Below are 53,168 nucleotides of genomic sequence, written 5' to 3'. Positions count from 1 at the left end.
CTGGTGCCGATGGAAAACCAGAACTTAACACTGTGTTTTAGCTTGAACACAAAGATGCAAAATCCCTGACACACCCTGATAGAGATGATATACGAGATTTTCTCTGGAAAAAAGAAAAACAGGAGGGAAAATAACTTCTTTTGCAATTAACACTATACAATGGCTCAATAGATAATGTACAGAAGTGACTGTACATGTACTTTAATAACTCAAATATATGGATTTAATGTTAAGTTACTCTTTAAAGTTTCTGGTGCTCATGTTCCCTTAAAGGTGTTTTAGAGTGGTGATCACAAAATGAGAAATTTTCATTGTATCGTGTCTTCTATGGCCTAACACAGGGTTATAAAAGCTTTTTTGATACTGTTGAATTTAGTTATGCAGATGTTTGAGACATGGCATGCAGTTCAAATCTGTTTGAAATGCAGCTAATAGTGGAATGATCTTGCCTTAGAGTTGATATTGTTGATATTGATTCCCTGGGAAAAAAAATCACTTATGGGAGCAACAGACGGTGCTTTCACATGTGTGTACTATGCATGATTTTGTAAAATAAATGTACGAATAAGACCTTAACCAGGGTATGAGCTGCGTGGATGTAAACACACAGTTTATTGGCCTCTCAAGGATTCCAGTTATCTTTGGTGAGCCAGTTTATCTTAGCGTGTGGCCCTTACTTCACCTGATCAAGTGTCACAAGAACATCAGTCTGAAATTCATTGCTTGTTCAACAATGGTCAGCAGGATGCAAAACAAATTGAAAACAAAAACCACCAATAAATTAGCCATAAAAATCACAAGGAGGAAAAGAAAAACAGATGCAGTGCTCATCATTCGGTACGCTATTATTTGTCATAAAGAGATTGTTTTCATTTTCCAAAAAAAAAAAAGAAAAGAAAAATCATTACCAGGACAAAAAAAACTAGATTGGCTAAAGAGTGAGAGCAAGTGTTGACATTCAGAAGTACGCAAGTCTAATCTGACATTCCTACATTGTTCTGTCATTAAGTCTAAACATTCATAACACAACATTTCATTTGCTTTTTAAAGTAAAGCTAACTAAGAATAAATTAACAGGCCTGGCATAAGCACTGCATCTTTGATGCAACTAACATTCTTAAATACTCATAAATATTCATCAAAAAACAATTACATCTAATTAAATAACATTAAATTATTATTAAGTACAAAACTAGTGTGTTCTAAAACACCTCATAAATAAATACATCATCGAACAGAAAGAAAAGGGAACATACAATGTAAACTTTGGCAAAGCTAATCATCAAGGGAAAGGGTTCAGAGGGAGATTTGGCAACAAAATTTGTTCGCTTAAATTAATTCACAATTAAAAAGAAAACATAAATTACATTAAATAAAAAAAATCACATATTGCAAAAACCTAGGAAGGAACGTAGTGGTAGTATTAGTTGACACATAAGTATTGGCAAATAATTTTTAAGTACTTAAAAACAAACAAGCGATGAAAACCTCTTTGGGACGGTTTTTGGTTTCAGATCCCCCCTCCCCCTCCTTTTTTTTTTTTGGTTTGGCAGGTTTAGCCTGTGTTACATCCAGACAGAACTGCAAGTGGGAATGGAAAATGGCCACCACCCCCTGAGCCAGAAGCCACGCCCCTCCATTGGGCGTGGTCAGCAGGATAGGAGCGTCAAGTGGGTGGAGGATTTCTTTGGACTAGAAGCTTTACATACAGAAAGAGAGAGAAAACTAAGGATAAAGCTATTTGACCGATATTTTAGCAGTTTCTCTCAGCGGATGTTGACGTAGTGTTTTTTTGGTTTTGTTTCATTATTGTCGTTGTATATATGGAGCAGCAGCATAGTCCCTCCCCCCTAAAGAACAAACTAACATGGGTTTGTTAGCTATGGACAGTTACCGTGTCCACACATCAGTCTCTCAGCGAGGCTCTTCCTCCAACATGGCGTATGTGTCAAACTTTTCCACCCAAACCAGCAGTGCTTTTTCTTGTTAGCCAAAACTCAGCTGAGCAGACTTTCGTTCCCTGGATTTTCCCCATTCATTTTTTTTTTTTTTGATTTGGTAACACACCTCTTCTGTGGGTTGTTTCCCTGTTTTCAAATTCAAATGATTAAAGGAGCATAAGGTTTTGCCACTGCTACATAGCTAACATTAGCATTAACAGCCATTATCTTACAAGGCTTGCCAAGAGCTTCAGCCATCGTTGTGTTGGATGTAAACAGCTGTTAATGCTAACGTTAGCTATGTAACTGTAACTAGCTCCTTTAAGTTCCGTATCTCAAACAAGAAAAGTGAGAAAGCCTGTCTTCTATTCAATATTCCTGTAAAATTCTCAGAATGGGCAAATTTTAGTTTGTTTCTTTTTTTCAGTTACATGAAATACTTAATGTCACAACAGGTCAACAATCCAAAGCCTGAGTCTTTCTAGTTCAGCTGGTTTCTTATAAGTTTGGGCTGAAAAGTAGAGATTCAGATGCTGTGAGTGACTTCATGTAGAAGAAATTCATCGACCTAGATCACAGATCTGGAGCCGTTCTAGACTATTAAATGAGTATGGATAAAAGAAAAGGTATCAGTGTGCTACTGTTTGTACAGCAGAAAATCTTTGGTATGTACTGTACGTTTCACAAAGCATTACATTGTCACTCTCTCCGCAGTAGGAAGCTCGCTGGACAACAGCAAGCGTAACCTGAAAAGGTGGCCGGTTTGAAATCTCCAGACTGGGTGGAAGTTACAAATGAAAGATGGAAGCGTTTGAGTAACAGTCAGCAACTGGTTTATGGTTTTTACTCCATGCTGACGCACCGAGCTGCTTTCAGCTCAAATCTGTGAAAACATACTCATATGGTCGAATGTGAAGCTGTGGAAAATAAATAAATAAATGAACCGGCCCTGTGCTGTTGTCTGGCAGCTTTTGTTACTACTGCTGGAGATTGTTGGAGGTAGACTTTGTCCTGTGGATCAGGGAATGACTTTTGGTGGAAAGAGCAAAAAATATTTTCCTCTTTTTGAGCAAGTTGGTGAAAATGTGTGTTCATGGTCACGTCTGTGGGTGTGAAGGATACACTGTGATGGCTGCATGTGACGCCATGCTGGAGGAACATCCCATCAAAATATCAGATGTTTTAGCCTTGAAAGGTAGCGTACTGTACAGGGGAGTTAAGCTAGATACTCATTAGCAAGTTAAATACTAGCTATTGTTAAAAGAAACTGTCACTGTTTTAACTAAGGTAAAAGGATGAAAGAAATGCTGCTTGATTAGCCTGCATGCTAACATAGAAAGTGTAGAACTGATGCGGTGGAATAATATTCAGTGGAAAATATTCAAAACCCAGCATGGATGCACATCATGCTGCGGGTGTGCGTACATGTGGTTTGCTAGAGTTAAGATGTTTCTTGTCGGGGGGAGGAGGACTGCTACTGGAGTTAACGGTGAATCTTTGGTTTGTTAGCTGATGAGGTTTCTGTTGTTCTCTTAACCATTTTTTTACTTTGAAAAACTGCATAGGCACACGTTAAAGACACTCTTCAACCGTGAGAGACACATTAATGTTCTGCCTTTTTGGGGGGTCGGAGGGAAGAAATGGTCGACGACGTCCTCCATTCGTTCCTTCCCTCCTTCCCGTGTGGTTTTACCCTTTTCAGTCCCCAACTTGCTTCCCCTTAAAGATGGCCTGACTCAATATCAGGCAGAACAAAGCTACTCCTCCGCTCTCAAGATGTCATCCTTCCTTCTATCCTCCTTCCTTCTCCTCTTCGTCGTCACCCTCCGTCCTCGACATCGTCGCCACCACTCTTTTTTTTTTTTTTTTTTTTTTTTTTTTTTTTCTACATTTTTTGGTAATAATTCTCTTCCATCTTCAGTTAGTTTTTCCGTTTGTTGGAACAGTTAGGTGCAGAAAAAGGTTTTCTTTGGTTTCGATTTGTCAATAAATAGAAAAAGTCTCAAGTGTCCATTTTTTTATTTTAAATCGTTCTTGAAGCCTTTGGCTTGTCTCTAACCAGGCCAGGACTCAGCCTGGGGTTTCTAAGGAGCAGGGGCTGCTGACTGACGCCTTTCCTTTGGTTTTGTTTCTTTTTTTTGGTTTGATAGCTTGAGTGAGGGATGATTGATGAGGTGATTGCGTATGGTAAAGGCTGTAAAAACGGAGCAGGAGGTGGTGCGTTTGAGGTTTTTAGGGTTCATTAGTATTTACATCATGTTGAAAGGCTGTACAGTGTGACGTATCAAACTAAAATCAATGGTGGGATTTGATTGTGAGGGATGCTGGGTAAAAAATGTATCTGGACAGAAAGGCAGTCAGAGAGCTGTTCTCTGTGTCTCAGTCCACTCGTCTGTCTGCTGCCCATCCTCTTTACCAAGCATCCAACTCTCGCACGCTGCAAACAAATTCCATCTTAAAGGTTCAACCTCTTTGTTCTAAAAAAAAAAACAAAAAAAAACCCCAAAAAACTCTCACCTAATAGTGGTGAATTTGTTTTGGATTACAGCTGATCTCTCCACAGACCTAATCAGAATGATTTGTTTGCAGCGTGAAGACCTGTCCTCTTGTTTTCCAGCCCACTGACCCTTTGGAAGAGACGGACCTGCCAGGCATCGTCTTTAGATTGTCCTCTTTAACTATTACAAAGGCCCTGATCCGCCTGGACAGTCCGTCCTCCGCAGGTTCAGCCCGGTCACTGGTTCTGCTGTTGTGTCTGTCCGCTGATGCAGTGGGAGTTTTTGTGATTTGTGTTTTGTGATGTACGTGATGGCAGCTGGAGGCCTCCAAAGAGCATCTTAGCTGTACAGCTGGATTTACACCAAAAGGTTCAATCTGAGCAGGTTGTAACTAAGAACCTCTTCAGCAGCGATGAGCCCACACCGTCCAAACTCTGGACTTGACCATATGTTTTGGTTAACGAAGGCGCAATTAGTGGAGTTTCTTCATTTTACCGATTTTTTTTAAATGCCTTGTTAGGGATTACTTATCCTCTTTATACATGTGTATTGTGGTGTATTGTTGTATAGTTATGTGTCCATACTAATATGATTTTTACACCCATCTAAACAGGGAGAAGTCACAGATAAAGTCTTTTGTTTTTGAGTAAATCCAGGCTACATTTGATGCTTTAGTCTTAAATTGTTCAAAATGTCATCAAACAGCACCAGTTTTTATAGCATCTCTGTTCTAATTGAGAACAAAGATTGTGCTAATGCTAAAATGCTAGGTGGAAAGCTGCTGCCCCGATGGATGAGTTACCATGGTAAGACAAATGATGGGTGGGTGAAGCCAGGGTAAACTGGAGCTTAGCTTTGGTTTAGCTGACAATGTTTCGGTCAGGAAGGGAATCCTGGAAAACGTTTGGGAAATGACTCTTTAAAGTTGTGTGTGTATGTGTGTGTATTTCTGTAAAGCAAGTGTATTTGCTCATCAGTAACAGTGTGTCTGTGTGTGTGTGTGTGTGTACGTGTGTGTTTGTACATTCGTACGTTACAGTGTGTAATGACAGATGCCGAATGGATTTCAGCCACTGTTTAGAAAAAATGGCATCCTGAGTTTTCTAAGATGTGAAGACCACTCGGCAGAGAGTCCCAGTTCTATTGCAAAGAAAATGTGCTTCAAGATTGTGCTCACATACGTTTTATATATTCATATATAATACACTAACACTTCACTGAATGTTGAGTATGCTGAGTAAGCTTGTAATTCTACATGTCGGCTCAAATTATGAGGAAAGTTGCATGTGCCTTGGTGAATGTTTGTGTATGAGAGTGTGTGTGTATGTGTGTGTAGGTGTGTTTGTTTGTGCTTGCATATCTTGCCATTTCCTAACTTTACAAATCCTCACTGCCCCCTTTAAAGAGTCATATCGTTACACGCTGCTTTTTCTTTGGTAAAATTGAAGAGTTTTGTCCATAAAGTGACAGAAATCTCATTGTTTTGTAAAAGAAAGTCGATGAAGTCAACACTTAAGTAACAATAATCATCCATCTACCGCCTTGATCATATATATCTCAGAGATCAATTTCAGGTACATATTTCGTTTTTTTTTTTAAAATTGATAAAGAACATTTTTAGAAGACAACTCTTCAATTCTGTCAAGTTTCAGGGGAAAACAAGACTGTTTGTAAACCTGACGGTTAAAGATGGAGACTGCAGAGCCAGATTAACACAGTCGTTGTTGGACTGTTTTTGACTGTTTTTCATCACTCAGTCATGAATTAGCAGATATTAGCAAAACGGTCAAAGCTACACAGAAGGTCCAGTCTTTCCTGGATAGCACACTGTGCTAAACTCCTTCCAAGCCAGTGAGCGGACATTGTATTAGGTGTATTTCGTCAAACTATGAGTTCTACGGACAGGAATGAACTTTGAAACATGGTCTAGTTTCTCTTAATCAAAACCTCTTATCTCTGGTTCGGCCTCGGCTGAACATACTGACCAAAAATGTACAAATTCAGCTATGACAGCTTTCTAAATTTGGCTGTGCAATCTCCACAACCCGACATCTGGATGAGAACTCTGCCCCCGAACTGATGTGTCATTGCCCTGTTTTGGACATTTGAGGGTCAAAGTACGACAAAGTTTTTTTTTTTTTTTTTATCTTATCCCAGAGCTTCTCACACATTCTGCAGTCATAAAGCTTTCATTGGTTTCTTGTTTGGTTGGTTCCTAGCTTATATTGCATAATAGAAAACATACATCGTCTTCTAGTCTTTGGTATTTGGGCTAGTGTGTCAGCTTATTGTCCTACAAGAGACATCAACAGTGAAAGTCTATGATTCAAAAGCTTCTTTTTCCCCCCCTGGTGAGGTTTGTGTGTGTTTGAAAGTTGAGTTTACCCTTCGGCTTCTTTATGGATTTAGGATGGATTTGTAAAAGGCGGTTTGGCTACAAACAAGACGTCGCAGTGAGCAGCCCCTCTCTGTTTGTCACCCTCAACTAAAGCAAAACAGACAAACAAACAAAAAAATGTAAAAAGTTTGGTTTTCCTCCTCGCTTTCGACCGGACGAAACCTCAACCCGCGCCCCTCACCCCACACCCACCCCAACCCCATCACCACCCATTCCCGCCTCCACCCCTCTCCCCCATCCCCCTCCCCCGCATCTCCGTTGCTCCCACCCCAATCGAAACCCCTCCCTATCGCTTCCCTCCCTTCCACGCCATCTACTATCACGCTTTGGTACAAGTGCTGGACGCCGAGGATTGGGCGCCCGGGCTGGCTCCGTCGTCTGTCCATTTGTCCAGGCTCCGGCGTCGGGCGTTCATGAAGAAGTTGCTGACGGTGGTGAGTTCTAGGCCCAGCTGCTGCGAGATGGTGAGCTGCATCTCTTTGGACGGCCGCTTGTTCTCCTTGAAGATGGCCAGCAGGGTGCGCCGCTGCAGGTCGGTGAAGACCAGCCGCGACTTCTTTGGTGTGTTGTTGCGGTCCTTCGCCGTGTCCTGCTCCTTCCGTTTGCACGCTGTGTGAGGAGGGAGGGGGAGGGGGGGTGTCGGGGGAGGGAAATTAGAGGGTGATGGGAGGAAGAGAGAAAATAAAAGTGTGAGTGTTGTTTGTATTTTTTTTAAACAGATTAACACAGTCGTTGTTGGACTGTTTTTGACTGTTTTTCATCACTCAGTCATGAATTAGCAGATATTAGCAAAACGGTCAAAGCTACACAGAAGGTCCAGTCTTTCCTGGTTAGCAGTGCTAACCAGGAAAGACAGTGCTAACTTAGCACACTGTGCTAAACTCCTTCCAAGACAGTGAGCGGACATTGTATTAGGTGTATTTAGGTGTATTTCGTCAAACTATGAGTTCTAAGGACAGGAGTGAACTTTGAAACATGGTCTAGTTTCAGCAGTGAAAGTTGAAACTAGACCATGCTAAATACGGGAAGAGAATTTAGCAGCGTCTCCGATATGAAACACACACAGAAGGTCGTGTCAGAAGCTCATATTGTTGTGTACATCTGATGTTCGTTTACCTGCTGTCTGTCTGTCCGTCTGTCTGCTTCCACTGTGTCATTACTCAACAAATACAACCAACACTGTTCAGGCATTTCACTCACTAGAACACGAGCTACAACATCTCTGCAGCTCTGAAGGCTTAAAATGATCAGTTCCTTCATTGTCCATCGATCACTAACCAATAACCAATAACACCTGCTTCTAATCACAGAAAATCCCTTTGAGTGTAATAACACCTCTGTGTCTCTCTGTTTGTCTCGACACAATATATGATGCCGCTTGTTGTTTGTCTGTCTCTCAACTGAAAAATGCTTCACAAGGCAGCAGCCTCCATGTGATGCTCCACCTGTGTTTGAGGTGAGGCGCTTATCTTGGCATGCAGTCGCTTTGTCGGTGACTTTAGTTCCATTTCTTATATTGTACCCTGCCTAACAGTACGGCGGCCCTGAGAGCTCATCGCACTGCAGCTTGAGAAGACACGCGCAAACAGACAGAACACAAACGACTTCAGAAAACATCTTCATCAGTTTGAAACACATGAGCTGCAAATACTCACAACACAACGCAAGTGTTTCCAGGGGACTCTGAAACGCTTTTATGCTCAAAAGTCACAGTTGTGTATTGAACAACAAGTCACAGCCAGATTCATCACTTTTTATTAAAGTCATTTTTTGCCCTAATTCTGATAGTGACAGTGAGAGAAAGAGAGATAGAGAGAGAGAGAGAGAGGATATGCAGGAAAGGACCACAGGTTGGACTGGAACCCGGGCCGCTGTGGTTAGGACTACGCCTTCACACCAATTAGCACAGGGGAGAGCCAGGTGTTTCCCATCATGCCCTCAGGTCTCACAGTCAGTGAGGAGCCTACCTGCTTACGTTAACATGACGACAGAGCAAGTCAGGACGGGAATCTAACATTGTGGCCATGCAAAGTTACATTTCAATTAATTTAATCAAATTATCTCATTCTTCCAACTGGACTATCATAAATACTGGTGCTGTTCTGTTTTTATGGTGTTTATTATAGTGTAGTTGGAGAAAGATGTAAAAATATAAGATTTATGATAAAGTGCCTGTAATTAAATGGTCAAAAAAAATACAGACTGAGCCTTTAAAATGTTCATTCAACGTAGATGTAGAAGAATTCATCTCTTTTATTTATCTAACCTGTGATGCGTGCAGTCTAAAGTGTTATTTATGCTCTCATGGATGTTTTTATGGCCAAATAGAACAACAACAATAACAATAACACCCTCTCTAATGTGTCTGCTGCTTCTATCTCAGTCTGTCAGTGAGGAGGAGGAGGAGGCCTGGGTGCGTTTGATTTGATTACCTCTCTGAATTAAGTATGCACGAGTCGGAGCCTGATCAATATAAATCAGGTTAAGGACTCAATTCAGTAACAAAACTATTATGTAAGGGGAAACTATCCTCGCTGTAAACACACACACACACACACACACACACACACACACACACACACACAAACAGCCACATCCCTCTCCTCTTGTCTCCTCTCAGCCTCTTATCACAGCGTTTAGCAACCTGACAACAGAATGAAAGATTACAGCTGTTTGTCTCACTGCTGCTCCCTGGCGCTGTCTCATCAGAGATGGTCGTGAAGCTTTAAAAACATGCATGGTAAAAACACATATGCTGTTCACACTGAGTGAAACATTCGGACCACGTTTTATGGCTTCACCATTTCACCAAATAGGAATATTCTACATCTTATGCTAATATTTCCCCCAAATTCAGCCTGACGTATTTGTTATGTTTGGAAAATGTTACTTACTGTTGAACCACATAAGAATTCATTCTCTCCTCTGTTTCTCTGTTCTCTTTGTAAATGAGTGAAATGTTGTGAATATTAATCCTCCACATGCTCACCAGTCAAGCTGTTGTGCTTGTCATGCAATTTGTCACTGACAGGTGGCACTATTGATCTCTGAATATCACTATGTTAAGTGAATGTGTAGTGTGTGTGTGTGTGTGTGTGTGTGTGAGAGAGAGAGAGAGAGAGAGAGAGCTATGCTTTGAATCATTTGGACCACCAGAGAACTGAGAGAGACAATAGCATCAGAATCAGCTTCTTCTTTTAAATCACATTAAAACGCACTTTATTTACTGTAGCTGCATGTGGCACTGTTTATTTTTAACCTTGTTTCAGTCAATTGTACTATATCTGTACTTTATTATTTTACTATTTTATCTTTGTTCCCCAATTTTATTTTATAGCACTGGATTATTATAATTGCTATTGACAGATTTGAAAAAAGTATTATTCATAGTATTGTATCAAAGGGACATAAACATGAGTCAGAGGTTTGTTTTTGTTTGTTCTAAGTCTAAACTAGAGTCAAATCCTGGACTTTGGATCCGACTATTTACTGGATGATCTTTGTGATAAGATCTCTGACTGTCAGCTCACAGACTGATGGGTTGACTATTAATTATACTGTTGTTAACAGCTTTTCTAGTTAAGTCACATCAACCTCCTTTTCCTCTCTGAAACCCAAAATATCTCCTCAATACATTCAACCTTTATTTATACCAGGAAGGACATGAAAGCAACAAAGTGAAACAAAGAAAAAGTAGCCAACACCACTTCTATTGTCATGACTACATTTACTACCACTGCTACTGAACCTACTGAACCTGCTGTTTCCCTACAAGTATGAAGAATTTTTCAAATTTGATAAAATATCACCTTATAGCTGACATATGTGGAAACGTTTCTTGATATAGGAACACATATGTCATATATTACATTTCTGTATGGGTGGTATCATTTTCAGTACTGCAGACACCAGGATTAACACCTGTGTAGGGAGGAGTCTGAATGTCATTTTATTTGGAAATCCTCAAATTATTGTTCCTAATTTGTAATAATAATTTGTAATATAGCAACAATCCCTGTGATTAAGTAATGTCATTTAGATACAGGTGTCTGTTACATAAATGTTCCATTATGACTTTATTCGAACATGACTGCTGCCCGTTATAAGAATAAAATATAAATATCTAACAGTGAACGGACATATGTGTGTAAAGCATTCTGACAGATATTCATATGTTCAGATTTAAATACAGGGAGGCAGTGCTTGTCTGAATACTGTGGTTCTATAAGGCTTTTTTCTTTTTCCTGCATCACAACAGGGCATGAGAAGAATGTCCTCAACAAGCAAAACCGTTTCAAACAAATGTCTAAAATACATCATCAAATAAATAATAAACCAATGAAATACTACTTACAATACTGTAAATAGATGAGTACAAATGTACCCCCCCCCCACCCCCTCGGTTTCTGCTTACTGTAGCTTAATGAAAAGCAGCGCAGCAGCACTTCACACCAGACAAGTTTTTTTTTCTTAGGAAAAAAAAGTGCAGACACATCTACGTGTAAAAAGGAAGCAATCAAAATCGCCCACACACAAACGCACAGAGTCTGCCGTCAATGGAGAGAGAGCAACGCTTGAGTGATTCAATCAGGCTTTTTTTCCTCTGGTCGAGGTGACAGTGAGGATCAAATACGCAATTATATTATTCAAAAGGGGTTTACCGGTTTGAGGAGGAGTGAGAGTAAGAGGAGGGGGGAGGGGTGGGCATTCTTTAAAGGTAAGGGTTGAATCAATAGGATCAATAAGGCAGGGTTCCTCTGTCTTTCATCAGCTCTCTCTGGTAGACTTCAGTGTGTTGCTAAATGCGTCTCTAACTGCTAAAGAGCTCAGCAGAAAAAACGGAGAATCACTCGCCAACTACACTTTCCACTTCTCCTCCCCGTGTCTCATAGCAGTCATCGTAAAAACCAACAATCACAGTCATCAACATTACTACTGTAATCAGCAGGCATCCTTACATCATATTTAGATCTGAATAACCACTGCTGAATCCTTATAAAAGCATCTTCAGCACAATGTTGTCCATGACTGTACTCGTCTCATTATCATCACATATTAATATCTTAATTAGGGCTCGGTGTTGAACCACAGTATTTCTTTGGTACAGACCAAATGTGTCACGGACTATTAAAAGACCTAGTATCATATCTCATCATATTAGTAATGTTTTTTATTTATTCTCTTATCAGATTGTTCCTGATTTAAAGGATATTTTTCACAGTTTTAAGAAATATTAGTTTTGGTATTTAATGTTTTAGATTTGGTTTCTTTAATTAAATGAAAATCATGGTTTTGCAGGAAGAAAACATATTTCTCAAAGTAAGGCATCCTTTTGGGATCAGTATCGAATCTCAGGTATTGTGTCAGTATCGGTGTAAAATTTCAAACAGTACCCAGTCCTAGTCTTTAATCAACGAGAAAACCATCACAATCATCAATATCCTGATCATTTCATTACACAGTTATCTTGTTCAGCCTCCTGTATAACACCATCTTTAACATCTCAAATATCAACATCCAAAACTCACATTGTACTCACTTTGTACCAAAGACAACGGAAACTCACATCAGACAAAAATCTGAGAGTCATGATTCAGTCAAACCTGAACACACAGACATGAAAACACCACTGTAAATAAACCTCCATAAATCAGACTAAAAACCAGAGAAAGAAGAAGCTCACTGTCTGCATGGCAACATGTTTCCAAACAAACTTGACAGTAACTCATTTTATTGACAACTGACAAATAATGATTTGGTGTTGAAAAGGTTTGGGTTTGTAATGTCTATTTGATCCATGGTTTATATTCTCTGAACCTTTGGGTGAGCCACTCTAAAACACGGGGTGAGCTCCTGGTATCTGCTCAGAAGAACTGGGTGTATGAATACACTATTTTTTGTAAAGAAATACTAACACAATACCCCTCATGAAACCTGAAATTACATTTATATTTCTGTATGGAGTGGACATACAGTATGAGATACACTGTGTTAGTGAATTTTAGAGGTGTTGGTAGGTGTACTTAACACACAACATCACTATTGATTGCTATGAATATTCTCATCATTCTTCTTCACAATCAGCAACATTCTCATCACAATCATCATTGTCATCACAATTATCATTCTTATCGCCATCATCGTCATCACAATCATCATCATTCTCATCAAAATCATCATTCTCATCACCATCATCATTCTCATCACAATCATCATCATTCTCATCACAATCATCATTCTCATCACAATCATCATCATTCTCATCACAATCATCATCATTCTCATCACAATCATCATTCTCATCACAATCATCATCATTCTCATCACAATCATCATCATTCTCATCACAATCGTCATCACAATTTTCCTCACTTTCATCACCATCATCATTCTAATCACACTCATCCCCATCAGAAGAATCCTTATCATGAAAAAGCTTCATCACAATCTCCACCACAAACAGAACCAGTCTCAACATAGCAGAGTCATCAACAACAACATTATCCTTCACAATCAATCATGTGACAATCATTCTCAGTACATCGCAGTGATTTCATCATTTTGATCATCACTATCAGTGTCACCACTGTGACTACGTCCATTGCCATCATGATCATCCTGATTATCATCATGACAATCATGCAGTGTTATCATTCTCCTCACCATTACATCACTGCCATTCTCATCAACATTATAATCATTCTCATCATCATCATCATCATCATAGTTGTCCATTGCTTCTGTCTTTGGTCTTTCAGTAAGCTTTTCACCCAGTTCTAATGTGCTGCATGTTGCAGCTAGGCTGAAAACTGAAAAATTTCAAGAGCCTGAGCTGCCTCTTCTCAATCTGTTCAATGTCCTGATGATGATGATGATAAAGATGATGATGATCCAAAAGATGAAGTATCTCCTTATTTGTGAAACCTAAAGAAGAACTTCTCAGGATGCTCCGTGAAACTGTGACACGAATGAATGTGGCATTAGGTCATTCATAAAACTGATACCAGGATTATACCAATTATGAGGTCAGACATGTTGAATATTTCATATTCCATTATGTCTTTTGTTTTTCGGTCTAAAGGGGTCATAGTATATTAGCAAGCTACCATTAGCTTCCTTAGTTGCTTCAGTAACAGTAACTCCAGGCAAAGAGTATGTGTAAATACTTAGTAACAATTCATTTCTATGTAGAGCAAGAAAGAACTTGTGTGGTCCAAATTGTTTCAATTTTGTAATGCATAAATATCCACTTACACACTCACATTACAACCAGACAACACCATTGAGGATGGCAGCCCTGGAAGCAGGTCAGTTACAGAAATTAACCACATCTATTGTTTTTTATTTTATTTTTATTATACAGAAGAGGTGCATTTCAAAAACACAATAAGCTGTTCACAACCATTGCTGGCCAAGAGGTCAAGTCTTCCAATATGGCTCCTGAGAGGCATTATTCCACCTTAAAGCTTGTCCTCTATTCACTTGAATGGAGTCTTGTTGAGTCAAGTGCTGAGTCTCAAGAGCTGGTAACACTCACTGCAAACACATCAATGTATTATACAGAGGTTTTAAGAGTCAAGGGCTGCTGAACGTCAATAGAAACATCAAGGTAATGTTTTATTGAAGCAGCCATTTGAAGTGAATACAGAGAAATAGAGAAAGCAAACAGAGAGGTTAGGGAGTAAAAGAGGGGGATCTGAGGGGGAGAAGTGGAGAAAGATGGAGGAAGAAAACAAGACCATCCCTCCCACAACGTCACATTTTCAAATTTACTTCAGTTAAAGTTGCTAACATCTGTGTATAACTAAACATCTGTGTATTGAATTCAAGCACCAACCTAAAAGGCTGAAAAATGAAGCCAACACTAGAGAACCAAAAACTGCAGTTCCTTTAATGACTACTAGAGTCTGGCTCCAACAGTGAGTCAATCCCCATAGACTCCGATATTAAAATGTCAAACTTTACAGCAGAAATAAACATGTTTACAGCCTGGTACAAAAAGCAGTTCTTGTCTCTCAAGCTAATTTCCTCCTTCATGACAGCTGTTTATATGACTCACCTGTTTACATTTTATTAAGCCTTAAAGTTATGCTAATAGAGGGCGTGGCCTCTTTAAGTGACAGATGGGTGAACGCATGTTTGCTACAAACTGGTATGCAGCGAAGTCTCGGCTCCACACATGCCCCACCTCTTTTCCCATTTTCGGATTAGCTTGGATTTAGGGGCGGAGTCAGGCACAGGCGACGGTGGAGCAGCTCACTCTGAGCTTCAAAGCTGCTCTTCAGACACCTGTGGGTGAAGGCTACGTCCATCTTTATTTACAGTCTATAACTGAAATGCAGCCTGTGTTGCAGAGATATCTACTGAAGTTAGCGTGCCTGCCCGTCACGTCTCGAAATACCACTTTGTATCTCAAGAGGCGACAGTGAGTCACTGTAGCATCCAATCTGCCCTCAGTTCGAAGGATGGAGAAATAAGCTTCCCAGAGGGCAAGAAACCATGTTCAACTAATTAATGACTAATTGTTTCAGCACTTGTAATAAATACTTAAGGAACCAAAAAAAATAATTAAAAAATCCAAAATAATTGCTTGATAGTTAATAGTGGTCTTGGGAAACCACTCCTTAAATAAACTAAATTTAACATGTGGTGTTCCTCAGGCCTAATTCCAAAATAATTTAATTAATCTTTGTTTATTTCATGAACTATATAAAGAAATAGAGTTTGAGTGAAAGTTTAAAGACAGGAAATGAGTGAGCCAGCGAGCTTCGGTGTCATTTTACAGACAGAGAGGGAGAGAGAGGAGAAAGAGGAGCTCAGCAGTCATTACAGACTGTTTTCATCCTCACCACAAAGATACATCACGGCCCGGCATCTTGTCCATGACTCCTCAGTCTCCACATTGCCATGCATGTGTCCTGTCGCTGACAGACACTTATTCCAACAATGCAATATGGAACAGAAATTCAGCAGCTACTCACAAGATAGTGACAAAACTGTATTAAGTGACTATTTAGAAAATGACAGTTCACAATTCTATCAAATCTATTATACATATGTATAGATATGTATATACAGTTATGCGTATGTGTGTATATATGATGAGCACAACAACCGATTACTAAAAGTAAGAAACACCAAATGAAGCAAGACAGACAGAGAGCCCTGACATCACGTCGTGTTTAGTCGCTGTTCCACCAGCTTCTGTTAGCATTCAAAACTTAACTACAGGTCCCATTAACTTTTTCCACTGTGTGTATTTACATAATTTTAACAGTTTCTTCCTTATCCATGAGATCAAATCATATCCACTCTTGTCTAATGTGATCTTCTTTAGCTGTAATTTCCTGGTCTGCTGCTGCAAACCTACAATGGTGTTCATCTGGGAAATGTTCTTTGGAGGCAGCTTAAAGCAGAATTATCAAATAAACAGCATTACCATGCCTGTCTAGATGATTGGAGTGAACCACAACACAAGTAAGGTACTGCAGCAGGGATTTTGAATCATTTCTGTAGTTATAAATGTTAGTGTGATTTGAAACTAGGTTCTCACTTTTGGGACAGAACCTGGAAGTTCTGGTTTCACTTCAGCTCTCAATGGACAAGCTACTCACAAAAAAGTGACAGAATTGTGTTAGAGAGTTCAGAAAATAAAAGGTACTGTGTCGGCCTGAACAGGTTTCCTGTTTAGGGTGCGCACACAGCCGGGGCGTTTAATGACGAAGTGTATGAAATTCCCAAACAGTCCTCCAACCACACAGGTTGTTTTTTTTTTACCCTCTGATACGACCCATAGGAGTGTCTCCTGAAATAGGTCCCCTACAGCAGTATGCAAACCGGACCTCGGTTGTCATAGTTACAATAATAAACACACAGACTGTACCAATGGCGGCCAACCTACCTTCACCACCACGATTACTATAATTACGGTCACGGCTTGGTTAGGTTTAGGAAAAGTTCATGATTTGGGTTAGAATAAGTACTTCCTCAACGTTTGACGATCTTCGCTGTCATGGTTACAATAATAAAAAGGTAGTTAACTTTGTTGAATGCTCATGGATAATAGAAACAACATGATCAGCTAGTTTCTCATGGGAATGGAACACCGCTCACCTGTGTCTTCCTCCTGACGTGGACTTTGTCTCATTTCATACTACGTCTCCGCACTTTTCCCTTTGCTCCTGTCATAATAACTACGGCCACTAGATGTCGCCTAGCAACACAACGTAACTATAGGTCATGGACTTGTTTTTTACAGGAGGAGAGTTTTGAAATTCCTGCTACATGCCAGGCACTGTATGTGAAGTGTATACGTTAGTGCACACCTCACATTGGATGACTGCAGTGTAAAGACAAAACTTTATTCATACAGGAAACTGTCCATACTGGATTTAACTATCATTGTTTAACACACGGGATCATGAAGAGAGACTGTGCAAACTTGTTTGTGATTTTTATTCTTTGAAAAATCATAAGAAAAATGCCGCAAAGCCATCAGACTGCACCGAGTCCCACACTGAAACTGAAAACACACAAAACACACTAATGATCAAAGCATTGGTCATACCACATGTAAAACCTTTTCGATACTACTTAAACAGACATAAACACAGTGAAGAGTGTGGGTTGTTTCTCCTTCACACCACCCTGTTCCGTGGCTCTAGACTCTCACAGCTAATCCTGCCCTCAGAGCTAACAGGGAGGTTTCCTTCTTGGGAAATTGACCATTTTCCTCTTTCACCATGATTTTCCCCCTCTGTCTGTGTCTTTGATGGGCAGACACAGACAGATGAACACAGACAGCAGTGAAGAGGGAGACTGAGATGAAGAGGTAGAGAAGGAGAGGTAAAGATGGAGCGCACAGAGAGAAATTAAAAAAGAGAGAGAGAGAGAGAGAGAGAGGGAGAGAGAGAGAGAGAGAGCAGAAGGTTTGGGGATCAATACAGCTGAATATAAAGTCATATATGTCTGTCAGGGCTCCACACTCAGACAGACGGGCTTCATTCTGTAAGAAAAAAGGATTTATAGCACAAAGGCCTGCCATCATCTGGAGAGCTCTCTCTCGTCTGTCTCTCTCTGCCTCAGACACTCTGTGCATCGTTTTATTTTACTGTTCTCTCTTTTTCATCATTACTCCCTCAATCACCTTCTTTCCCTCTCTTTCCTTTGTCCCTCACCTCTGTAATTTTTCTTCTCTATTATCTCCTCTGCCATTTCTTCTTCTCTTTTATTTCTTATCCATCACCCATATTTCATCTCTTCATTTTCTCTCTTTTGTCTCCATTATCTCTTTAACTCCCTCCTCCATTGTCTTTCCTCTCCTCTCTCTTTCCTCTCACTCTATTGCTTTTCTTCCTTCCTGTCTCCTTCCCTCTGCCTCTCCTTCATCTTCCAGCCCCTCCTACCTTTCTGTCTCTCTCCTCCCTCCCTCTTTTCTCCGTGGCTCTCCTTTTCCTTCTCTCTGTTTCTTTTTTTATTACACCATTACCACTTAAGCCTTGGTATCCATTACACAGAGGGCATATAAGTGCAGGGTAAGTAGTAAAGTCACCCTTCGACATACACTTCACTGCTGGTGTGTGGCGCCACATTCGGTTGCTTCGACACTCCGTCATGAGCCGGCAGGGCTGAGCGATGTTTGGATGAAATCCTTCATCAGATATGACATCTGTTAATGCCTGCCACTTCACTCCGGTGTCACAGGTGACTTCTCCCCCAAATAATCACAAATGTTAACCGTCATTTAATACACTGTGTCAGGTTCTGAACCTCTCAGTACAGTACTTAGAAGTGCTGGCGATTCATTTCAGTCACATGATCTTCCTTTAAAGCATGATCAGTTAGAGGATCTCTCCAGAAATGTATATTTCCAATAAGTGAAAGGCTACTGTCGTTATTGTTTTAGTGTATTTTATTCTCATTGATCAATCTATCTTGATCTATCTCCTGTTGATCTATCTTATTGATACACTCAAGATACCAATAGTTCATATTACATACTTTAAATGACTTATGAAAGCTGCAAAACTGATGTTTTCATTCAGTATAGATTGTAATTTCTGTAAGTAGATTTGATAATATACTGTAATGTCTCACTTGTTTTTTGTATGCTTATATATATATATATCTTCTCTTCCTTGTACATACATATGTATATATACAAATATATATATATACATACATATGTGGAATGTTACATGGCAGAGGATACAAAAATCACTGTCAGTGATTGAAAGACGCTTCCACAAAACATTAATTTTGTGGGAGTCTATTTAAGATCCTGGAACTGTTTAAAATACCTCTGACGAAGGTCGCGAGAGACCGAAATGTTTGGATGATCAATAAACTGTGATGCTGAGCAAGAGCAGTGTGCGGGTTATTCTTCTTCGTGAGACTGAAGTGATGCTTTCCAACGCAGCTGCACCTGAGACATTTGGATGTGCGATAACCTTCATCAAGAAAAGTGTATTTTATGCTCAAATAGCACGAGGATGGTGATTGGAAGTGATTCACTATCAGACAACAATCCCTTGAAAATGAATGAATCCTTAATTTCCACCAGATTCAAACACCTACAAAGGTGTAATTTAATTAATTTAAACCAGTAAAACAAACTGACTTAACACTTAACATATAATTAATCAATTAGAAAAGCTCTTACTTAACAATTAAGTAGACTTTGAATTCTTGGGGTACTTTACTTTGGGGTAAATTACTGAAGGGTTAGGGTTAGTCCTCCGTTTACCAACTTTATGAAACCACTTCTTTAAAAACAAAGGTAAATATATCCCATAAGTTCGTTATAATCCATCGTTTGATTACCATATAATCAACCATATAATACTGGGTGAGTTTATCAGTCAAAGCAACCACCTTCACCAAATAAGACCAGATGAGCAAAGTACCTCCAACCAAGTGAATACCACAGCAAATATTTAGTGCAAATTGAAAAATTAAGATTGAGGGCGTTTCTCCACACGTACAGTACATATAGCTACGCACACACACACACACACACACACACACACACCCACACACACAGTCAAATCAAGACATTTAAAGCTATTCAGTCAAGCAACAAAGTAATGCAACCGACCACAGAGCACATTCGATCCAGAGACTCAACAGCTGCCATTATACTGAAGGTCCACTGAGCACAAGTCTCTACACCTTCTACCTGTGTCCCTGTGTTTTGTCTCTGTAAAATGAGCTTTTCTAAAGGTCTGGTTGACAGGAAATCACAGAGTCTGCAGCCTTGACGAGATGCTGAAGCTTAGCATGGCAGGCTGGCAAACATGCATCATATCTCAGCACTTAAACTCACACACAGAGATGTATATAGAGACACACAGCATTGTAGCACTTAGCAATCAGCACTCCACTATGAGCTTATGAGTGTGTGTGTGTGTGCGTGTGTGGGTGTGTGTGTGTGTGTGTGTGTGTGTGGTTGTGCTTAATGCACCAAGATACTTTCCTTCTTCCGTTTTGACGAGATAACCGGAAATGGAACAACAGACTAAAGACACACTGTTTGTCTCTATTTCCCCCTCACTCACTCACACACACACACACACACACACGCAGTAGTAAGTGAGTGAATCTGTTAGAATATTTCTCCATTAAAATTACAGCGTTAGAGCGTATGTTTATTACATGTAGTAAGGCAGCACAAATGTTCACCTTTCTATTGATTATTTTTTGTTTTTCCAATTAGCCTCTGAAATGTTTTGAACAGTGACAGATTCTCTGTCATCTCCATCAGAGCTCAGGTCGTGGGACCGACTGTTCAAAATCACAAAGAAATGAAACATAGATAAGCAGGAAATCTGCATCTGAGAAGCTTTAACTTACAAATGTTGGATATGTTTGGTCACATGAGCAACGTGCCTCTATGAATAGCAAAGTCAGTCTGTTGGTTTGTTCATACCAACAAACAATTGTTGCAATCGCAACAACAATTTAATGGATAGCCATGAAATTTTATTCCTCCTGATCCCCTGAGATTTCCTCTTGAGCCTCGACAGCTGTCAGATTGGTTTGCCATAACATGTGGTACCTTTCATTCGTGTCCCCCTGAGGACAAATTTTAATTTTAACCTTTAACTAAAATTAATGACAAGCCCATCTGACTCAGCTTTAGTTCATGTTTAGTGCTGATTAGCGAATGTTAGCATGCTAACACGCTAAACTAAGATGGTGAACATGCTTTTCATTATACCTCCTTAACGTCAGCATGTTAGCATTGTAACTGTGTGTATTCAAGACAGTAAGCTCAAAGCACCTCTGTACAGCCTCACAGAGCTGCTAGCAAAGCTGTAGACGAGTTACCTGCTGAGTGACTTGAATAATTAATAATAATTAATTATTATCACAACATTTAACCTTTCATTGATTGGTTAGTCAATTAATCAGTTAACTCTCTCTGCATTATCAACGGGATAGTTTGGGTTTTTTGACGTGGGCTTGTGTGAGGTAGTCACATATAGTCGGTACATTACCTGCAGTAGGTTCTGTTCAGCGCGCTCTCAGTTAGGAAAGCCGACCGGCAGCACCCTGCAGAGTGGCAGAGCGATGTGTTGCTGTGCACGGGGCCAAGAGAAAAAAACATGTTTTAGACACTTTTAAAAACACCCACCGAAAACAATCAATTATCCGTTTCCAATCGTGTAGAATATCTGTGCTTTTGTAGGCCCAAATATTTTTGCCCTACATTTATCAACCGCTTAACTACTGTATTCCTACGCACAGGCACACTGTGTTATGCCGCTTTCTGATTCACTCAGCTGACCTGCAGCTGCGGCGTAATACAGTGTGCTTGTGCGTAGGAATACGGTAGTTAAGCGGATGAAAAATGTAGTGCCAAATGAAAGTGCTGTTTTCACGGGAAGATAAACCGCTGAAAATAATTTACATGAAGTTTACATTTAAACGGATATTGTATTGTTTCGGTGGGTGTTGTTTTTCTGGTGGCACCGTGCACAGCAGCACGTCGCTCTGCCATTCTGCCGGTGCTCCCGGTCGGATCTCCAAACTGGAAGTGCGCTGATTAGAATCTACTGCAGGTAATGTACCGACTATTCATGAGTACCTCACACAACCTCACGTCAAATAACCCGAACTATCCCTTTAAGATATGAATATAATGAGTGCACAGTGGGAAAAAAACTGACTCTACCTTAAAGTTGCCAAACTTCCTGCACAATTTTTCATTTGCTTTAGATGTACACCTTCAGAGATTAAGCTGGCGATACTCTAAAGACATGTTCCTCCATTACCATGAACACACTCATTATGGTTAATTATTTAGTCAATGTCACATACACCGTCCTGCTGCTGTGAAAACTCATTAGAGGACCAAATGTGTATTAATCCGCCACTGAAAATAGTTCCCAACAAATGCACTGTTTCCACCTGTTTGAATACTGTTTGTTAATAACTACAGTGCCCAGCTGTTTTGGGAAATGACTGAGCTTTTTTTTTTTTATGAATGAAATAATATGTTTGTGGGGCAAAGATTTACATCTTCGGTACCAACCTGTGGGCCTGAGGCTGAGTACCATTACATCATAAGCATCATTTCAGGCTTTATTTTGGTCTGTTTACGATCTGATTCAGTTGTTCTAACATTTAAAGTGAATTATTCCGTCCACATTCAACCTTAGTGTTTATGTAAAGGCTACATCACATATACAGACAGAATGGATAATTCTGTCTGTAGTGAGGAACAAAGAGGGACTGAGAGAGAGTATGCAGAATGTGTGTCACTGAATTGGTGTGTGTGTGTGTGTGTGTGTGTGTGTGTGCAGATAGATGGTTTTATCAGTGTATAATCTGTATGTCCACAAGGTCTGTGATGACATCACCGGACAAAGGTCTCTCTGCCCGCTGACACACACACACACACACACAGACACACACACACACACACACACACACACACACACACACACAAACACACGCACACACACACACAGACACACACACACACACACACACACACACACACAAACACACACACACACACACACACACACACACACACACACACAGACACACACTGTAATGTATCTCTACTTGTTTACCAGGAGAAAGCAGCTGACCAATCACAGCCTCTGGTGGCTCAGTGATGTCATTGAGCTGATGAAGAAATGGCCTCAGAGGAGTTTGATGTCATCCACCTCTCTCTCTGTCTCTCTCTCTCTCTCTTTTCCATTTAGTCTCATCTAGCTCTGCTGAGTTTTCATCTGCTACTTTGCAGTTTGGAAGGTTGCTAAACAAATAGAAATTTATATTAAAATAAAAAACAACAACAAAAACAACAACAACAACAACAACAGTTGATAGTAAAATGAAAGCGAGGTGGGAGTTACAAATCCAGGTTTCAGTTATCATGTTCCTGCTTCTATTTGTCTTGATGCCATGCATTTATTGGACTGAAGTAAACTACTGTTGACCTCTCTGAACTGTCCCATATATTATTCTTTCTCTTGAATTTATATATGTTGAATTAATGTATGAACTGGCTTGGGAGAACACCTTAACCAAGTCCTCAGCGCTGCGGTGCCTGACCTTTTTTCGCTTGTGACCTCTAAAATTCCATTTAGTGCAGACGTGACTTGTGAGCAGTTCAACCAAGAGCAGGGGTGCAAACTCATCCAGGATGGAAAAGGTGACAAAGATGCAAATCTCAACTTTTGGAACCATCAGGGGCTAACATTAACGTTAAGTTGAAGCTCAACTTAGCTAAACACTAGCTAAACGTTAGACTCAGTGGAAATAACAATAGCATTTAAAGTTAGAATATGTATCTTATTTAAAAGATCTAAAAATGACTAGACTTGTGTTTTATATTTTTTTGAGATGTGTTCTTACATTATCCCAAATGTTTCCCTGAATTTTAGATTTTCAAAGTGAAACTGCTTTATTCAGTGTTTCTACTGGTTTGAATCCCCTGGTGTGTTTGTTGTGGAGAGGAGGACACCTCTGTGGATCATTCAGCTGCTGGTAAAAACCTGCTGAACATCTGCTTCATAAGTTATCAGAGGAACAATCAGAACAAAGGTTAGCATCATTCTCAGCTCCAGCTCTTCCCTGAGTCTCTGTCCTCCGTACAGCGTTGCTCAAACTCTGACTTTAAATGTCAAACTGCTTCATTCAGTGATTTTAACAGTTAGAATCACCAGGTCTGTTTGATTTCCTGAACCAATGACACTGAAGGAATCCAAACCGAGAGGAGCTTACGGTGATGGTGGTGAAGACAAAAACTCCCATGATCCCACACTATTTCATGATATCACTCAACGCTCTCTTGTCTTATTGTTTTGGAGGATGTTAAACTCACACACACTCAAAAATAAAAACACAGACACAACATAACGCAGCACTGCAACATTACTATATTTCACACTTACAATTCAGACACTTAAAACTGCTATAATCGGTATTTCTATATTAACAAAGGATCACATGATTACTGGCATTTAAAAGGAGTCACTCACAGGGATGAATGTGAGTCTGCAGCTCTACTCAGCTTTCATCTAATTTCTATTTTCCTGACCTCAACTTTTACTGATTTCACTTTCACTGCTTTCATTTGTGTTGTTCTTGGCCCAAAAAGCTCTAATAAAGCCACAGCAAACCACCTGCTCAGCACCAAACAGCAGACAGACATTAGTGGAGCCTGATATTTCCCTAAGGAGTTGATGGAGACCAAAGCAGAGCTGACAGAGAGTGAATATTGCACTTACATTCATCTGGTGAACTCAAATACAACTACAAATAAATGCAATTGGATGTGTAAATAAGTAACTGTTTTAAATGTCATGTTGGATATAGCCACCGACTCCATGGCAACAGTATTTTTCATTATGAGAACTTTAACTGTAGTAAAACAACCAAAAAAAAAACATTAATATATATCAAAGTGAAATAAAAGTTTGATGTTTAAAGTCTCTGGAGAGAAAGTTTGAAAAACTGCAGAGAAAACATTCACTAACCTTTAACCTGCTGACTGTTGACAGTGTCAACAGTCAGTCAGTATCAAGTCAGAGGGAAGCTCTGTTTGGACATCACACACACACACACACACACACACACACACACACACACAAACAGACACATACACACATACTGACAGACTAATAGATGATGAGTTAACCAGCCTCTCTACCTTTTCTTATCAGCAGATTTTTTTTGGCGGCCACTCTGTCTCACAGCGCTCAGTTCCAACAGAACACAAACACAAGAAAGATAATGTTCTCTGATCAATAGGTTGTATTGTAATCTGTGATTGATCAAAAGGAGGTTGGGCAGCTATAAACGGACATCCTGGTAAACCGCTCGCCGCTGTGTTTGCCTCCAAACGATCAGCAGAAAGCGATACAAGTTGATCAGATTTCCTGCTCTGAGATGAAAGACACCGGTGGAGACATGTGTCCACATACTTTTGGCCCAAAACTGGATTTTCTTTCCGTTTCAATTTTTTTTTTTTATCGTTCCTAGCAATGTATGTCATGTTTATAGTTTATTATATGGCTTCCTTTTTTCTGTTTTGTTTCCAGTAATTATTTATTTTCTCTTTATCTTTAGTTTGTTCTCTGACATGTTCCCGCCCGCTCTGTCCTGCTAAACCTGTCTCCATTAAAGGCTGTAATATCTACAATTGGATCCCATCCATCTAATATGAAACATAATCCAATAACTGACAGATTCAGCTTAATGAATCCAGTTATGTGGCCCAATCAAATAGAGGAGGATTCCCTTCAAACCCATCTGTCTGATACACATCAAACCGGCTGCTTTTAATGCTTTTACCACCAAATCTACAGGAGGTGAGCACAGAGGGAAATAAGAACAATCTGAGCCTTAAAATTGGTTTTGTTTTCTTGATAAATTGGGTTTGGTTTTGACTTTAACAGCACAAACAGCACACATGGAAAGACAAAAGGTCAACTGAATAAATACACACCAGGAGAAAAAGAAAAAGACGTCGAACAGAGGCGAAAACAAAAACTAAATAGCAGGGCTGCATACTAATAGTCTACCAAACACTAGCCGATGAGAAGAGGCTTAGTTGGCCAAATTTTGATTGGTCAGTTTGTTGCAAGAAACAAAAAAAAAAACTGGTGACACTCAGTCAGTCATGGACAGACACCCCTGACAGAGCTGGTCCCTGTAGTTAGGTAGAATTATAATGGGTGTCTATGGGAGGAGGTTAGAGTGGATAACATCACAGCATCATTTCTTCCCAGAACGTGGGCAAATTTTGTCTTCTGTCATACAATGTGACAAGCAACGCACTGGACTGGCAGTAGACACTTCATAATAGCAATTAGAAATTTGTTTGATGGAAAGTCAGATATATAAACACAGTCCATGATTGGTGGAAACACAGCCCATCATTTAACAGAGGTGTGGAACAACAAAGGAAAGGTCAGTTCTCCAGTATGGCAGTTTTTTGGTGTCTATAAGTGTAAGTTGACGTGCTGGGAAATATGACAGTGGTGTACCCTGACGCATCAATGCACATTATCTTTCATCATGCACCATTATATTGTGTGCTGCCCTTAAATCTATCACACGCCCTCCTGAGGAAAGCCTCAATGTGCAGAGACACTTTGGGATAAACTTCATGAACAACACAGCATTTTACAGATAGGAACGTAATGAGATAAAGCTTTTGGAGAGGAACTTAAAATCTCATTTTACCACTTCACTGATTTAACTGCTCTGCTTCAATCTGATATGAAATCCACTGTCAGCCCTGAACGGGTCTGGGACAAACCAACAAACCATTTCACTGTCTAGAAAACCACCTCACCTGAAAGCAGCTTCAGCAACAACTGACATGCAGTAAATGCATATGCCAGCACATAAACAGTATTTCAATTCTATTCTCTAAAATAAAACTACTTGGTTCAGTGAAAGATTGGTCACTGTTAAAAGAAACCAACATTCTTATTGGAAGACATTCATTATCACCATGGAAGATAAGGGAGCTTTTAGAGACCATCAGCTCTGTGAACGCACACTCATATCTTTCACTTGTTATTCATTTGCATGTAATATTGTACATAAAACAGTTTGTTATAATTATTATTATTCTGTGGTTTTAGCCAACGAAATACAGCTCTCTCTCTCTCTCCCTTTCTCTCTCCTCTGTTGTCTACCGCCAGCTCTCTCTCCCCCTCTCTCTCTCTGTCTACACCCCACCTCTCCCATCTCTTCCAGGAACTGGTCTGGATCAGGTTCCTGCAGATCAATGGAGATCTGGGTCCGCACCGTTTACGTTATCATTGCCAGTATTAATGCTCTTTTAATCTGCTCGGGATTACAGCCATCGATCCACATCACCCATCCGCACGCACGGCCGAGCCCAAACTGCTGCTTCACACACACACACACACACACACACACATATATAAACACACGCACACACATTTCAGAAAAACACACTGACTCGCAGACAGAGAGAGAGAAACCGAAATAAGAGAGAACAACAACATGAGTCGGGACAGGAAAAATATGTATTTACTTTTAACTTCACGTTCTTTTTAAATCAATATTAATTAGTACTTAATAGTTTTTTTATTTTTTAAATGTGTATAAATTTTCCTCGTTTTAGATTTCATATAATGTTGGTTGTCTTATCAATTATTTTTAATAATGATAACATATTTAATTCATTCATTTATTTCATCTCCATTGGGTACTATTATTATTATTATATCAGAATTGTTATATTATTATTATTATTATATTCTTAACAATAATAATCTTTATTCATTTATCATATGTATGCTATTCAAATTTTTATTATTATCTAATTTTACATTTTATTGATTTATTATTATATATCAATACTACTGATAATAAGGATTATAATAATAATAATAACAACTGTAATAATAATATCGATGATTACAAAATTTTCATTTATTTGTTTGTCATTTTCTTTGGTGAATAAATGATTTTGGTCCAGAAGTCTGACCTTGTGCTTATTTTGTGTTTTTGTAGCACTGTTTGTCTTTCACCATAAACCCTGCCTGCGGCCTGACGACTCCATCCGGCCTGTCGTCGTTCATTATGCTTCCGGACAGAGTTATTTCAGCCGCACGGTGACACCAATACTAATTAACCTGAGGGAGGGAGAGACGGCGAGAGGAAGGATATAAGAGAGGAATGACAGAAAGAACTAGAGAAAGAAATTTGGAGTGATGTCCAGTGGGCTTGGTCTATATAAACATCAGTAAATCAATCCTACATAATGTTTGGGATATATTGTAAATAAATTATCACCTAGTGCTCTACACGGTCCTCCTAATACCAACACGACCCAAATAAGGTCTCAGATCCAGACTCTCTCATCCACATCCATTCTAGGTCAGGGCTGACCTAGATTTCTACAGGTTTCCAATATTGATTGGACCTGAGACTGAATGCATACTGAAACCTTGTACAAATTGTATTGTTTACAAGATAAGCCTCTTGAGATGCATCAAGCTGTTTTCGGACCTGAAAAAACAGGACATTTCACAAATTATCCAACACTAGACTGTGCACGCACAGGAACTCTAAATGAAGAGAGAGAGGGTTAAAAAGACAACTAAAATAAAAGACTTAATCATTATTATTATAATAAAAACCACATGTGGAGTATTAAACATCCAGAACTTGATGTTGACACTAAATTTAGGTTTCAATTTCCCATAATGCAACTGAATAGTGTATTTTCTTAGACACTAAGACCCAGGTCTTTCAAACTCTTCGTCTCCAGTTAGTAACACACTTACGATCAAAAAATTCAAATCCATGCTGTGCATAGTGCATTTGTTCAGGGACTATTTTCAGCAGCGGAATAATACACAATTCCAGTGTGACATACATATTAGGTTTACGGTATGTACCTTTCTGTTGATGAGGTGGAGGATGGAGAAAAATTTCTTCCTGGCATGCTTATTCTCACACAAGACAACAGGACTGATGGGAAATGTAGGCTTTAATTTGAGAAAGACTCATTTTTAATAAAAACAGATATGGTTTAAACATGCTTGAGAATAGTGTCCCTGTTCTCCCTGCAGCTCCCTGCATATGTTTGTGTGTTGTATTATGTAGTTCTGGCTGATTGTGCGCCGCCTCGATGAGCTCAGAGTCCAGGTGTCACGTTTGATTTGACCACCGTAATAAAGCAGCGACAGGACCATTTTCTCCTCTGAACCCGAGCCGCTCAGACGGCCCCAGCCGCATTTCTATTGCTCCAACATCGCCGGAGCACCATAATTGGTGTGGACAGTCTTAACGAAAAATCACTACGCTATTCCTCTGATATTCTTATTGGGAGCTACAGTGAAGGTTGTGGAGACTGAACACACTAGGCTGATGTTTGGAGTTTACAGATTTGATAAAGAGGTCGGTGCTTTGCTGCAGCCAGCGTCTCTACATAAATGAAACAAAGGCAAAATCCTGCAGATGTATGGCTGGAATCTTCCCCTGTTGTTCACCTGCTAGATAATGATATCTGATCTCTAACTTCTGCATTTACTCAGAAGTTGGTATCTTAATTATGACCACACTGTGATTTCAATATGCAAATTAGGTAGGCAGAGCTGGGAGACAACACATAATGTCTTAGGTCAAGGGAAGCAATGTGGTATACTCTCGTGGGACCACTTTAATAAGCAAGGTGATGGTAATATGACTGACAAAGATAGCAGACGGCATCGGCATTGTACTGTAATACCTAAAATTTTCCACTAAATTTAGCAGTTATAAGTGGGTTCTTTAAACGCAGGTAAACCTGTTAAAGCACTGCCAGTTGACTTAGCCTTTCCGTTTGGTTTGAGGACACAACTGCAAAAAGCTACTGTAAGAGTGTCGGAGCCTCAGTGTGAGACGCTTAGATCGGTGATTGTGTGTTTTTAAAACTTATGTCGGGGCTGCAGCTCACTCTTTCATGCCCGGGTGCAGTGTAGCCTCAGTGTTTCCGGTTTAACAGCACTGTGCTGGACAGGTGACAGGTCTGTCTACAGTGTCTCTGAGGATGTTAGGGCAGGAAAAGGAGCGAAAATGAGCGTGTTCACCAGGGGGTTGTTTTTACATCAATGCCAATTGGAGTTGGAGCCGATAAATACCTGCATCTACTGCAGAGCCATTTGAACCGATTGAACCCTTTTCCATTGCCGACAAAATCCAAATGTTGGCAGGTCTTAGCAGGTTTTTTGAGCAGTGGAAAAGGGGATATACTGTCTTAGGTCAAGTGAAGCAATGTAGAATACTCTCGTCAGACTGCTATGATGAGCAAGGTGATGGTCATATGACTGACAAAGATAGCAGAGGGCATCAGCATAACATGTACTGTAACAGAGTAATCAGAACCGGTGAGGAAACTTGCTAGCACTAGTGCTACCTCCATAAGTCATGTGACCCTGGTCTTGTCCTGCACAAGTTTCTTGAAGCATACTGTGGTCAAACTGCAAAGATGTCTTTTACACACACTATTAGATGTGCGGTGGACTGCATTGTATTCTTTGTGCATTTACAGGTGTTTTACCTGATCCAGGTAAGATATTAAGATACAGATTCCAGGTGGTAATGGTGTTATATCTTGTAGTTCATGGACACAAAGCAACAAGTCCTCACTCCTGCATCATGCTGTCACTAAATTCCAAAACACATTAAAATAATATAAAAATAATTAATATAAACATAACATTTTCTAATCCTCTATGGATAAGGTTTGGTTAAGTTTAAGCACTAAAACACAGAGTACTCACACACTCACACATTCGTCTTTTCTTGTCAAAACCTGTTGGCCATATTACTCAAAATGCTACTGGACTGTGTGCTGTTGACGTCATTAATCGAGAAGCGTTTCATTACTCGCGCACCTGCGCACGTGTTGTTTTTGGCTACATTAGTTCGACTCAGGTAGCGTTACGTGCTTCATTGCAGTAGTGATTAGGGAAAGTGATGTCGGGAAATACTTTGATAGAAAAGACGACAATAACCTGCAGTTAAAGATATGTGGATATTCCGTTTTTTACGGTAAAATAAAATATATATATATATACTGCGAATACTCAAGTACTCGTTCATAAGGTAATGAGAGTACTCGAATATTGAAATGAGTGAAAATGCCCATCCCTAGCGTGCTGTGCTGGTTGCATCAGCCAAAGAAGAGGAGAACTCACTTCTTTCTCACTCGCACACACCGAGATTCTTTAAATTTTCAAACTCGTAGTCTTCAGCCTCAGAACAATGACTCCATCATCATTTATCAAACTTCACACAGCTCCTTCTGGAGACACAAAAGGCTTTATACAACTTTTTTTCAAATATGCAGTCGTACTCCCCAGCGCCCGCATAACAGCTTCTGTCAAATCTTCTCACGCTGACACACAAACAAACATCAAAAGTCTCCTCTCAGCAGCCTTAAATCCATTATTACAGATCGATAGCAGCCTGTGAATATGCAGAGGTCAGAACACAAACCCTGAAAACGGACACAGACTGTATTCCCACAGTCTGAGACTGTAAGACACACACACACAGTAACTGCTGGTAATCCGTGTCATAAAGCAGAGTCCGACTCATTAATAATGCACTATGTCTGCTTGAAGCAGGATACGTAAAATGGAAAATATTTAGGTTCAGTCATTCAGATTTTCAGAACAATTTGACTCTAAGTGGACATTAAAGGATACGTCATGTGATAATCTATATTTTTCTTTTTGTCGACAAATCCCATCTTCATCAGTGAGCCTTATTCCTTCATTGCCACTAAGTCTTCCAGCAGCTCAAAGTGCATAATGTAGGCCTTCAATGTGAAACATGTAGGAAGGGTTGAGTTTCAATGACTGCAACTTAAAAACACAGTCTGTAACTTCTCCCTCCAGGGGTTTCAATCAAAAACAATATCAAAAGATGGTGTTGGGTGATGTCACAAAATAGTGTGGTATCAAGGGAGTTGTCTTCACCACCATTACCGTAAGCTCCTCCCGGTTTGGATTTCTTCAGTGTCATTGGTTCAGGAAATCAAACAGACCTGGTGATTCTAACCGTTAAAATCACTGAATGAAGCAGTTTGACATTTAAAGTCAGAGTTTGAGCGACGCTGTACGGAGGACAGAGACTCAGGGAAGAGCTGGAGCTGAGATTGTTTCTGATTGTTCCTCTGAAAACTTATGAAGCAGACATTCAGCAGGTTTTTACCAGCAGCTGAATGATCCACAGAGGTTTCCTCCTCTCCACAACAAACACACCAGGAGATTAAAGCCAGTACAAACACTGAATCAAGCAGTTTCACTTTAAAACTCAGAGCTTCACCGACGCTCTTCAGTGACACAGGACAGGACGTCTCCAGCAGCTGGGAGCTGAGCTGTCTAACATTTCCTCAGCTTGTTTCTCTGGTAACTTCAAATCCAGACGTCCGACGACTAAAATCCTTCGTCTGGTTCAGATTAGGGCTGGGCAATATGGCCAAAATTGGTATCACGATAAAAATTTCCATATCAGTCGATATCAATATTTATCAAGATAAATGCCACATTGTTATTTCTTTCAGGCTTAAAGGCTGATTTTTGCTCCTGAGTGAAAGCTGAAGAAACCAGACACTCAATTGTGGTTTTAAACTGTTCTATTTAGTCAGAACATGAGAAACACTTGCTAAACAGCAGAACATTTAAAAACTCTGAGGTACAAATAGGAAAATATGATAAAATATGCATGATTGAAATCAAAATCTTTTTCATTTTTGAGTGCTATATGCATAGAAATTAATTATATCAAACATTTATCAAACATTTTTAATGTTTCTATTGAGGAAAATTATTTCGAAATAATTATTGCTATCAGTTTATCGCCCAGCCCTAGTTCAAATATAGAGTTGAAAACCAAGGTGTAAAAAGTGTATGTGGCTTAAAACCAGATAAAAGTAAACTATGAGCTTCTTGCAGGAAACCACAACACTGACACATGATCACAGAGGATAGTAAAAGTGATTTGAATTTCAATGAGAGCAGCATTTACGCTCAAAGGAGGAAGTGAGAATGAAATGGCTCGGTTGGTGAACTGATGGAATTAGTGCTGTGGGAATGTGAATTTATCATGTGAACTATAAGAGTCCAGGTTTGTTTTCTGCTGCAATCTGCTATTTGTACTCAGCCTTTATGTGAGCTATTCTAACACTGATTTGAGCATCGTTTTCTTTTCATCCATAATTCACTTGCAGTCACAGGCAGGCAGCATCCTCCAACCAAACAACAGACTCCTCCTCTCTCTCTCTCTCTCTCTCTCTCTCCCCCCTCCATTTTGCCTGGTTAACCCGGCTGCGAGGTGAAGAAGAAGTGAAGTGAGCAGACCGAGGCGGGTCACGCCGAGATTCCCATCAATAATTCATTGGGCCGCTGCTGCCTCTGCTCTTGTGTTCAATTCCCCCGACAATCACATAATACCTTCCCCCAAAAGAGAGAGAGAGAGAGAGAGAGAGAGAGCAAGACACAGGTCCAAGGGAGAGAGGGAGAAAGATGGCAAGTAAAAGAAACAGATTCACAATGAGGCAGAAGGAGAAGGAGACACAGGGTGTGATATTTATACAGATTTGTTTTTCTACTGTGCACTAATGGCCATACACTCACACTGTAAACTCATAGAGCCTGTTTTGTCAGTACTGCACTTAGACTAGGTGGCCACAGGTTTGTGGACACCTGTGATTGAACATATCATCCCAGAACCATGGGCATTAATCTGCTGCTGTAATAGCCTCCGTTGTTATGGGGCGGATGTCGACAAGATTTTGTAACCCGGCTGTCATCTGGAAAGTGTTGAATGGGTCTGAGCTCAGAACTCAGCGCAGGCCAGTCCAAGTTCTTCTACATCAAACTGTGAAAACCATTTCTTTATGGAGCTGGCTTTGTGCAGGGGCACTGTCATGTTGAAACAGTAAAAGAACAAACACTCACACTCTATTCTTTGGAATGATTTCTATTCTTTGGAACTAAGGGGCTGATAATCAGATTAAAATGCCATTTTGTTTCACTTGAATATTCAGTTTGACATTGTGTTCACATCAGGGAGCCGGTTTGTGACTTCTGAACACAACAAACTGTCAGACTTCAGACTAAATCCTGTTGTACAAAGCAGTTTCATTCTTGATTATCTTAAGCCAGACTGTGGTACAATGAATTCTGGGTAAATTAAGACTTTTTTTCAATATTACAAAAATGGCCGACCGGGGAACCACATCCAACCACCATGATCTCCATTTACCACAGCAGCGAACGTTTGTCTACTGGAAGATTTCAGCAGTTACAAAAGTGTTTGAAAAGTGAAACAATAAAATAAAAAAACCTGATTTGGAAAAAAAATGGCTGCTCTCTTCATGACAATGTCAGCAAACCACAAATGATGAGCCACGTGTTCTTGTTTTTTGTTGTTTGCTGCTACTGGTCAGTGCAGGTGTCATTGAGTGTTACCATGGTAACATTGGTCTTAGGCCTGAGTTACCCTGGGGGTAAGGTGTCTAATGCTTTTGTCTTAAAATTAGTCTGTCTTTGTTTTTTTGTTTTTCTACTTTCATTCGACTGGTCTGAGAGCAAAACTAAGACTGGACCAACACTACAAACCAGTCTGAAATATCTTTATTCTGGCCATTTGTGTCTGTTACAGTTTTCCATGGATGTAGCTATAGGTAGTCAGCAACAGTCCTCAATGAGCACAACAACAGATCTAACTGAATCGCTGTAAAAACAGTGGGGGTGCGGGCGTGGATTCAGAGGTCTAGGACCAGCCTAAAGGGGCCAAGCCAAACCCATAAAACCATCCTCCAACCAAAAGTATCAATAAAGTAAATGGATAGATGATTTAGCAAAACAGACAACCCTTTAGTTTTGTGTTGGTCAACTAATTGATTAATCAACTAACCATTTCAGGTCTACACAGGATTACATCAAGAGACTCAATTATAGAGGTGGACGCAGATGCAGAGAGAGATGTGTGGAGACAAAGAGAATGTGATGTGATGGGATTCACAACATAATTATTACTACATTATTATTTCCCCCTTTATGAACATACAGAACATGAATGCAGCTAATGTAACAGCAGACTCAGCAAGACAAAAACCAAAAATAACCTCATCTCCCAGCTCTCTTATATCTCCCCCCTGCACGCTGCTCCTCTCCCTCCTCCCTGCTCGTCTCAGGGTCAGGGGAATATTTGCTCGATCTATTGTCTGAGTGTTGCAGCTCTGACCTTTGACCTCAGCTCTATTGGTTTCTTGTAGTGCTGTTGATCTAGGAATTGAAGCTCCCTCTGTTTCTACAGTAATTTTAGAGAGCTCTGAGTTCAACTGAATATAAAAAGATATTTTCATATTATTTACAGTTCCAGATTAAAACTTCAAAGGAACCAATTAGTATTTTTGTTGTATGTAAAAAAAATATCTTAAACATGGAGGAATCACTACTCCATTATCTCCAAAGCTGTCTCTTTTATATGCTATAGAGACGGGTCTAGGACAGGTTTAGCTTAGCTTAGCACATATGGTATGTTCACATTACAGTGGAAAAACGAGGGTCTTGTACTGCACAGTATTTACCACTGTGAAATTAAAACAGCACCCCCTTAGCTGCAATGCTAAAGTAGCTAGCAGTAAGTCGCTGTTTCCAAGTTAATTTTTTTGTCTGGTCTTAATGTGAATCTGAATTTCCCCTAGTTGATAAATAAAATATCTATCCATCTATCTATCTATCTATCTATCTATCTATCTATCTATCTATCTATCTATCTATCTATCTATCTATCTATCTATCTATGTGAGGCCAATTTCAGTTCAGTTTCAGTTCTGGAAATTCAGAAACATAAGTGATTATTTTTTGTCCATCTTTCAGTTCAAGTAGTGATGAACTGTTCTGCAAATCCTCCAACCTGAACAACCGCACAGGTCGTGTTTTTCAACCCTCTGATACGACCCATGAGAACCGAACCTCGGTTGTCACGGTTACTATAATAATGACAATGGCTTGGTAAGGTTTAGGAAAAGATCGTAATATGGGTTAAAATAAGTACCGCCTCAACATTAGACAATCTTTGTTGTCATGGTTACAGCAATAACAACGTAATTAACTTTGTCGAACAGTCATGGATAATAGAAACAACATGAACAGCTAGTTTCTCATGGGAATCAAACACCGCTCTCCTGTGTCACATTCATCCATCCACCACAACTTCCTCCTGACGTGGACTTTGTCTCTCTTTAAACTACGTCTCCGCACTTTTCCCTTTGCTCCTGTCATCATTACTACCACCACTAGATGTCGCCTAGCAACAAAACATAACTATGGGTCATAATAACCTGCTGCACAGGTGACCCATGGGCTGGTTTTTTTTCAACATGAGGGCAGTCTCGAAATGTCGGTGGCTGTGCCCGCAAACATCAGCGCAGAACTGGTCAAAGTTGAACCAATCAGAACTGTCGCTGCACCATGAACATCTGCACAGAGCAGACACACAACAATAAGGAAGAAGTCACCTGCAAAAGCTGTGAATGATCATGTTAGCCGCTAGCCAAACTCCACCACAAAATGTAAAAAAACACACTCTGCACAACTCCAGAACTCCTCTTGTTATCTAACCAGGCAGTCACCAACCATCCTGCAGCCAGCGACGTCTTACTGCCAGTTAAGTCATTTCGATTAGCCAGGCTCAGCACATTTGGTTGTTGTTGAAATCAGAAGGAAAACTCTGCACCGACTGCTGAATTGATCAAAAATCCAAAAAGTGACTTGATTCAATTTCCTTCATTTAAAGCTTAACAAAGAATAACCTAACTTCATCCCACCATTAGCCAAGCAGCAACAGAGGCTGGATTTAACTCACTCAGCCTTACCTTTACATTTCTATTTCTTTACCTTTAGACTTGGGGGTTTGGGAGTCGCTGCACAGAAGACTTCCCAATACAAGTTTTCTTTTAGATAATGACATAACGACTGTGGTGACCTGTTCGTTTTACGTCTTTTAATCTATTAATCCCCTTCGTTAAACAGTCCAAACCACGACGCTTCAGTCGCTCATTCTGTTGCCTTCATTTGGACGATTTATTTATGCTTCCCACAAAATCCAACGTGAGGTCAAAGACTGTACTGACTGCCCGTCTCTCACACTTTCCAGACATGTTTTCCAAGACAAAAACCAAAACTCAGTCCTACCCCTTCTTTCTCTCACAGCTGATCATCATCTGATTAATCACAATAGATCCAAAGATAAATCCAAAATAATGACTTCAAATTTCAATTCAGAACATAAATTAATAATAATAATAATTTGACAATAAAATTATCAAATTTGTGAAAACTGATTTACAATAAATACAAAAAAAAATGGCTTTACCAATGACATCACTGTTGAGTAGTTTGCCAGGACGATACAGAAAGTAAATCAGAAATGTTTTTAGTTCTTTAATCCCATAAATTAAAAAGTTAAAAACAACAGGTCCCTCATTGACCTAATGGCTAAGGTGCAAACATAAGTGCAATGCCAGTTTGTGTTTTTGTTCCTCAAAATTAGCAAATGAAAAAGAAAGATATCTGGTATTTGTAGCAGAGCTCAGGTACTGCATTGTGCTGGCACTAATGTAAAAAAATATATAGAAATATCCAGCTGGAGTGAATAATTCGAGGATTGATTAGTGGATGCAGGACCCTTTAAAAAACAAAAGAGCGTCTCACACGGAGCAGCCGGCGAGAGCTTTTTGTTGTCAGAGGGAGAGACCACGTTAGTGTGAGGCTGTTCAGTGTGTATCTGCATGCTGACATCGTACAGCACACGGCAGTGCAGATCGCATGAATGGTCCCCCGCTCTCCTCCAGCTCCACCCTCCACTCAACATCACTCATGTCATTTCCTATTAACCTATATCACCAAATAGCAGCTCTGAAAAAACAGTAATCTCCTGCAGATATAATCTCCATATCCACATCAGCATGTTAACACACATTTAAAATATGTTAGGTCTGAACTGGACCGAATCAACCCAGGAAATTAGAACCATTTAAATACAGAGTTCAAATCAGTTTTTTGACAACCAGGATATCTACTAATTAACAAAATAAATAAATGAAAAAATGAAAAGAAAAGAAAACACCGCTTTGGATTGATTCTTTTTTTTTTTTATAAGATTCTGTTCAGCAAAAAGCAAGTTCCATTTACACCATAAATCCTGCCTCTTCTGCCTCACTTCTAAAACAACCACACTAAATCTCAGAACGAAATTTAAAAAAAAGAAAAAAAAAGATACTGAACAGATATTAGGACCAAATACTGTGAAATGATGCAGCCACAAAATATCAGAAGATTCGATGGTGATATGTCACATGACACTGTGGTGCATGTTTAAAAGAATTGATTTAGAATATGACACGATCTCCTTAAACTATTAAAACACCACAAACACACTGGGACCCAGTGGTAAAATGAAGGACTATTATAGAGTTCTGTCTGTGATGCCATAAAAACAAAAACAGTTATTATAGTTATTTTAGGAATAATTTGGGAATATTATATATTAAGTAAAAATAGTGCTGTTTGTTTTATTCACTAAATAGAAAATAAAGGAGACACATTAGATCAATTAATACTGAGAGTAACACTGAATACAAAGTAAGAAATGATGAGTTGGTCATTTTAGAATTATTACAGTTATTTCAGTGACATTTTAAATCTCCCTAAATCAAATATTATAGGGAATACACTTTGTAAATTAGCTGTAAAATCCATTTATACAACGGTGCACTGATCAGCCACAACATTAAAACAGCTGAGTGGTTTTAATGTTGTGACTGATCTGTGTGTTCTTTGACTGAGTGAAGCCATGAAGCCGTGGAAAATAATTTGAAACTACAAATTACGTTTTTAAATCAAATTACTAATGGTTCAGAATGAACTCTTAGAAACCAGTTACCTGTCGCAATGTTGTGGCTGATTGGTGTATATTCTGTGTAAAATACTGTATCAGTATCTACTCTGTCAGATATTTGTTTTTTATAGGCCACACTTTTCTACCACTCTCTCCCTCTCCGGTCTCTCATCTGTTTCTTGTGCTGCTGAAATGCTACATTTCCTTCCTGAGGATCAATAAAGTTTTTATCTTATAGCAGCAAAATTATTGATACTTTATGAAATACAATGACAACATGAGTCAGGTCGTTTCTAAGGTTAGTATTATAGTCATTAAAATCAAGACACACACAATAACTCTCCATTTAGGAATATTTTAGGAATGGCATGGTACATGTTAAACTTCACGTTGTGTCCAGTAAATCATCATTACATTTTTTAATATATTTTTATATACTTTAGATTTTACATTTTTGTATGCTGTCATTTTGATGTGTATGTTTTGTTTAAAATGTATATACAGGATATTTATTCATACATTTGTATATAATACTAATGGTTAATTGCTTTTATTGTGATACCATATTAACACACCACAGGACTGTGTTATTGCTGCCTGAAAATATGTAAAAAAATAATTTAATATTCAATATAAAAAATATCACAGTGTGATAATGGAAGTCTTTTACCAACTGTAGCTGTACAGTCAGCCTCTACTCTGCATGAGTCATAATTGCGGTAATACACAGTCCAATGAAAACCATGTATCTCCAACATCCATGTATAAAATGGAGCCTAAACAAATTCTTGTTTTTATATCTATTTCAAGCTTCGTGAAAACTTATATTTTAGGGTCATTTGGTGGCTTATAGAAGTTTTTTTTTTTTTTTAGCCAAAGACGTTGGCATTCAACCCACCTGTTTATCTGAAAACTAGACTCCAGATCACACACAGAGATACGTGGTTTTCACTGAACAGTAACATGAAAGGGGAAGTCAAGTGGATTTCTCACTTTACATTATTCTCGCTCTTCACTGTTTGTTTCACACTATCTTTGAGGAAATGAACACTGCTAGTTACTGTTTGACAGCATTATTTGATAGTCCTCATTTTATTCAAAGAAATAAATAACTAGATATAAATGTAATATTTATTCCAGCACCTCCATGTACTTTTGGACTTGTACAACACAGAACCGACCCCACCACAGCCACTGTACGTACATTTTCCCACAACAATCTCATGTGCATGGCCTCCTGTGTGTCTGCCCATAATAACTGTTCGTTGGTTCCTGACAACCAGACTCACATACGTACACAATGTTGCGATGCTCTATTTTAACAGATTATTTCATTTTGCTTTGGAGTCTCAAGTTTTGAACCATTTTCCCTCAATCAATAAAATACACTGAAGCAAAGTTGCTCAGTCTGCTGTTTGCCTCAAACTGGAAAACAGTTTTGATCGTGATATTCCCAGTGATCCCAAGGCTCTAATTCCACCTGGGCCTACACACATCCAGAAGTTTTAGAACTAACGGTAACTGAAATCACTGTCCACCACTGTCAACGTTCTGGTGGTGATTGAGAACATTTCCCCTCGTTTTTAAAATAAATAAATAATTTGACAAAGCAAAAGAGATTTTATCCAACAATCCAACAATAGGCCTGTTAATGCAAGAAGATTATTCAACACATGCTTCACTGTTTTTGACTATACACTTCCCTCACACTCTTCCCTCTGCTTATCAGATGACCCTTTTTTTTATTATTTTAATTAAGCTTTTGTTTTTAATCTTCTGTGTCACTGAATGATTTGTTTTTTTATATATATATATATATCTATGTATATGCACATGCAGCGGAAACTACACAAAGGCAGCAGGACAGTGAATAAAGAAAAACTGACATGAAATTGAACTGATATTGTATTTATACTGTGCAGGATGCTGAGCTTGACAGTAAGTATAAGTTGAAAACAAAAGGGGGAAACAATGTGAAAGGAAACATGGACACCACGCTGAAATTCACTCAATTTAGGCCCGTTGATACAACGCCGGGAAAGTCACAAACTGGAAACAGCGTTTACTGAACTCATGTTATCTTTTTACGCTGCTTCACATTAACAGCAGATTTATTTAAATGGTGCTGTCAGAAAAGAGCTGAAGATGAAAACAAATTCTTTCACACTGGTTAAAGTCTCATAATAAATCTGATGAGTGCAAATGCTCTTTTTTCACTTGTGCCTTTTACAGACGATGTGAAATGAAAGCTTCATTAATCACCTGCAGATTTTAAAATCTGCATCAAAAAAACATCACATATGATAAAAACTAAATGACAAACAACAACATTAAACTCTTTATGTTACAATATTCCTGCAAAATGGCCAATGGCCTGGGCTCCATATAATCCACTCTCAACCTGATCCTTAAGAGCCACCTGATCCTTTTTTATTTTGCTGCTGCTGCTGCTGTCCCCTGCAGACAATAGAGGCATGTTGTTGGGACAGAAACCAAGTCCCTCACTAGAGGGGGCACCAGACCCACTGATGCTACAAACCTTCATGTTTGTGTCACAGCTTTCTGATCACTTCAAGCTCCTCGCAATCAATCAGAAACGCTCCTGCGGCCATCTCTGAATGCTTTCTCTCACCTCTCTCCCTGATCATGCCATAATACGATGAGCCGTTGAGGGGCTAATGGCAGTAATAACACCAGCTGGATAATGCAGTCCCTTAAGTAAAAACACAACACTGAGAATAAACACTGTATCCCAGTGATTTAATTCATCCAAAAACAACAAACAGCTTTAATGTTAAATGGATTAATCCTTCAATTCTGTGCAAAATCCCCCAAATCTAATCTTTCCTATTTTTCCTCCCTTTTAAAATGTTTTTCTCCTAACATCTTCACGCTTTATTTTAAGTCTTTAATGAAGAGCAATTAAGAGCAGGATAGTGAAGTGGTGTGAGTGAAATGTGCTGTGAGCAGGACATGAAAATAAAATATGGGTTAGTGCACAGAGCAGAGAGAGAGAGAGAGAGGGGGGACTGTTGGAGGGAAATCCCATGACCTTGTCATTTCGTATCGATCTCTTTTTGTTATTGATCAATAATGGTAATCATAACACCAGTGATTCTAAATAAATTTCATTCACCTAAATTGGAGAAGAGGAAACACGAGGAAGCGCCAAAACAAAGCCAGAGAAAGGTGGAGAGACCAAAGAAAATTAGTGACTGTGGGGAAAAATGGTTTTGTTTTTTTCTGTGGTAAGTTTAAATTCCTTTTCTTGTCCAGAGGCACAAAGTAAACCACAACACCAGCCCGGCAGAGAGGTATTTCTGCTCTTACCTGCCAGTCTGAGGGCCGACATCCTCTGAAACTCGGGCTCCTGCAGCCACTTCCACATCCTCCTGAAGGTCTCCCGGCCTGACTTTAGTTTACTCCAGGGTTTGGGGTTCCTCAGCAGGTCCGACAGGGTCCCCTGGGAGCGGCACAGCACCCTCTGGGCGAAGATGGCCTGGGGGATGCTGTACCTTTTCAGCTCCGCCGTGATCCTCTGCGCTACCTCCTTGGTGTTGATTTCTTCCAGCTGCCCCGAACTGTTCCCCCCCTGCGTCCCCGAGGAGGAGGGCGGTCTTTCCCGGGTGGAAGCCAACACGGGCCCGTGGGATGGAGACTGGAGGTGGGAGTGGGGGTGGTGACCCGCCGAGGAGGCAGCCGGGTGCCCCGGGTGGTGCATCCCGTTCAGGTGCGGCATCATCCCGCCCGCCGGGCCACCGAGGCCTCGGTGCTGGTGGTGGTCCCCTCTGGCCAGCATGGAGGCGGTGTGGTGCGCGTCGAAGTTCAGCATCTTGTCGTGGCCTCCGTGCGTTGCCGTGCCGTAATTGTGGAGACCCTGTTGGGTGTTGTGTATGGAACCCAGGCCGTTGCCCAGCACCGGGGACAGACTCTGACCCATCCCGGACATGTGGTCCTTGTGGTACGGGCTGTAGAGGTTGTTCATGCCCGGTAGTCCCCGCTCGTCCCGCATCAGGGTGAAGCTCCCGCTCACGTTCCCGGAGAGCCGCTGGTGGTGGTGGTGATGGTGATGGTGGTGAAACTTGTCCGACACGGTGGAGATGGGGGGCAGCGGCTGCAGCGGGGTTAAGGTGGTGTAGGTGCCGCTCATCCCCATCCCGGGAGAGGACGTGTCGCAGGGCACGCTCATGGCGTGGTGCAGCGGCAGGGACAGCTCCGGCCGGTACTCCCCGCTGCCGTCCAGTATCGTGGCCATGCCTGACACCATGGCGGAGCGGGATGACGCGGCGGCGGCGGCCAGGTCCTGGTGTATCCGCAGGGTGGACGCCGCCGCCGCCGCTGCAGCCGCCGCCGCCCCGTGTCCCCCCGCTGCTACCGAGCTCCCGCGGCCGTGGTGCGGGCTGTGGCCGGTCATCAGCTCAGCATCAGGGGCCACGGAGCTCACCGCCACCCCGCCATGCAGGCTGCCAATGCCGTCCATTGTCATGTCCGTGTTCATGGCGTAAGCGTCCAGATCCTTGGCCAGGCATCTATAGGCGTTAGTGTAGGCAGTCTTCATTCATCTGTCCTCTCAGTCCATCAGGTCGAGCGGAATTATCTCTCCTTCTCCTCCTTTCTCTCGCCGCTTCTCCCCTGATGCGCCGGGATGGGTCAGTAGTCGTATTCCCCCTCTTCCTTCACTCCCTCGGTTGTTTCCCCGTCCTCCTAAGGCCTCTCCAGCTCCGTGTCTTTGTGTATTTTCCCCGGTGTGTGCACATGAAAAAAGTGTTTTTATCTCGATCATACGGGCCTGTGCGGTGGCTCCCCCATATCCAGCCCTCTCCTCCTCTTGCGTTACTCTGCTCCTCAGACGGGAGCTGTCCACGGTCCCCTAGCCGACCGCTCAACCCAACGTGCTGCGTGAGGAGGAGGGGGAGAAGCGGGCTCGGATGGAGGGGCTGCACCCTCCTGACTGATGGGGCAGCGGACCAATTAGAGTGGCCGGCAGGGATAGGGAGGGCGTGGCTCCCGGACCGGCTGGCCAATCAACGTCTTTGATGGATGCAGCGGCGTGGACAGTGAAGATGCTCCGGGTGGGATTTGAATGAAACATCATTATTGTACAGTATTTATAATATTCTGTTAATATAACTAAAATGTGAGTGTAAAGCGATCATATTAGTCATTTTATTTTCTCCTATATTATCCTTATTTCTAATTGATAGTTTTATAAATTCACATTGGAGTTATTAACATTCTTTCCTATAATATTTCTGTGATATCACCATAAAGATTTATACCATGTGTATGGCACCACGTGAGTGTGCCATACACACGCCGTTCAATGTGTCCTTGTTTGAATCTCTTCTTGGTTTTGAAAGGAAAATTCATTCTGTGCATATAAATACTGATTTCTCCTGTTGTTACTGGTCAAATCTGAATGGGATCAATCAAAGTATTTCTGTAGCTAATCTGAGTTTCACAGTTTATTCTTCTCATCAGAAACAGCAGTATCATGTCCCCAGTGCATTTAGTAGCTGTTCTGGTGCTTTTGAACATATCACATGATCTTCATCAGCCACTGAGTATGACCATTTGTTTTTAAGACAAACATGGATGTGAAGTCCTTTAAGTGTCAATCTTAATATCTACAATTTGCTTTTGAAGATTATGTGATGATCAAAAGCTACAGAATGGATCGATTCTCTGTCGTATTTTATAGACATTTGTGGCACGTACAGCCTTGAAAGCAAGACGCTCAAGGTGTCCTCCATCGAAATTGATCAAAGTTATCCCATTTTTTTTTTAAATCCTTTAATATAAATCATTTAATCAATAAAACAACTGAGAAAAAAGAAAAAGAAAGGCAGTTTATTTCAATGTTTTTATTTTTGAAATTCAAAGGAAATATAGAAAATGATCAGCTACTGAAAATTCACAACAATCATTAATATTCATATAATTTTGCTGTAAAATTCCTGTAGGGAGTTGTTATGTTCATGCTGCGGAAAAAGGTGTGAGGAAAAATTTGCAGTCTACTTATGGGGGTCAGAGGGAAATGAATGTGAAATTAATTAAGCCTTTATGCAGACGGCCAGGAGGCTGAAGGCATCCTGCAGTGTCTGCGTGGAGAGTCAGTGATGCACATTTACATCCTGCAGATATTCTCGTTCACTGAAAAAGACACAATCCATCGTTAATCTGTGAATTCTTTGCAGCAAACTGAGGATGCTGCTTTTTGTTGTCCTCTGCTGCTCCTGCAGGGAAGCCATTTGCCCACAGGGATCATTAAAATTTGATCTCATCTCACCTCTCATCACCTGCTGCCTCTGATTGTTGAGGTGACAGGAAACAACACATAACAAACGCATGATGAAACCAGGACTAATGTGACAGACGACCTGAACCTTCCCCAGCACTAAGGACATTTCCCTTTTCTTATTCGTCACAAAGTGCCAGCTTCCAACTGTCTGTGTCATTCGTGTTTAATGTTGGACTTCCCCACAGCACTCGAATGCAACTTGAGGACAAATAGAAAGTGAAACTCATCAAATAGTGGACATCAGTGGTCCAGACCAGTAGTGTATCTCACATTAACAGTGACACAACACAGCCTGACGTGATGCAACGTGACAGGTTGCATATAATATAGGATGACACAGTATCATAACATGACATATGATATCATAGCATGGTATATTATCATGAGATGGTGTGTCATAGTTTGATGTCACGTGACATGACACTATAAAATGAAATGAAACACCATCTAATAATATGATGGGAAATGTACTGATATAATACTGAAATAAGATAATGTGACTATACATGACTTGATGATGCAGTATAGTATGACGTGACATATCTAGCAGTGTGATGCGTCACATGACAATGTGACATGACGTGGGAGAATATAACATATGATGACATGGCATAACACAACATGAAAAGACAAGGCATGACGACTAATGTCAGGACATAATGTCACATTACATGACATGAACTGTGACATTATGTGATGTAAGATGAAGCAATGCATATGACATGGCACAACACAACATGCTAATAACATGGCATGTCACAACTGTTTTGAATTGCATAAATAAGGAAGTAACAACATAAAATGACATATTACCGGAGGGGCGAAACATATGCAAAGTATTGTACAAGTACAGTCAAGTGTTCTGATGAGATATTGAGAGCCCTCCCAGCTCCACCCACAAGCAGGCAATGAGAGAAAATTACAGAATGAAGGAAAGTTACTTAATAATAAACAAAATAATATAAAAAATAATTACAAAACATGAAAAGACAACAAAACAAGGGAGAAAGAAAAAATATAAATTAAAATAAATAGCTAAATAAATCGCCATTCCCCACCTGTCATCACTTAGATTATTAGTAAAGTCAATTCAAGCTGTTTCATAAATTGAAGTAAATCAAAAATGTAAATACATACACACATGGAGGATACAACATGTTATGATGTGACATGACAGAAGATACCACGGCATCTCATGACGCGATACAACATACAGAGCACAGAGTTCAGACTGTTGTGTGTGTGTGTGTGTGTGTGTGTGTGTGTGTGTGTGTGGTGCTGGACAGATGTTTGCAGCTGTGTAGTGTACACTGCAGCGATGTGTCGGTGCATGTTGGGACGCTATCGACAGTCTCTGGGCGGAGTGATGAGCCTGGGAGCTGCACCGAAAGAGCATTATGGCCTGTAGCCTGTTCACTTTACAATTCATTACACTTCCAAGGACAAATGGCTGCTAAATAACTCTGTCTGCCTCTCTCACAGGCTCCCTTTCATTCACTCATCCATCATCATAAAATATTAAGGTTAAAGACAACAACAAGAAAAAAAAAACAATTAGAGACTTATTTTACATTAAATAACTAATAATTCCACCTAGTGTGTAATGTACACACAATCAGCCTCAGCACATACTGAAGTGTGTTTTTGCCTGTTCAGCCGACCTGCTGTGCGCTGACTCTAGGTTATATGCGAGCAGTTATTTGTAATTAATTAATTGGAAGTGAACCTAGCTGAACTCTGTAAACACCATCCCCTACCAAATTTCGCAGCTCTTTCCAGGAAATGTCTTGGAAAATGATTGTTAAATTGTGCACTGTGTCAAGTAAAGTGTTACACAATTGACTGTGCCTGAATGATGAGACGGTGGATGAGGGGATGCGTAAAGGAGAGAAGGAGGTGGAGGAGATGGAAGAGGAAGAGATGGGGAGGAGGAGCAGGGATGGGTAGTTGGGCAGATGTTGCTTTGTTTAAAGACTGTTGTGTAATTAAGGACAGAAGAACAGAAGCCTGACCCATTTTCTCCTTTTGATCAGCTGTCAGAGAGATAGGCAGGGGGTCTGCTGAGGGAAGACCTGTCTGTCTGTCTGTCTGTCTGTCTGTCTGTCTGTCTGTCTGTCTGTCTGTCTGTCTGTCTGTCTGTCTGTCTGTCTGGAAGCTGATTGGAGAGGCGACTGCCATTTGATGTTCCACCTGACATTCCTCAATGCAGAGAGAGGGAGCCCATACAGAAGTGTAATATATGACATACAGTCCCTCTATCGAGATGCTGTTGTTATAATACTTTATGAAGTATAAGTACTTATAAAGTATATAAGTTGAAGTATTATTATTACATGTATACATCCTGTGGATATATGTAGATATAAGTTTATATTTAATATATAAATATATATATGGTATAACATATTTGCTAAGGATATAACTTTAATATATATCGTATCGTACATCTTATGTCATATGTCTACAATACATATTTGTATACACCAGGCATATATGTCAATATATGAAATTCTTTGGTTTGATATTTAAGTTTTAGATGTATATACATATATTTAATGGAGGGAAATTTACATATACATATACATATATACAGTACATACATATATTACATTTGCATATGGGTGAAAAAGAAGAAGAAAAGGAGGGGCAGAGTGAAGGACTGGGAGGTATAGGAGGATGAGGAAGAAAAATAACAAAGTGAAAGAGTGTGAGAAGGAGGAGGAGGAGGAGGAAGATGAGATGAGGCGGTGGAAGAGGAGACGGACAGCAGAGAGGAGAGGAGGATGAGGAGGAGTGACACAGTAATTTGGGGGGGGGGCAGGAGACGGGGGAGGAAGACTGTAAAGGAGCATCTGCAGGAGGAGGAGGAGGAGGAGGAGGAGGAAGAGGAGACAGAGGAGGAAGTGATAGAGTTTGGAGTCAATACGGTGGTGTAAACAAAACACTGACATCACTGCCTGGCATTGACTAAAGCTCCGCCCCCTCGTTGAGGATTTATTCAATCATTTGGAAACATGCTTGAGTTTATAAACGAGGGTCTGATTGTTGAACTTTCATCTTTTTGTCATTTTATCAAAGATTAAAACCCAAATCATTCTTACTAGTATCTAACAACTACAACTCCCATGAGTCTTTGCTACAAGCTCGCTATCAAGGCCTCAAAGTTTCCCGAAAGCTTTCCCCATAAAGTCACTGTAACTGTTCTCAGTGTTATAACAGGTCAACTGTCCAACGGCTGCAAACACTGAGAGGCTGAGAGACACGACTGACAGGCTGTAAACGAATCAATACACACACACACACACACACACGCTCACACACACACACACACACACACACACACACACACACACACACACACACACACACACACACAAAGGGAGAGAAAGAGACAGGAATTGCTAGTGGAAATAAGAATTATTACTTATTTATTAACTCTGTCGTCTAATATTCATTTATTGGAGAAAACACAACACGTCCTTTATGATGATGTAATGAGGTTTATTTATTTTCATTAAAAGCTCAGTAATTTACTAAAGCAGCTGCCCGCTTTAGTTTTTTATCAAATAAAACAGACACAGAAGGAAATAGTGTCGTTACTGAGAACTATTTTCAGTGGCGGATTAATCCACATTTAGTGGATTTAGTGAGTGTATGTGCGATTGACTCTAAATAAACAGCAGTGTGTGTTTATGGTAATGAAGGAACGTATGACTCAGTGCAACAGTGTGGTTCACTGATGTGTTTCTAGTCATTTTTTGGACACCAGTGGAAGTCTATGGGACACATCACATTCAATACCTGTCAGTGGGAAACATCCATGGTGGATTTATTCTGTTTATGTGACATGAAGGCAAGAACAAAACAGAGAAGTGTCTCAAAACAGTTTACAAATAATTTAAAATAGACAATAACAAAAGAAACATGCATGTAATTATACCAAGTGCCATTATTCCCTCAAATCCATTACACTGGTCTTTGCTTTAATTTATCTGAATTCACATTTTATCATCGTTTCTTTCTTGGAATTTTTTGTGACACGATCATGATGTGACATGCTGAGTACATTCATTTATTTGGGCCTGATGACATTTTTGTTTGAAAAGTGGATAGTGAACGTGGAGGTAAAGGTCAGTCGGTTGTTTGCAGGCATCAGTGGCATCACAGTACAGTGGCAGATTAACTGACTGACTGACTGTCTGCTGAGACAATCATTAGCCTGTGTATCTGCGCTCTGTTCAGGGTCATGCTGTTGTGTCACCGCTGGTATGATCTGTATTTGTCAGCTTATATTTGCTGATTCCTGCAAATTGTCCGCAAATTGCAAGCTGTCAGGAATGCTATGCGTTTTATTTTGTAGAATTACATTTTCTTTCAAGCTGCAGTTTTCGTAATTCCCTCTGGTTGTGTTCAAATTTCATATTTCAAATTTTAAATTACGATGATAACAAACACTGCAGTTGTTAAGTGTTAAAAACCACTGGGAAAAAATGTACAATAATGACCACATTGTTTTCAAATTGATTCTTATTGTTAACATATTGTGCATAATTTGAAAATAATGGTTGATTTTTCTTATCAGTTTAACAGTTCAAATTTGTGACATTTTAAAGTTTTTTTTTTTTTAAATTTTAAAGATAAAGACATTTTAAAGATTTGCTGTAAGCTAAATATAGGATGAGGAAAAGCAGCTGCGCTCTTAAATCTGTGCATTATTCTTTTATTCAGGTGTTTTTTTTATTATCTACAAATATCATTGAAGCTACTGTTAAAAATCTGTATGAATATTTTGCACCATTTAATAAAAAAAAAAGAGAAAAAAGTACCTTTCGGTAAAGTTTTTCAACATCAGTGTGCTTTTACTGCACAAGACTCATGTAATGTTAAAGCGTGGGCTTCACTCAACCTCCTGAAAGACAAACTGAGAAACACAATTCAAGCAAGACAGTTAACTTCATCAGATGCATCAAAATCTAAATAGAAAATTGTCAGAAAGAATGGAACCCATGTTGCAACGTGTGAAACAGCTTTGAAGAGAAAAGCGGGAGAGGCAGAGGAGCAGGTTCCTCTGCTGCTTCCTGGTGAGCTGTGTTTGCTGTGGCTGAAAGAGAGCGGCAGCTTGTAAAATGTGAACAAAGCTGCAGGTTGATCAGGACGTTTCCTCCTCCTGCTTCCTCCTCTCAGGTCTGTCCTCTCTCTCCCTCTCTCTCTCTCTCTCTCTCTCTCTCTCTCTCTCTCTGTCCTGGGCCATCTGCTGTGTACAGAGCAGCAGTATTGATCTGCAGCTTTGTGCTGGAGACCACATGCTAATCCATAGCGTTAGTGACAAACACTGCTCCGCTTTGCCTCGCATCTGTCCCACTGACTCTCTCTCTCTCTTTTCTCTCAATATAACCAGTGTCATCCTCCCTCTCTCTCTCTCTCTCTCTCTCTCTCTCTCTAAATGACCCAGCAGTTTTTTGGATGGGGGTCCATCTGTCCGGCTGTAAACTCTTCCACCTCCTCCTCCTCTTCCTCCTCCTCCTCCTCCTGCAGTGGTTAGCTGCTGGTGAGTCCTGTTCAGTGTGTTTTGGTGTTTGATGGCAGCCATATTTGGTGTTAAATATAAACGACATGTTGATGAGCTGGGAGGAAGAGACATGCAGAAATAGAGAGAATACAGACAGATTTAGACAGATTATGTATCTGTCGTGTCCTAAATTTATAAATAATAGAGAAAGAAATATGCAGAGTTTGATGGAGATAAATGAAAGTAACATTCTACAATGTGTACTGATATTATGGGATTTATATATAGGAAGATGTAGAGCGATAGATATTTATACCTTTACAAATCATATTTTTATGTAGTGATTATTTAGGGAAATAGATGCAGTTTGTGGAGATTTATGATGCTATAGGATGAGGGAGAAACTATTAATATGTAATAGATAAAAGCATTGAATTGTGCTTTAAAGAGATACATACAAGTATAGTTAAATGGACATATGGAAAGGATACACAAAAGTGTGTAGAAAGGAGGAACAGAGACGTAGAAATATACAGAGGGATATTCTGGAGTTTATTGGAAGATAATACAGGTATTGTGTATATATTATTTAAACAGAGAAATACTGAGATTCTATAAAGCATATTTATAGAGATAATTGTAAGAGAAGATATATGTATATTTAAATATATGGGGGAAAAAATAGAGCTTTATGAAGACACATACATACCATAGAAGAAGAGTTGTAGAAATATGAAAAGGCACCGCAGAGAAAAAGACATTTTTAGATTTTATGGATGCAAAAGACAAAAGAGTTGTGGGTAAGTGCAGTAAATATGGACACTGTAATTAACATGATTACACAGGGATCTGTATAAATATGAGGGGATGACATAGAAATGTATTTTATATCTACATACTTTAAAGAAATACAAAGATATGTAGGAACAGCATGCAAATTTATAGTTCCATAAATAAATCTAGACATAGATATTTTAGAGAAGAAAAGATAATAGTGTTTTTATTAACTGTGCTTGAATGCGTGGAAAGAAAATACAGTCTCATAGACACAGATCTATACACTAAGATAATAATTAGCAAATATTAATATTAGTATTATATTAGTAAAATATTAAATATATTTATAGAGATGTAGAGACAAGTGGAAATTTGAATTAAATATAAATGGAGATATGTGACGATTTGAATAAATATATGCAGTTATGTGCTTTATAAAGTAGGACAGATCCATGGCACACACACATATACACACACACACACACATATACACACACACACACAACCACACACACACACACACACACACACACACACACACACACACATGCACGCATGCACACACACACACACACACACACACACACACACACACACATATTTATATATGGAAACTCTATGGTGACAATATTGGAGATCATATTGAGGTATTTGAAAATAGAATGTTTTTACTGGGTTTTCGTTTCCATTTGGGGAGAAAAAGTAAAGCACGCTTCGATCATCTTACTTCTTTCTTCTGTTCTTTTTTTCTTCCTCCTCCTCCTCCTCCTCCTCCTCCTCCTCCTCCTCTTCCTCCTCCTCCTCTTTCTCTTCCTCCTTTATTCTCTTCAAGTCTTTTCAAACTTTTCGGACCTGCTGCCTCTTTTGTTGCAGTTCTGTTGGCCGTGAAATCAGCTTTTAATGGGAACACAATGGCCGCGTGCAGAGCCGACCCGCTGTATTCAAATGTGACTGCACACCATTATCACTGCGTTTCCAGCTCTAAATAAACACTCATTTAACAGCCTTTCATCTCACGCCTTTATGAATTTCTATATTAGCCGTTGTACATTCTTGAACTGTGGATAAACTCCGGCCACAAACAGCCATTCAAAAATCTTACTGTCACGGTTTTGTACATGAGATTCAGTCCTTAGATCACTTATGATAAACCAAAATACCTCATAGTTTGACAGGTTCAATTACATCTATAATATATTATATCATATATCATAAGATATTTATAGGCTAGAAATATGTTAAAAGATGGTCAAATGATAACATCAAGTCATAAAAAGTCAGTTGTAAGTGGTTGTAAAATATTGAAATCACATTGCTGAGTGAAAACTAGTAAACTAGTATAGTAATATAATATATTTATATACATATATTCCCTGTACTTTTTCAGGAAATAGTCTTGATTCAGAAATTTTACATAATTTGAGCCACCAACATGAGGTGCAATTAGTGATGACATTTGTAAATATTAATGTCACGTTATAAAGATATAAATGATATTACTTTTTAGATCAAATTTTTTTAACGCCCAGGGCTGCAGCCAGGATTTTAGAAATACTGAGATCATAAATCCAAGTCCCCAACATTCCCCTCCCTCAGAAAAATATGGACCACACAATACAGAGGATTCATTTGGATTTTTCCATATTTTAGCTTTAAATTTAATTGTTCTGTTCTACTTCCTGTGAACTTTACCAGAAATTCACAGTTATGACAATGTGTATGAGTTTTAACTGCAGAGTGCAAACTCCAGCAAGGTAGCTAAAATTCCCAGGTTCCCAAAGGAAAATACAGACTCCAGTGTGGGCCATCCAACATTATTACTTTGGCACCACAGTGA

The 53,168-nt window shown here is 39.8% G+C and overlaps 1 protein-coding gene across 1 annotated transcript; it reads right to left on the bottom strand.

The window, feature by feature from the left end:
• Window positions 1–7,155: 7,155 nt before the first annotated feature.
• Window positions 7,156–43,302, bottom strand: onecut2 (one cut homeobox 2). The gene is made up of 2 exons (XM_022744605.1): window positions 42,075–43,302; window positions 7,156–7,445 (listed from the first exon to the last, which is right to left on the bottom strand). The coding sequence occupies exons 1-2, from the start codon at window positions 43,300–43,302 to the stop codon at window positions 7,156–7,158; spliced, it is 1,518 nt and encodes a 505-aa protein (XP_022600326.1).
• Window positions 43,303–53,168: the final 9,866 nt, after the last annotated feature.

Source organism: Seriola dumerili, unplaced genomic scaffold (assembly GCF_002260705.1).
Source record: "Seriola dumerili isolate Sdu_G_001 unplaced genomic scaffold, Sdu_1.0 BDQW01000081.1, whole genome shotgun sequence".
Lineage (NCBI taxonomy): Eukaryota > Metazoa > Chordata > Actinopteri > Carangiformes > Carangidae > Seriola > Seriola dumerili.
Note: the sequence above shows the minus strand (reverse complement) of the source record. Positions and strands in the feature narration are given on the sequence as shown.

Excerpts from the sequence above, each read along its gene's own strand:
- onecut2 (XM_022744605.1), bottom strand. The coding sequence starts at position 43,302 with ATGAAGACTGCCTACACTAACGCCTATAGATGCCTGGCCAAGGATCTG. Across the intron at positions 7,446-42,074 it reads GTCGGCCCTCAGACTGGCAG|CGTGCAAACGGAAGGAGCAG; the intron begins GTAAGAGCAGAA and ends CTCCTCACACAG.